The 72,089-nt window shown below is 35.9% G+C and overlaps 2 protein-coding genes across 2 annotated transcripts; both read left to right on the forward strand.

Annotated features, from left to right (window-relative positions):
- The first annotated feature begins 36,777 nt into the window (after positions 1 to 36,777).
- Positions 36,778 to 37,638, forward strand: LOC141696042 (uncharacterized). Its single transcript, XM_074500235.1, has one exon. It carries the CDS (start codon positions 36,778 to 36,780, stop codon positions 37,636 to 37,638), a length of 861 nt encoding a protein of 286 aa, XP_074356336.1.
- Positions 37,639 to 54,814: 17,176 nt separating this feature from the next.
- LOC141696998 (mitochondrial phosphate carrier protein 3, mitochondrial-like) lies at positions 54,815 to 58,591 on the forward strand. The gene is made up of 6 exons (XM_074501174.1): positions 54,815 to 55,297; positions 56,019 to 56,379; positions 56,479 to 56,523; positions 57,655 to 57,869; positions 57,956 to 58,080; positions 58,172 to 58,591. The coding sequence occupies exons 1-6, from the start codon at positions 54,992 to 54,994 to the stop codon at positions 58,233 to 58,235; spliced, it is 1,116 nt and encodes a 371-aa protein (XP_074357275.1). The 5' UTR covers positions 54,815 to 54,991; the 3' UTR covers positions 58,236 to 58,591.
- The last annotated feature ends 13,498 nt before the right edge of the window (positions 58,592 to 72,089 follow it).

Raw genomic sequence — 72,089 nt, forward strand, 5'->3', positions numbered from 1 at the left:
AAGATCCCTATGACAATTTTGTTAAGATTTCTAATATGTTGAATAAGTGTGTTTGAATCAGTGTGTGTAAAGCTTTGTGTTTGGAAGTTCCGTACAGCTATGGAGGATAAAAAAGATCCATTGTAGAAGAAGAAAGCTTATTTTTAGTAATGAAAAGTTGTCACACTTGGAGTTTACAGATTTGATTTATACTGAGCTCTCTAACAGAATTCAGTTACAATAAGTGCTATCAGCTATCAAGAATGGACTACTTATCAATGTGCCTTATCAGTCGGTGTAATACTCCACCCTCAGATTAAATGGGTTGTATAACATTTAATCTGGAGAGAATTGTCCAATGCATATGACGACCAAGACCCTTTGTAAAGATATCAGCCAACTGTGTAGAACTCGGAGTATAAACAGGACAGATCTACTTGGATTGCACCTGTTCACGGACAAAGTGGCAATCCAAAGCAAAATGCTTGGTTTTCTGCTGGAAAACGGGATCAGCTGCAATGTCAAGTGCAGCCTGATTGTCGGTATGAATGATAATAGGCAATTGTTGAGGTAAGTTAAGCTCAGAAAGAAGCAGTGTAACCCAAGACAATTCACAAGCCGTGTCTGCAATTGCTCGAAGTTCAGATTCAGCAGTTGATCGAGAAATCACCTTTTGCTTACTGGAATGCCAAGTGATGAGAGAGGAACCTAACAACAAGCAAATCCCAGTAATACTCTTAAGCATGCCCTGTGAGTCCAAGCAAGAACCCCAGTCACTATCATAGTACGCTTTAAGAGATAGGTCAGTAGAAGCAGAATAGAAAATGCCCTGAAAGGGTGTTGCTTTCAGATAACGAATAACTCGTTGTACATCAATCATATGAGGAATACGCGATTGGTGCAAGAACTGACTTAAGTGGTGAACGACGAATGAAATGTCAGGTCGTGTAACAGTGAGGTAAAGTAATTTACCAACATATTTTCTGTACACAGAAGGATCATCCAATAATTCACCATCATGAGGAGACAGTTTCACATTAGAATCAACAGGAAGAGACAAGGGCTTACAATCCTCCAAACCTGCATCGACTAACAAATCAAAAACAAATTTGTGTTGATGAACATATAAACCAGTCGTCGTCCGATGAATTTCTAAACCCAGGTAGTATTTAGCCAAGCCAAGATCCTTAATGGTAAATGATGAATGTAAAACCCCTTTGACATGAGATATAAAATCAGAATTTGTTCCAGTAAGCAAAATGTCGTCAACATACACCAGTGCAATAACAAATGAATTGCCATTTGTAAATGTGAAGAGGGAATAATCAGCCACCGTTTGAACAAAACCAAGAGCTAAAAGAACAGAGGCCAGTTTTTCAAACCAAGCACGAGAAGCTTGCTTTAACCCATAGATAGATTTGTGTAACTTACAGACAGCACCTGTTCCATACAAAGGATGACCCGGAGGTAAGGCCATGTAAACTTCTTCCACTAAATCACCGTGGAGGAATGCATTATTGACGTCCAATTGGTGAAGATCCCATCCCTTTACAGCAGCCAAGGCAAGAAGAGTACCAACCGTTGCCATTTTGGCAACAGGGGCAAAAGTACTATGATAATCTTGTCCTTCAATCTGAGTATAGCCCTTAGCTACTAAACGGGCCTTAAATTTGTCCAAAGAACCATCATCCAAATATTTGGCTTTGTAAACCCATTTACAGCCAATGACCCGTTTACCAGCTGGTAGAGAATCAACAATAGACCAAGTATTATTTGTTTCTAAGGCTGTTAATTCCTTGTGCATTGCATCGACCCATTGTGGGTCTGATTTAGCTTGATTATATGTATGAGGTTCTATAATAGCAGTAGGTTTACTAACAGCGCAAGCAAAAATAGTAGAAGGAGGGGAATATTGAGAGTAATCGTATTTTTGGGCATCAATTGGACAATTTAATAAAATGGTATTAGCCTTTGACACATTGGCAGGAACCACATAATCTTTCATCCAAAGTGGTTGAACCTTATGTCGCAAAGACACTCATGAAACTGGAACAGGAACAGGCGACTCTACAGTGTCAGTTGTATCAACATGGTCAGAAGATATAGAGGGGGTAGGTAAAGAAACTGGTGAAGTAGATGGTTCAAGGGAAGATCCAGATAAAAGAAAAGTATCCAAAAGAGTATCATGGGCATCATCACAAAAGGTGGTTGCAGGCATAGTAAAAGGAAGTTGACTAGAACAAAAAGAATCAGTGGTACATGGGAAAATATCTTCATTGAAAATGACATGACGAGATATATGGATTTGTTTAGTGACAGGATTGAATAATTTGTAACCCTTCTGTGTAGATGAATATCCTATAAAAATAGTTTTGATTGCACGAGGGGATAATTTGTCAAGATCATGAATGGACATGTGAGCTAAACAACCAAAAGCACGAAGGTGAGAATAACATGGAGTTTTGTCAAATAACTTCTCATACGGTGATTTAAAACCCAAAACTGAACTAGGAATACGGTTGATAAGATAAGTGGAGGTGAGAAGACATTCACCCCAAAAAGATAAAGGAAGATGAGATTGGAAAAGAAGAGCACGAGACATTTCAAGTAAGTTATGATGCCTACGCTCAACTCTGCCGTTTTGTTGTGGCGTATGGGGACAAGATGTTTGATGCACCGTCCCATGTGATTTGAAAAAGGTGGTCAATTCATTACTAATAAACTCTCCACCATTGTCGGTACGAATACATTTTATGGAGGTGGAAAACTTTGTGGTGGCATAAGCAAAAAAATCAAAAAGGGACTGAGCTACATGTTGTTTAGTAGGCAGAAGGATTGTCCAAATAGCTCTAGAGAAATCATCAACAATTGTCAGAAAGTACTTACATCCATTAAAAGTGGGTGTCCTATATGGACCCCAAACATCACAATGTATTAGATCAAACAAAGCAGAAGCATTTGAATGACTTAAAGGAAAAGAAAGATTACATTGCTTAGCTAAAGGACAAGTAGCACAAGGTTCAATCTGCTGAGTACTAGAAGTTTGTGAATCAAAAACATGAATTTTAGACAAGATTGTAGTAGGAATGTGGCCTAAACGTTTATGCCAAAGAGTTTGCAGTGAAGAAACAGAAGCAGTAAAAACTTTGACAGGTTCATTAGAGTTGAAAAATTGGTATAAACCTCCACGAAGATTACCAAGAACCAATGCCTGCATCCGGTATTGGTCCTGCAAATAGCATGTATCAGATGTAAAATGAATTGTAGAAGACAATTGAGAGGACAATTTACTCACAGAGAGTAAATTGAAAGTGAAAGAAGGGACCAAAAGGACTTCATGTATAAGGACAGAAAGAGGACGTAAGAAAACAGAACCAATGTGTGTCACTGTAGCACTGTCTCCATTTGGAAACTGAACAGTGATAGGAGACACCAATGGTTGTACATCTTGCATAAACTGAATGTGACAACACATGTGATTCATGGCGCCTGTGTCTAAAACCCATATATTCTGGAAAACATGAATTGAAGATAAAAAGGAGTAGGCAGTACCTGCTAAATGTGTGGTAAGGCTAAACTGAGTAGGATTTGTGGCTGATGAAGGTACTGAAGATGTTAGACCAGAAGAATTGGTGTTTAAACATTTCATGAGAGTATGCATTTGAGATTGTAGCTCTTCCATCTTGGTAGACAAATCAGTGGTATGATCAGAAGAGATTGAGTTGACAGAATCGGTAGGTGCCTGAGAAACTTGAAGAGCAACAGGCTTGTGAAATCTATTGATTTGGGGAAATCTGCGTTTACCTATGTTGTTGGGATGAGAAGAATGATCAAGTGGATAACCAATGAGCTTATAACATTTCTCTTTAGTGTGGCCTTTCATGTGGCAATGAGCACATTCCTGAACATGTGCAGTTGACCTATCACTGAACCTATTCGGAATGTAGGAAGAGGAGCTGGTGCTAGATGAAGCAGGCATATTCACCATCATAGAAATGGGAGAAGTCATGGTGCCATGTGTCTGCCTCTGTTTTTCTTCCTGTTTGATAAGCATGAATGCTTGATTCACAGTAGGCCAAGGGTTCATCATTAGGAGATGGCCTCTAGCAGCTGTGTAGCTAGAATGAAGCCCCATCAAAAATTGAATTAAACGAGTCTTTTCCAATTGCGATTCCCATTCCTTAGTTGTAGAACAGGTACAATAAATAGCAGGAGATAAGGCCTTAATCTCATCCCAAAAACCTTTAAGTTTGTGGAAATAGAATTCTACAGAGTCGGTCCCTTGTTCAAGCTTGAACAAGGCTCGTTGTGTTTCATAGAATTTGTGACCACTAACTGCTGAGAATCGTTCGCACAGTTCATTCCAAACGACTGAGGCACTGTCTAAGTAATTCATACTGTTACTTATGTCATCAGCAACGGTGTTTAGGATCCAAGTAATTACCATGTTGTTAACACGACGCCAATGAGCAAAAAATGGCGAATCTGATGCAGGTGCTACAAATTCACCAGTAACAATCACAAGTTTATTCTTTGCTGATAGAGCGATCTGCATCGAACGCTTCCAGGAGGCGTAATTCTCGGAACCAGTGAGTCTTTTTGAGATTAACACCATTCCAGGATGATCATTGTTATGTAAAAATAACGGATGCGTGTTGTTATCAATAGTAGGATACTAAGTATTGGTTTGTAATGAAGATGAAGCAGTATGATTGTTCACATGTGTTGTCATCGAATTAGAACATAAAAGTGCTTGTGCATATGTTTGTGTGAAAATAGGAGAAGATGACATTCAAGAAAAAACACGATCTGAACAATCAATCGGAATGAAAAACGATATAGACGTAGTTAAAAACAACGAGGAAAGCTACTCAATCATCCGCACAGAAAACACAATCACAAAATCTCATCATATTCACAGAAGATGAGTATTGACATATCAGTCGATCTAATCAAAGCGTTAAACACACAATACGAAACTTATTCATCAAAAAACTCACAAAAAATGCCAAAAGAGATCTCGAATCAAATCGAATCAAGAAATTACGTGGAAGAGATCAATCGAGAAATGATTGATAAGATCGTCGTTGAGAACGTTGTGGCGTTTGCGGAAAATATTGCTCTGACACCATGTTAAGATTTCTAATATGTTGAATAAGTGTGTTTGAATCAGTGTGTGTAAAGCTTTGTGTTTGGAAGTTCCGTACAGCTATGGAGGATAAAAAAGATCCATTGTAGAAGAAGAAAGCTTATTTTTAGTAATGAAAAGTTGTCACACTTGGAGTTTACAGATTTGATTTATACTAAGCTCTCTAACAGAATTCAGTTACAATAAGTGCTATCAGCTATCAAGAATGGACTACTTATCAATGTGCCTTATCAGTCGGTGTAATAAATTTATACGTGTGTAGCAGCTAAAATCGAAAAACAAGCACAAAACCCCTAAATGAGTGGAGTAAAATTTAACAGGAGAGAAAGTAAATATAGATACGTATATATATACAAACAGAGAGATATATATATATATGTTTACAGCAATTGATTAAACAAGTCGGAAAAATACGCACCAAGTTCAGGAGATATGGCAAGCGGAAGCTCCGGCGTCAGCTGATTTTTTTATAGTTCAAATTAAGTTTTGCATTTTGCAGCCACCATTGTTTATAAAACCCAATAATATCAGGAAATTACCTAAAAAGGATATTTCGTCAAGTTCTTTTTAAAAAATTCGTATTTAATTATATCTCCTTCTATATAGTATTAAATAAAAGAGGAATAAGGGTAAATTGAGTCATTTTAATGACTGTCAAATTACAGTTTTACTCTTTTGGGTTGAAAAATTATAAAAATACCATCCTCATATAATTTTTGTGAAAAATAGCTATAGTATTGTTCCTACTAAGAATTGAATCCCAGACCTTCCTTTCAAAGAATTCATATCACTATCGTTGTGCTACATCACTTTTTGAGTTAATTTTAAAATTCTTATTAGATAAGTCACATCGTTTCTTTTTATCAAATTTATTTTATTACTTTAATTTCTGAGCTATATATTATATAAGATGCCTAGGGGCCAATAAACCCATTTTAATGGCCGCCAAAATACACTTTTACCCTTTTATGTTGAAAATTATAAAAATGTTATCCTTATATATTTTTTGTTAAAAATAACAATAATATTGTTTTTGCTAAGAATCAAACCACAGACCTCGTACTCAAACATTTCATATCACTACCATTGTGCTACATCACTTCTTGAGTTGAATTTAAAAAATTTATTAGATAAGCCACATCCTCTCTTTTTATCAAATTCATTTTATTACTTTAATTTTTGAGTAAATAAAATATTGGTTCATAATATTTACGTGCTTCCTTCTTATTTAGTTTTTGTTGTTTTATTATAAAATTTCACTCACCATTCATTTCCAATTTGTTTCACTCAGTTCACATTTATAAATTCTCTTAATTAACGCCGATTTGTTATATATATATATATATCAGGATGAAGTATATATTTTTATATATTTTATTAAATAAAGTTTTTTTTAAAAAAGTATTTAAAAATTATAAAATTTAAAAATAATTTATAATTTTATTGATCTATTTTATAACATTATAATATAATAAATTTTTAATCAGTCATTTATTTATATTATAAATCAGTTTTAATAAGATTTGATATTAAAAATACGAGATATTATCGATGTTTTTATATATTAGGTATATTGTTTTCTTTAAAAAAAGTATATTAAAAATATAAAATTCTTATTTTTAATTATTCCCCGCATCCCCGTGAGAATCCCCGTTCTAGCAGAGATCGGTAATGAAAACAAATCTCCGTTTCGGATTCAAGGCGTGTTGAGGGATGGTAATCCCAGACCTCGAAGTGACCTGATGCATATCCCTACAAATAATATCAAATATTTTTGTTATAATGATATAATTTTAATTTTTTATTAATTGGGATCATATAACTTTCAATAAATATTTAATCTCAAAATTATCGGGGTAAGTGAAAATCAAATTGTACGATAAAAAACAAGCGTTCACCACTAAACTTATCTGTTATGGATTAAAACTACTATATATAATTGCTGTATTTAATACTAAGGAACGTGAGCTCCAAGGCTCGATTTGACTGCTCTTGTGTTTCGTGACTCAATCTGCCTTAACAAGATGCCTACGTACCTTGCTGATTGCCAAGGATCAAGTCAAAAAACGTAGTTCTGATTGGTGGGGGTGAGACCCTTTATATAGATGTTGGTGGTCCTTGAATTGGACTTGGTATAGGAGACTTGGTGGACAAGCCTCTGAATTAGGATAGACTTAGGAGTCCTAGGAAGTAGGAAGCTGATTCCTTATCCTTTTAGGTCCCCTTGAGGCTAATCTCTAAGGATTTATATCCTTATCGGGACTCTTTTCAACATCTGATTTCTCCCTTATTAATTAATTACGAAATTAATTAATAATCAGGGCTTTTGGGCCTTTTTTATTCCACCAGGCCTGATCTGGTCCATCAGGCTTAACCTTTCTGGTCTGAATATCATATATCTTTTTATTGGGCCTAGCAGCCCACAGTTTGTACAATTAATGCAGTATTTAATTATACAATCATAATTTATTTATCCCTATCATTTGCCCCCCAACTTTTGGGAAACATTGATTAGGTTTCGCAGAAGTTAAGTCTATTCGTTCCCTTACAGGGTTTCGTTTTTGCGTAAAGTGTGGAGCGACCTACACATTCACAATGAATCTTCCTTTTATTCAGAAATTATCTTAATTTCCAGGAATTTTTCCCTAATTTTCTGAGATTTATCCTTAATTTCTGGATTTTTTCCCTAATTTTCCGGGATTTATCCTTAATTTCTGGATTTTTCCCTAATTTTCTGGGATTTATCCTTAATTTCTGGATTTTTTCCCTAATTTCCCGGGATTTATCCTTAATTTCTGGATTTTTCCCTAATTTTCTGGGATTTATCCTTAATTTCTGGATTTTTTCCCTAATTTTCCGGGATTTATCCTTAATTTCTGGATTTTTCCCTAATTTTCTGGGATTTATCCTTAATTTCTGGATTTTTTCCCTAATTTTCCGGGATTTATCCTTAATTTCTGGATTTTCCCCTAATTTTCTGGGATTTATCCTTAATTTCTGGATTTTTCCCTAATTTCTGGATTTTTCCCTTAATTTCTGGGATTTATCCTAATTTTCTGGATTTTTCCCTAATTTTCCGGGATTTATCCTTAATTTCTGGATTTTTTTCCCTTAATTCTCTCTTCTCTCTTTTTTTTTTTTTTTTTATACAATTTTCGACCAGGAATCCATTCGACCAGGATCCTGGTCGAATTAGCCTTTGTCGTGCCTTGGTCGAAGGGAATTCGAGGAGGGTACATTCGACCTCACTTCCTGGTCGAATTTCGACCAGGATTTTTGCTTTGTATTTTTTTTTTTTTTTTTTGAGCAGAAATCTTCGACTAGGAATTTTTGTCCCTTTCGGTCAGGATTCCTGTGTTTCTGACCGAATTAACCACCTTTCTTTGCCTTGGTCGAAGCTATTTCGGGCAGGAGTGTTTCGAGCAGAAGTCCTGGTCGAATTTCGGCCAGGATTTTTCCTACCCCCTTGTTCTTTTTTCGAGCAGGAAAGTTTCGGTCATGATGTTGGGTCAGAATTCTATATTTTGACCGAATTAGCCACCTTTCTTGCCTTGGTCGAAGCAATTTCGAGCAGGATTGTTTCGACCAGGGTTTTCATTTGATTTCTAGTCGAATGAGTTTAAATTCTGGTCGATTTATGCTTAATTTCTAGCCTTAATCGACAGAACTTTGATCTCAGGTTATTCGAACAAAATTTCCTCACTTTTTCTGGTCGAATGGGTCAGGAATGATTATTTTCATATCCTTTTACCTTGAAGTTGGGCCACATGTTTGGGCTGGATTTTTTGGGCCACCCTCTTAATGGGTCTTCATCCAGGGCCCATTTCTTAAATCTGGGCCTTATTTGTCAACTAATTGGGCCCTCTTTCTGGGCTTTCTTGGACTGGGCCTCTATCATGCTTTACTTCCAAAGCCCATTCAAACTTGGGTTGGGCTTGAACTCTTAAGCCTGACTTCCAGAATATTCTGGAATTTTCCATATCATTCCAGATTTTTCCATACTTTTCTAAGACTTTTCTAAGACTTTTCTAAAATATTCTGGAACATTCCAGATCCTTCCATTTTTGGGCCCATATGGGCTTTTTTGAGGCCCAGTATCCACTTATTTCTCCTATATATAGGTGGGATGAGAGTGTGCTTCTTCACACCTCTCATTTCATTTCTCTTCATCTCAAACTTCCTAATCTTCTCCTTTCTCAAATCCACTCCTTCCTCCTCCCAAGTCTTTTCCAGTCTTTACTAGATGGCTGACAAGAGTTCCGAGAGGGCGGCCAAGATAGCCTCGGCTTCAAAACGAGGTAAGGATATCGAGATCCGCTCTTCATATATGTCTTTAATTGATATGATTAATACTAGGGGGGATGAATATCCTTCCACTGCACATCTCGACTCCTTTAATCACTGTAATACTTGGCACAACATAGATTTCAATAAACTAAATGCTCGTTATAACGTCCCTCCCCCCTTTAGACTAGTTCCAGTCTCTGGTGGTGACCGTACTTGCCACTGGAGGCCCGATACTCTCTTCATCTATACCGACGCCCTTAATGCTGGGCTTAGGTTCCCTTTCCATCCTTTTATCCCTCATCTTTTGGCTGACTTACAAATCAACCCGTGTCAGCTTCCTCCAAACGCCTGGAGGAATATTCTATGTTTTATGGTTTGTTGTCTTAGGGAGGGCTTTCCTCTTTCTGTAGCCGTTTTTAGGAAAGTCTTTCAATGTTACAATAGTTCTTCCAATATTTGTGGCTGGGTTTATGTCAAACAAAGGCCCAAAAGCAAACATATCTTTAATAGCGCCTCTATTCCTGATAATAATCCAAATTGGAGGAATAGTTTCGTTGGGTTACGTTGGGAGAATGGCGACTGGGGCACGCTCTTTCGATCTTCCTTCGGGAAGGTCAGTGATGGTAGCCTCAAATCCATTCACTTAACTCCTGAAGAAACTATCATTTACAATGGGCTCACTCAGGATGATGGCACCACCACCAGCTGGACTCTTTTAGAAGAGTTTTCCCTGATTCATGTGGGACTATCCTCTGTTTCTCAACAGGGTATTTCTCTTCCCTTCTCAATTTTTCTTTATTTCACGCATTATTAACATCACTTATTTTGTCTTTTGCTTTGTTTCAGCTGCTAAGGAGATTAACGAGGACAATGTCCCCTTGGTCGAGGAAACAGCTAGGATGAAGAAAGCTCGGTTAGCAGGCCTAGACACCCGAGGAAAGGCGACAGAGCCTATCTTCTTGAGAAAGCACAAGGAGCCTATGGGGGAGGCTTCAACTGAAGGAGCTGAGGGCCATAATGCTCGTATCACTGCTGCTGCCCCTGCTGCTGCTGCTACAGGCGCCTTTCAGCCTCTCTGGGGATTCCGCCGAGGGGATACCGTGGTTGGTTCCACGAAGCATGCTTGGGATTGGTCCTACCATAGCGTGACTCCAAAGGACTTTACTGATGTGGTGGCCACCCCTGACCTTGAGAGGATTAAGCTCATGGGAGCCCAATCTCTGGCTTCGGTATGCCTTCTCTTTTTTAAACTTATTTCTCGTTCTTGTAGCACTTTCTTGCCTTATACTTTGTTAATTGTTTTGTTTCAGTCTAACGCCTACTTTCAAGGCGCTGTGAGGCAAGCCGAATCATGGAAGCGGGCTTCTGATAAGGCCGATAATGCCCTCAGGAGGCAACAGAAGAAGTATGCTACCCTGGAGAAGAAGCTCAAGCGCAAGGAGGAAGAACTCGGAGAGTCTAACGCCGAGCTGGTGGTACTTCGGGCGGAGAAGGATAAAGCTATAGACAATTATCTGGACTCGGAGGAGTTTGCCCAATCTATGAGGATTAGGGATGATTCAGTCTTTCCCGAGTTTTTTAGGACTGGTTGGGACACGGCCCTTGGGACCGTGAACGAGGCTTGTCCTGATATTAACCCGGCGGACTACATCTGCCCTGATGACGAGGCTTTGCTACAGAGGTTTCGTACCCGAGTAGTTGTCTCGGACCATGTTCCTCAGGATCCACTTCTTCCTCCTCCCGAGTCTTCTTCCAGACCTGCTGAGGATGACAGCTCTTCCTCCTCCGAGACGACGGAGACATCTAGCGAGAGCGGAGAAGACGATGATATGGACGCCGAGGGCACCTCAGCTCCTTAGAGCTTTTTCAGCCTTGCATGGCTTGTCTTATTGTATTGACTTAATTGTATTCAAAACTTATTACCCTTCGGGGCTTATATTTTATATGTTGCTTTTCTTGCCTCTTTCTGTTTAATATGCATTTGAGCCTTAAACATCCTTGGATTGAAGTAATTTCAAACTCTTTAATATGAAGTCTGGTTTTTCAAAACCTTACATAGCATGGGTTCGACCCTAATCAATAATAACTAGACAATGTAAATTCTACTGGAATATAAAATCCTACGCAAGCAAAGCTTCCAGGTGCTTTTAAACCTACTTGTCACAATGACAAGTGAGAATCGTACTTCGCCTATCTTACACGTAGTAAACCTTCAGGTTTTGTGCGTGCCAGGTCCTCGGGACTTCAAAACCATCCATAGTCTCGAGCTTGTAGGTTCCTCTACCTTGAACGCTCTTGACTCTGTACGGCCCTTCCCAATTTGGGGCAAGCTTCCCTTTTTGTCCAACACCAGATGCTTCTATCTTCCTCAAGACTAGATCGCCTTGTTTAAAAAACCTTTCTTTAACCCTTAGGTTGTAGTAGAATGAAGCTTTTTTCTGATATTCTACTATCTTTGCATGTGCCTTATCTCGCACTTCATCGATCAAATCCAGGGCTAACCTCTGACCTTCCCCATTTTCCTCTGCGTTGAAAGCCTGAATCCTTGGAGAGGAATGTGATATCTCCACGGGAACTACTGCTTCTGCCCCATATGCCAACAAGAAGGGAGTTGCTCCCGTCGTGACTCTACAGGTAGTCCTATAGGCCCATAATATGGGAAGTATCTCGTCCACCCAATTATTTCTTGACTTCTCGATCCTCTTCTTTAATCCATCCAGGATTATCCGATTTGCTACCTCCGCTTGCCCATTGGCTTGCGGGTGAGCTACAGAGGTGAATCGTAACTCAATTTCATTTTCTTCACAATACTTCTTGAATTCCTCATTGTTGAATTGCGTTCCATTGTCAGTGACGAGGATACGGGGAATTCCATATCGGCACATAATGTTTTCCCACAGGAATTGTGCAACCTGCTTAGTTGTGATTTTGGCCAAAGGTTTGGCTTCGATCCACTTGGTGAAATAATCAATGGCTACAATCAGAAATTTCCTTTGTGCCGTGGCCATAGGAAAAGGCCCTAGAATATCCATCCCCCACATGGCAAAGGGAATAGGTGAGTTGATAGAGGTCAGCATCTCGGGGGGTTGTCTAACAATTGGTGCATGCTTTTGACAGCGGTCACACTTCTTCACATATTCTTTGGCATCAGCCATCATTTTTGGCCAATAAAAGCCTAAACGGGTTAACTTATGAGCCAAGGCCCTGCCCCCCAAGTGCTGCCCGCAAATGCCTTCATGCACTTCCTCAAGAGCCAAGCGTGCCTCATCGGGCCTGAGACACCTCAAGTAAGGAACCACGAAAGATCTCTTATATAGAATCCCATCTATCAAAGAGTACCTTAGTGCTCGAACAGTTAACTTCCGTGCCTCAATTGTATCGCTTGGCAACCAACCGGTCTGAATGTGAGCCTTGATGGGATCAATCCATGACGTCCCCAAGCCTACGGGAGCCACAAGCTTAACATCTATGCTTCGTGTCTTCAAAACACGGAAGTACACACTTCCTGAACTTTCTTCAATCTCAGACGAAGCAAACTTTGATAGCGCATCTGCTTTAGCATTTTCTTCCCTTGGAATGTGTTCAACATGGCATTCATTAAATTGGGTCATCACAGCGCTTACTAGGCGAACATACTTTGCCATCGTATCATCCCTTGCTTCAAATTCTCCCTTTACCTGGGATATGATCAACTTCGAGTCTCCACGGACCTTTAAGTTTTTGACTCTAAGTGTCCCAGCTAGACCAAGGCCAGCAATCAGGGCTTCATACTCTGCCTCATTGTTTGTGGTTGGGAAGTCTAGCTTCATGGCATACTCAATTAAGAATCCATCAGGGCTTTGCAAAACCAACCCTGCTCCACTGGAATTTGTTTTTGATGCTCCATCAAAATAGAGAACCCAATATTCTTTCTCCTTGTCCCCATTGTCGACTCCCTTGTCTTGAGGTGTGGTATCTTCCTGCCCCCCGACTTCTTGGTTGGGTATGGTACATTCCACCACGAAGTCAGCTAGTGCCTGGGCTTTTATGGCCATACGTGGCTTATACTTGAGATCGAACTCTCTCAACTCTATTGCCCACTTAATCAGTCTCCCACTTGCCTTGGGACTGTGAATGATATTTCTCAGTGGCTGATTTGTTAGCACTTCAATTTGGTGAGCTTGAAAATAAGGACGCAGCTTTCTTGAAGCCATTACCAAGGCTAAAGCGAATTTCTCAATGGCTGAATAATTCAACTCAGCACCATGCAAAATTTTGCTGACATAGTATACGGGTTTCTGGACTTTTAGTTCCTCCTTAACCAACACCGCGCTCAAGGCGCTTTCTGAAACAGCCAAGTACAAGAATAAAACTTCACCCAGAACTGGCTTGGCCAACAACGGGGCCTGGCCCATATACTTCTTTAACTCTTCAAATGCCTTCTGATTTTCCTCACTCCATACAAAGTCTTTAATGTTCTTTAATGACTTGAAGAATGACAAGCACTTGTCTCCTGACTTGGAGATGAATCGTCCTAGCGCAGCAACCCTTCCTGTGAGTTTCTGAACATCCTTGACAGTTTTTGGAGGTTCCATGTCCAGGATTGCCTTTATTTTATCGGGGTTAGCCTCAATTCCCCTCTTTGAGACCATCAATCCCAAGAATTTTCCAGATCCTACTCCGAAAGCACACTTCGTGGGATTCAACATCATCTTGTGGTACCTCAGGACCTCAAAAGCTTCCCTCAAATGGGTTATATGATCAGTCTTTACTAGACTCTTGACTAGCATGTCATCAACATAGACTTCCATAGTCTTCCCAATAAGATCCTTAAAAATTTTATTCACCAACCTTTGATAGGTGGCTCCTGCATTCTTGAGACCAAACGCCATAACAAGATAACAATAAACACCAAAGTCAGTGATAAATGATACCTTTGGAATGTCATCCTTATGCATTTTGATCTGGTTGTATCCGCTAAACCCATCCATGAAACTCAGCATCTCATGTCCAGCGGTGGCATCAATCAAAGTATCAATTCTAGGCAGCGGAAAACAGTCTTTGGGGCATGCATCATTCAGATCGGTGAAGTCTATACACATCCTCCACTTTCCATTAGCCTTCTTCACCATTACAGGGTTTGCTAACCACTCCGGAAATTGAATCTCCTCAATGAAACCAGCCTCTAAGAGCTTTTCCACTTCCTGCTTTATAGCCTCTTGTCTTTCCGGGGCAAAATTTCTTTTCTTTTGTTTCACTGTCTTCCGGCTTGGATCCACGTTTAACTTGTGGGTAATTAACTCCGGGTCTATGCCTGGCATATCAGCTGCTGACCATGCAAACACATCACTATTTTCTTGCAAAAATTTCACTAACTTCCCTCTAAGGGGCTCCTCTAATGTAGCTCCAATGAAAGTCATCCTCTCAGGATTCTTGGGATCTAAAGGAACCGAAACCAATTCTTCTGCTGGCCTTCCTCTATTCTCATCACTTTCTCGAACATCCATATCTTCAATAGGAAGAACCTGCCCCCCGACTCCATCTGCCCTCAAAGAGGCCACATAACAGCTTCTAGCCATTTTTTGATCTCCTCTCTCTTCTCCAATCCCGTTTCGGGTGGGAAACTTCATGACTGAATGGTAGGAAGAGGGGACTGCCTTGAAGGCATGTATCCCTGTTCTCCCCATGATAGCATTATAAGTTGAACTAGCCTTTACCACCACAAAATCCAGCATCTGCGTTGCTTGCCTTGGCTCCGTACCTATGGTGGTTGGCAATTTAATTATCCCTTCCACAGGACATTCTACTCCAGCAAATCCATATATCGGCATGTCGGTTGGTGTCAACTGGGAGTCGTTATACCCCATCCTTAGAAAGGTGTCGTGGAGCAAGATATCCACAGAAGCACCATTATCCACAAGGACCCTCTTAACCGGGCTATTTCCTATTATCGGCGTTATGACCAGCGGGTCGTCATGGGGAAACTTCACACCCTCTAGGTCGGAATCATCAAAAGCCAATGTTACTTCTGTCCTGGCCCTCTTCGGGGCTTCTCCAACAATATGCATAACCTCTCTAGTATATGCCTTTCTGGAATTTTTGGACAATCCCGCAGCAGTTGGACCTCCAAAGATCGTGTTTATCACAGGCCCTCGAGGTCTCGGCCCTCCATAAATGGTGTTTATAACTGGTCCTCTAGGTTGGGGATTCCGCCCCTGATCATCTTGGTCCCTCCTACGATCTTCAAAGTTCTTCCTTCCATTATTATTTCTGTCTCCTCCATCTCCAGTATACTTGTTCAATCTTCCTTTTCGAATCAAAAACTCAATTTCATCTTTCAACTGCCTACACTCATCGGTGTCATGGCCAACATCTTTGTGAAACCTGCAATACTTGCCCTTATCTAGCTTGGCGGGATCAGCCTTCAAGGGCTTAGGCCAGCGAATATCTCTGTCTTTCTCAATCTCCATCAAAATCTGACTTCTGGGAGCATTCAGCTTAGCGTATTCAGTGAACTTTTGCCCAGGTCCTCCCTTCTTGGGGGTTGAATCAGGGTTTTGTTCGGTTCTAGGATATTTGTCCTTAGCGATATACTCCAAATCAGTTTTTCGTTTCTTGCCTCCAGTGGGCTCATTACTTACTACGGTCTTCCTCATACTTTCTTCAACCTTGATATACTTCCCTGCCCTCTCTTGGAGCTGCAACATGCTCTCAGGGGGTCGTTTGGCCAAAGACATCTTAAAAAACTCATCCCTAGTTCCTTGTTGCAGTGCTATCATGGCTACCTTATCATCAAGGTCTGGGACTTTTAAAGCCTCCTTTGTAAAACGATTCAGGTAATCTCTTAAGGATTCCTTAGCTCCCTGTACAAGACTCATAAGAGATGCTGAACTTTTCTCATGGACTCTTCCACTGATGAATTGCTTAATAAAAGCCTGACTTAATTCTCTGAATGATCCAATAGAATTCGGGGGTAGGCGACTGTACCATCTTTGAGCCATACCCGACAGGGTTTGAGGAAAGGCCCGACATTTTATAGCATCATTCACGGGTTGCAGCAGCAGTGCATTAGAGAATGTCCTAACATGATTAGCGGGGTCTCCCGTGCCATCATAGGCTTTGATAGTGGGCATCTTGAATTTCCTTGAGATATGGGCATTCATTATCTCTTCTGTGAAGGGTGGAGTTGGATCATCAGGATCTCCAAGGGGAAGGAGATTGCTTGGATCAGTTCTTGGGACAGCAGCCCTTCTTCTTACCGGACCATCCAGGTCTATGATAGGAGGAGGATTTCTCCCCCTAGGTGGTATGTGGGTTCTGGTGGCTTGGTGAGCCTCCAAGTCACGCCTCAGCCTTTGGATTTCAGCCTCATGAGCCCTGATCTTTTCCTGCACTTCTTGGGGATTCGCCCCTGGGGTGCTTTGGGGGCGTTGCCTTCCATCGGCCATTGGCTCTTTTCCAGGACGCCTCCTTCTCGGGGCCACTTCATCATCCGAAGATTCGGAGTCTCTCTCAGTGTATGGACCAGAAAATTCCCGATCCTCAGGGATAGGATCCAAACCTCGTATATAGGGGGGCGACCGCCCTCGTGCTTCACTTCGCCCAGCATATCCGCTTCCTCCAACCTCAGGGTGAAGGGGCATCCCATAAGGGGGGTTAGTAGTAACAACAGTTGAATATTCATACCCGACGGGTCGAGAATTCACAGGTATATGTACTTGTTGAACTTGAGGATTCGTACCTTGAATAGTCGGGGGAGTTGTCCCTTGTGGCTGAGGTTGAGTTGCCCCTGTCTGGGCTTCCCCCTGAGTAGATGCATAAGTTGAATGGGGAGGAACCTCCACGGTTGATGAAATCACCTGGGTTGTCCCTGATGGTGTTCCCTCCTCCAGAGTGCTGGTTATTCTCCGTGTTCTCGCCATGGTTGTTGTTCCGTTTCTTCCCACAGGCGGCGCCAAATGTTATGGATTAAAACTACTATATATAATTGCTGTATTTAATACTAAGGAACGTGAGCTCCAAGGCTCGATTTGACTGCTCTTGTGTTTCGTGACTCAATCTGCCTTAACAAGATGCCTACGTACCTTGCTGATTGCCAAGGATCAAGTCAAAAAAACGTAGTTCTGATTGGTGGGGGTGAGACCCCTTATATAGATGTTGGTGGTCCTTGAATTGGACTTGGTATAGGAGACTTGGTGGACAAGCCTCTGAATTAGGATAGACTTAGGAGTCCTAGGAAGTAGGAAGCTGATTCCTTATCCTTTTAGGTCCCCTTGAGGCTAATCTCTAAGGATTTATATCCTTATCGGGACTCTTTTCAACATCTGATTTCTCCCTTATTAATTAATTACGAAATTAATTAATAATCAGGGCTTTTGGGCCTTTTTTATTCCACCAGGCCTGATCTGGTCCATCAGGCTTAACCTTTCTGGTCTGAATATCATATATCTTTTTATTGGGCCTAGAAGCCCACAGTTTGTACAATTAATGCAGTATTTAATTATACAATCATAATTTATTTATCCCTATCAAATCCTTTTTCTAAACACTTTAGAAATAATTCTCTCACTTGATTTAATTTCCAAAAATTAAATTCTTAATTAATAATATTAAGAACTTTTTCTTAATTAATTTATAATCAATTAAATCTCATTTAATCAATTATTAAATTTTCCAATTAATTATTTATTTCATAAATAAATAATTATCAGCCATTATTAATTAATTTCTCCACCATTAAATCATTCTCTTTTATGGTGTGACCCTGTAGGTTCAATATTAAGCCGGTAGTAGAAATAAATAATAATAAAACTATTTTATCATTATTTATATAAATTCTCTAATTCATTAAATATGATTAATTAATTAATCACATTTATTCTACATCATGAGGGATACTTCTCAGCATATCGCGACTATCCGGATAATACGAATTCACTACTTAGAATACCAAGAACCTATTCAGTGAGTAGTTACCGTAAAATTAATTCCTTCTACCCTGTAATGTCACGATTAAATACAAGGCATGAAACTTGTGTCAAGCCTATCTTATTTAATCACTTGCTTTCCCATTCACTATATTTAGTTCTATTTAATGTAAATTAGAAACTCCTTTCTAATTTCATTCACTTTGGCCAGAGATTCCTGAACTAACATAAGTGGATCAGCATTGAACATTCTCTTCCTACACTGGAAGGGGTTGATTCTTTATTGATCATACACTATCTTCATGTACAAATTCCTATACCCAGTAGAGCCCTTATAATTGTCCCTTGAGACTAAGAACTAAACCAAAGCATAGTTTAGTGTACACAAGATGACTATGATGACCTCAAGTCTAAGGATACTTATACAACTATCATTATGTGAACAACTGCTGACACGTGAGTGAACTCCATCAGTTGTTCAGTTGTGTGAGTCATGTTCAGTGAACTTATTCTATAATAAGCACCTACATACTAGCTATAGTGTCTATGAGAACAGACATCCTTCATAATAAAGCAAGCATAGTATGTACCGATCTTTGCGGATTATTAATTACTAGTTAGTAATCCTACGACCAGGAACTATTTAAGTTTAGAGTTATCATCTTTTAGGTCTCATTATTATGATCTCATCACAATTCATAAAAAGCTTTACTCTAAACTGTGGTATATCTTATTTAAACATTTAAATAGATAGAGCCCGCAATAAAAACAAAATAAGTCTTTTATTAATATCAATGAAATCAAAGCAGATTAACAGATTACATAAAAGTTATTCCTAAATCATCATACATGATTGGACTTAGGACACATCTCTTTCATTATGTGCCTAAACGATCCTTATAACATTTTCTATCATAATAAAGTGTTACTTTTCCAGAAACTACAGTTTATACGTCGGGACTTTCTGTAGAAACTTAATATTGAGTTTTGTTCGTTTTAGCGATATTTTGATTCCGAGTTTCGTTTACGTCTTAAATCTCTACACCAACAATCATCAAATCATCATCCCAACACTAAATCCTCTCAAGAACATAATGTTCTTGAGGCAACAATCATAACTAATTAACTAAACATCAAGATTACAACAATTCAACCACTAAAACTAAGTTTATAACTAGGTTTTCAAAGATTCTTGAACTTAAACCTTAAATAAAGATTGGTCAAAGATTTATACCTTTCTTGAAAGCTTGAGATGTTTTCTTGATTATGGTGAAGTCTTGGGAATGCTTGGTAGGATTTTTGGAACCTATATCAACCATTAAAATCAAGAAACCAAAGAAAAGTTACTATTCATACTATTTATTATCACTTTTCTTGAATTTATTTAACCCATAAAAACTCAATAAAATGAGCTCAAAAATTTATCTTACCTTAGTTTAGGATGTATGAATCTTGGAAATTAATGGTGGATTTTTGCCATGGCTAAAAGAGAGAGTTTTGAATTTGGTTTTCCTCCTTTTTTGTGTTTGGCCGAATGAAGAAGAAAATGGGGAGAGAGAGAGAGAGATTTTGTTGCTTCTTGATTGATTCTATTGAAAGATTGTGTTATATGACTTGTATATCTTTTAGTATATAACCTAGGACTAGAAAATCTTGGCATATCTTAGGACATACCTTGCTAGCTTCCTAGGTTTACAAGCTAACTATCTAGTTTTAGGTTTTAGCTTTACTATTCCTAGCTTTAGGTCATCATGCTTCCTAGTTTAGGTTACTATCTGGTAGCCTAGCCATGGTTAGTTAGTTTAGTTAGTTTGGTTTGATACGTTTATTTATTCGTTTACGCGTTTGCTTGGTCTCTTATTCATTTTTATAATAATTTCTCGTAAACGGTTCGCGATGTAAATCCTTTCGTATACATTATTCATGTTTTAAAGTATCATTCTTGGATATAAATCCGTAGGATTTTAAATTCATAATTATATTTTGATTCCCGTAATCCTTGATGGTTCATAGATGCGGTCATTTTTCAAAGTTCGTTTTCTTCAAAAACTAATAGCGTTTACATACAGTCATTTGGTACGTATAATCATGTTATGAACTCCGAAACTCAATTTCTCATGCACAACATAGTGTGGGCTAAAAAGTTTTTCCCCTTCTGTCAGGGTTACTATTCATTAATCGTTTTATAAAGTCTCAAAAAATCGAGTTATTACATTATACCTTGGTAATATATAAAGCAAGTAGTGGTAGTGTTTCAATTGTAATTACTGAAAACCGCAGCTGTGAGATTACATTTGTAATTGTAACATATTTTTCTTCTAAATAAAACCTCTGGTGGCAAGTCGAAAAATAACCCACATGAAATTATAAACATCTATGTTCATATTTCCTTTTCCATACACAAATTAATTCGAAAATTTTAATTTGTATTCAATCCCCTTTCTACGAATTAACCTAGTTGATTGTTAGTGGATAACAATCACCATATTGAGGGTGATAATCGAGCGGTATAATGGGATAAGCCTCTGAATGATTATAGGGTATCTACAATAGAGTGGAACCCAATCAGTCACCAGAATGCCCAACGACCATCAAACGGAAAGTGAAAATTAGAAGGAAGCCTGGATATGAACTCTTTCAAGAAAAGGTGACTAAGAAAAAGGGCACATGAGTTCAGGGAGAACCCATGAATTAGTATACCTAGTGGGTTACCAGAGAAACTCGGATGAAACTTCGGGCGGTACCCCAAGCGCTGGACATGGAGTAATACCCTAATCCAAGATTTTCTAAGGCTAAATCATGCTTATTTAGCTACTTATACGGGAAACATAGGGTTTTTCCCCGACAAGATTAATTCAGAGAAAACATACAAAACTGTTGAGACACGATTAATTTAACAAAGCACGTAAGAAAAATGTTATCTAACTAAACAAGCTAATTAGGAACATTCATCAAACCTGTTGTGGGCATAAGCGAAAATAATGAGATTGTGGGGCAACCGAAGCACCAACTGCTCACATATTCATAATCTTACATTATCAGAGGGAAAAGGCCATGAATAATCGTCATAATCAAGATTAATCAAAGACGAAATCAAGCATGCAAACCATAATGCCAAGAACGTCGAATGACTATATATCAGGCCTAACCTAGGTTCATAGAAGAAATGTAAAGATCTTGCAATATATTCTTTCGAAAAGAGAACATAAATACTCGCGTGGCTTATTTTATAGAGATTTTGGTTGATCTTACACCGACTTGTAAGGTACTTGAACCCTAATTCCATTCAATTCTGTTCAATCCTCCGGAAAACCACTCAATTGTCTTTTTTGGTAAACCTAGCTGTGTGTCAACCGCTACTTAGTTCTGCATTTATTGGCACTATTTCAGGAACGATCTCATATTTTGTTGTAACAAAATCCTTTTTAAAAAATATTGTTTTGATTATTTAACCCCAAAGATTTCAATAATAAATTTATTCGGTTAATGATTCACCGGATAATCATTCAATTAAGTTTTTATTTACAACTAATAATTATGACCTTTTTTTTAAAAACGGGGTAAACTATTTAGTTATTAAAAATTAAATACTTAGGTTCTCTATGATTTGAACAATTTAATATTAATTTGCATTAGATAAATTTTAATATTTTGTTACATAAAAGAATATATATTAATTTGAAAGATTTCTTTTTAAAAAAAGAATCAAATTAGAATTGCAAAAAATAAAATAAAAATTAATTTAGTGGGTTTCAAGCACTCAATTTATTGTTTAAACTCCATCTTAGAATTTTAAAAATTAGATTTGACAATTTTACTTCACATGTGAAACTCATAAGATAACTTTAATTTACTGGTAGTTTGAAAAATTAATATTAAACTAAACAGAATATAAATCTAAAAGACAGTTACAAATTTTACATTAAGAACACTATACAATTTAGAGTACATGCATATTAGAGATGCACAAAAGGCCCATCGGATCGGGTTTTGACCAGGCCTTGAAAAGCCCGGGCTTTGACCGGGCTGGGCTTTTCGGGCTTTGACTTTGACCGGGCCGGGCCGGGCTTTACGAAAATGTCAGAGCCCGTTTGGGCCCTCGAGGCGGGCCTAACCGGGCTTTTTCGGGTCGGATCGGATCGGGCCGGGCTTTTTTTATTTAAATCGTATCAAGTTTTATTAGAGACTCCGAAGACTACATATATTAACAACTAGATCATCGTAAAAATGTATTAATTTGCATGGAATATTTATGAAAATATTACTTCATTGAAAACATTTAAGTTCGGTAAAAAATAAACATGTTTATAGATTAATATATTTTATCATTGTTATCCAAAAATATATATATATTGTACTTACTATATCTTCTTTCATTATTTTTGCAATAAAGTATAAAAATAATATTATTAACCACGAATATGTAAATATATATGTGTTTGAAGTATTATTTATATTTATAGCAAATGTAAATTTATAAATATTTAAGAAAATTTATTATAATAATCAGATTTTAACCGGGCTTTTCGGGCTTTTAATCGGGCCGGTCCAAAGACCGGGCTGGGCCGAAGCCTAGGTATTTAACCAGGTCGGGCCAGGCTTTGCCTAAAAATATAGGGCCTGTCGAGGCCCTAAGCCAGGGCCGAGACCAGGTCGGACTTTGATCGGGCCGGGCTTGACCGGGCTTTGACCAGATCGGGTTGGGCCAGATTTTCGGTTTCGGACTTTTTGTGCATCTCGAATGCATATACAAGTATTAAAATTTAAAATATTTTCTTATATTAGATTCAATGTTTCTCATATATTTTTAAAATCTAACAAATATTATTTATTTTTTCATATTGTACATTGGTGACCAAGATTCTGGATAATATTTTTTAATGCTTATTATATAAGATATAATTAGAACAAGTCCAAAAATGCCCTTTAAATATATTAAAAAATAGAGACATAATAATTTAGACATTGTTTTTATATGTCAACTCCAACAATATAACTTATAATTATGTCTTATTATTAAAATAATAATAAGTTTGAATAATAATTAGAGGAAGAAAAAATATGAGAGAGAAGAAAATAAATATAAAATAGGGCAATGCATCTTAAAAATCAGGCATATGATGGATGTACAAGTATTTTAAGGCACCACTAGAATATTTGGAGCACTTAGCTAAATAAAATGCCTTTCATTTAGGCGAGGACATGATTTTAGAAGAATTAATCATCAAAATATCATATTTCAAAGTTTATTGGTCCTTGCTCCCTATAAAATATGTTAAATCGTGTGTCGTATCCATTTTTTAATAAAAGGTTATTATGCAGTTTCGTCTGCTACATCAATCATGATACTCATCTTCCAAACACATATCAGATACTAAATATGCAACAGGTAAATATTGTATCAGGTCCGATATGCTCTATGAAAATGCGTATTACCCTGATATAATATACGAAATATCGTATCAGCGTAGTATTTTGGGCCAAATTTCTGAAATACGATATAAACAGTCATGAAAATTGTAAAGCAAAATTTTTGGTACTCGTTGCATTTTAGGACATTGAACTTGTTATTAGATTATTGGATTGAAGTTGATTTTACGTACTTAAATTATTAGTAGTATTTTAGTGTGTTGTATTGTATTTGCTCTAATACTGCAATAATATAATATTTTTTAGTAAGACACTACAGTGTCAAAAATATATTAAATATAATTTTATACTAATTTGAATTTGTTAGGTCACACTTTCACTGTAGAGGGGGTGAATACAGTGTTTATTACAATCAAATCAAACTTCAAGAACTTATGTAACAGAAAACAAACTTTATTTAAACAATAAACTCTGTTACAATCTGGAACTGTTATCTCTCAGTGATGAACAAAATATCACGAGAGCTGCTAGAGTTATATTAAATAATATTCTCGATAATGATAACACTTCTAGTGTAAACTCTATTTCTGTGTTTATATACTACACAGTTACAAGATATTCGCTAATTGATATGGAATATAATTCTGCTTCCTAAAATATATCAATCAGATATCTTCTATTCCAAGTATTCCATTCTTCACGGAATTCCTTCTTCATGCATATCTCTTCTTATGTTTATCTTGATCTTCTTAACTTTAATCAGCTACTGTCCTTATCTGATCGTCCTTCAGCACTTAAGTTCTGATATCTATCTCCTGATAACATAAGTACTGATATCCCTTAAGTTCTGACTTCCAGTACCTTAAGTTCTGACTTCCAGTATAAGTACTGATCAGTTAAGTACTGATTTGTTCTGTTCAAATAAGATCTGAAATCTAAACATAAAACATATTAGCCATGACATTATCAAATATATCTAACAATCTCCCCCAACTTGTAAATTAACAAAATATACAAGTTTAACAGATATTTGATGATGTCAAAAATATTAAGTACAAATGCATGAGAAATAGACAAGATAACTACAACTTACAGTCCTTAAAGTTTTTACCAATTCAACTTCTGATAACAACTTCAACCTGTATAAATATCAGAATTTAAGCAGTTGTAGATCTTCGACTTGGCTTCATCATTTTCCGATCTCTCTGATGTCAGAAGTTGTTCTGAGATAATTCTTCAACAAACATTTCTCAGCATATCTGAGTTCATCAATCATTCTCCGTTTGACATCTTTAAGCTCTGCAGTATCTTCACCAGTTTGAAATATTGCAGCTCTGAGATCATTAATCTTTGCTTTTCTCAACTCCCGATCTAGTCTTATGACATAAGCTTTGTTAGACTCTAGATTGAATTCAAGCCCCTTAATACCAAGATATGTTCTGATCTGTGCAGTATTAGGCTTCATATCAACAATATCACCATTGTGATTTCTGTACTTTGGAACATATCTGCTGTCAGACTTAACAGAATAAAGTCTTTTCTGTCTCTGAATCTGTTCCTTTAAGTAGTTTGCAGCAGTCTCTGTTATTCTGTCATCCACTTGAAGTAAGAATAATACATGTTCCAATTCTTCAAAATACTTCAATGGAATGGCATTTTGTCTTATATGATAAACCCTACCATCTGTCATGAAATACAACATGATGTATTCTTTCAAGTAGGTATGGTAAACCATCTGTACAGATTCTAGTTGATTCAATCTCTCAGGAGTTGCTCCAATACCTGGTTCACTCAAGGAAGTTGGATCATCAGTAGTGTTGTGTACTCTTCTTTCATCAGCACTTCCCAATCCAGTTTTATCTCTAGCTTCCTTTCCAGTAACTGCTCTTGCTTCAAAACCACTTAAAGTAGTCTTCAAAGATTGAGTCTGTTTTGCTTTAGTGAATCCTGGTAGGAGTGTTTTAGATTTATCTTCTGATATCAAGTTAACTTGAGCACTGTCAGAGGTTACTTGCTTCTTCTGAATATCAGAACTTACAATTTCTTGACTCTGAACAACTTGAGCCATGTCAGAGGTTGTTTTAAGAATTTTTCTTGAAGTCAGAGCAAGATTATGTTTTCCATCAGTAATTTCTTCTTCCTCAGGAGGTACATAAGGCTTGATAGGTTCACCAACCTTTTCTTTACCCTTGGATCTTGGATCTATCTGTGGTTGTGATCTAGCCAAAGTTTCTTCAGTATGTATCCTCTCTTTGATCACAATGCCTTTAGGTTTTGGAAGTAACTTTTTACCAGAAGTTTCAGATTTAGATGTGACTTTCTCTGATTTAAGTCTGGCTTCTTCTTCCTTTAAACTTTCCAAGTCCATCCCTGGATTTTCTTGAAGAAATAACTGTCTTGACATTTCCTCATCAAGATCTAGAAGTTCATCAGAACTTATCCTTTTACCAGCAGCAGAACTTATTCTTTTCCCAGTATCAGAACTTGTTCTGTGACTAGCTTGTCTTGATGTAAATCTTCTACCTTGACTATGACCACTACCCATTCCAGAGTTTCCTTGGTCATCTTTTCCATCATCCTTTCCTTGCAGTGACTTGTTGGTTTTGCATTTGGACTTAATTACCTTCTCCCCCTTTTTGGCATCAGCAGGTAATAAAAGAGAGATAAGTAGTTCCACTGAGGTCTGGATTTCAGTAAGTTGCGATTGCTAAGAAGCTTGATTTGTCAGAATTTGATCAATCTGAGCTTGTTGCTTCTCTTGAGTTTTCTCAATATAAGCAACCCTGTCAATGGTAGGTTGGAAGAACTTTTTCTTATCAAGTTTCCAAACTTGTTCCTGTTTAATAAAGTTCTCCTGAATCTTGTGTAGCTCTGCATGAGTGTTGGAATGAAGACCTTGTAGATGTTTAGTACTCAATGCAGTGACTCTAAGCTGGGTTTTAAAATCATCAGAATTTAACATTTCATCAGCTTTAGTCAAGTGCTCAGCAAGATGTAAAGCATTTGGAACACATGAAACTGAGTTCCATTCCTTAGTCCACTCCTGTCCTGCAGGAGTTTCACTCCAAGGTACTGGTGCATCCCTGATAACAAACTCCTTTAGCAGTTCAGACTTAGGAAGAGTCAGTGGAGGAGTATGTCCTGAAGGTCCTGCTGCATCAGCATCTACAGTTGTAGCAGCTTCACCAGTATCTCCAACATTTGCAGCATCAGAACTTAAAGAATCAGTATCTTCTGATAAGACAACTGTATGAGTAGCAATGGAGGCTTCAACATCCTCTAATTGCTGATCTGATACTAAGTTCTGATCAACAGCCATATCCTGATGCTCACCTAAAATCTGATCATCATCTTGATGCAGAGAAGGTGTTAGTGATAACTCAGGAGTTTGAACAGCATCAGTAACAGGTGTTGTGAAAGGATTATTTGCTGTTGGAGCTTCTAAGAAAAGTATTTCAGGCACAACCAAGTTCTGAATATCAATTTCAGCACTTGTGCCTGGATCAACAAGAGATAAAGAAGGTAAATTAGCCTTGTCAGATACAGGTTCCTGAAATGGAGTTGATGGAGAAGAAGTGACTGGAGCAAATTCCTTGTCTTGTGAGATCAGAGATTCCTGATCCCCTTCCTTAGCTGCTTCCTCCTCATCATCTGAAACTGGCCTCTGTGCCCTCTGTTTCTTGTACTTTGTTGTTGATTTGGATTCCTTGGGAGTTGCAGGAACCGTCATACGTCTAAGCCTCTTGAGAAGCCTAGAACCCCCAATTGCAGAATCCTTCTGAGAAGTTGCCTTCTCAGCTTCATCTATCATAGGTTCTGAAGATGGAATCTGATCCTCAGAATCTGATTCATCTCTCAAAGTAATCCTCCTCTTCTTCTGAGATGTTTGAGGAACAGTCTTTGTTCTCTTTGGCTTAGAGGATGTAGGCTTCACAGTAGGTGCTGAAGAAGAATGTTGAGCAGTCTGTGAAGTGGAGAGATAGGATTTGAGATAAGTTCTGAGGGTAGGTTGAGTAGAATTAGAGGTAGGGACTGAGGTTGATGGATTTTGGTTATGGTGAGTTGGTTGAACATTTGAGTAAACAGATTTGTAAGTAGCTGGATCAGCATTTACCAGAATCTGTTTCACAGACTGAGGAATCTGTAATTGTCTCACCATTGATTTCTTTGTGTCAGCATTTATCAGGTCGTTAAAGTACCTTTTTGCAACCTTAAAAGGTGGGGTTTGAGTGCTGACTAACTGGGGTTCAGCAGTACAATACGTATAAATAAGTTGACAGAATCTAGCAAAATAAACAACATCTCGATCCTCTGTCATCCTATCCCCAATAAAACCAATTATTCCAGTTGCAAAATCAAAATGAGTTTGATGGATAATAGCATACCCGATGTGCTGACTCAGAATTGGGATAGCATCAAAATTAGAACATTTGTTCCCAAAAGCCTTGGTGATGCAATCGAAGAAGAAACTCCATTCTCTTCTGATATGAGCCCGTTTCAACTGTCCAAGTTTCGTCAGACTCTGTTCATATCCCAAATCAGTCATTAACCCCCGAAGTTCTGATTCCTCTGGTATAGAGAAGGTACAATCTTCTGGAAGATGTAATGCTCTTCGTACTGTACCAGGAGTGACTACATAGGAAGAATCACCCACTTGGAAGATAATACTGGGAGTTCCTCGTTTACCACCATCATCAAAAATTCCAGTCCTCCAGAACCGCAGAACTTGTTGACTTGAAAATAATTCAGGCTGAGTTAAGGCGTACCCAACCTCACTATGTGCAAGAAGATCTTGCACAAAATGCAATTCAGATGGAGCGTCAGCATGATCAAGAATTGCAGCATAGTTGTTTGGAACAAACTTTGCTCCATCAATGATTAAATCCTTTGGTGCCATGTGAAAAATATTGAAATTCAAGTATGCCTGTTAGGTGTTTGAGATAATATCTGTATGAAAACAACGGAAATAGTAAAGTGAAGGAGAGTAAAAGTAAGAAGAGAGATAGAAGATGAAGAAATTAAAAAGATTAAAGAAATCTTCTCTCTGCTGTACTTATACAAAAGAAATATTACCGTTGGACACCTGTCAGACATGCAGTAATAACGGATAGTTACTGGGCTCGAGAAAACAATAATCAATACTTACCTATTTGCCGAGTTTCAAGGAAAAACTGTTCCATTTATCAATGGAAACAATTCAAATTTTAACCCGTTATCACTGATTGGTTATTTTGCACTGCAACATTAATATTCTGAAAATGAATCATGTTAAAAATGACCGAGATAATTTCGATGAATAAGTGCTGACTAAGAATCAGGACTTAAATCAGAACTTAAGACAAAATTTAAATGGTCATCAGAATATCAAGCAGGATTTAACAACACAAGATAAAATAACTCAGAGACAAAATCTTGAAGTAAAAACAATTTTCATTAATATATCAAGTCAATACATAAATGAAATAGAAATTACAGCAATACAAGATTTTCCCTAAGCTTCTAATCCTAACGTCAACAGCTTTAGTCCTAGCTAAGAAGCCTGACAAAGCTGAGGATGAAGAAGAACAGGAAGAAGACGAGATTAAGTCATCTTCCTCTTCCTATCTTCGACAAACAAGATAGCGAGTCGAATGATTCGCTCTTGCTGACGGATAGCTTCCTGCCTTTCCTCCTCCAGGCGCTCCAGATGGCGATGATAATCCATCTCGAAGAATAGAAGGTGAGCCAGCACCTCCTGTGGGACAGAGTCCCAGATCTCCTCAGGAATGGCTGTTATATGCCACTCCTGCTGCCACTCGGCACAACTGAGCTCCATTGTGAAGGTTTGAGTGTTCAAAAACATGTTGTATCGAACCATTGTGTTTTTGACAGAAGAAGGAGGATAAGTGTGTGAGAAGAATGTGATGGAAAGACTGATGTGAAGTGGTTGCATATATAGGCAAGAGAATGCCAAGAGACACAAAGATATTGAATGCAGACAGGTAGAATTAATTCTACCTCGTCTCCCTAGACCTTGAAAAAGAATAACAGTCATTGGAAAAGGAATGGGCACATGTAACAAGAGTGAACTGTTCAAGGACGAGTGCCATTATGTTTTAACCATAGACTATTAATCTTCCACTTCAACATTTCGAAATTAATCTGAGACTGTTACCAAATTTTACTCATAAATAAGTCAAGTAAAGGGTTAGACTGAAAAATCAGAACTTAGACCTATACCAGAACTTAACAGTCATCAGAACATAATGTCTTACCTCGAACAAGGAATATCTATCTTAGTAAATACTCATACAAGTTCTTAGTTATGAACGTCAGAACTTAATCATCAGAACGTGTAACTAGAACTTGTCCTCAGAATTTGTGCAGAAGTGACACAATGACTGTTTATCTAAAATAACATAGATCACCACAGAAATTTCATCATTCATATGGAGTGATGTGTGTGTGCATTAAGCTAAATAACCGACAAAGAGTAAAGTCTGATCTACTTCAGTACATCTTAGAAATAAGTCATAATTAAAATTTTGCTAAAGAACTGTCATTATCCTGAAACCTACTGATAAACGAGTTCATGCATGAGTCCACCTCAACTGTTTTTGTGCTAATTTTATGCATCTTTTGAAATTCTATTTTACAGAGGCTTCTCAGTGTAAGTGAGTCACGACTGTTTATTAGAATTTATGCTATTATCAGAGTATTTCTCCAGTAATCATAGAGTGTGAAAAGTCACCAAGAAAATATTTTGCTTTTCTAATGCATATTTACTTAATACCAGCAATGCACTTGGGTCGTCCCTTTCACATTTTTACTCTAGATCTCAAAGGAGTACCTGATATTATTCTTTGATTATTGTTCTTCTTCTTTTGATAAGTGAGGTTTATCAGCACTTAGTACATTCAGCAGTTTTACTAGAATCAGAACTTAAACAGATGAGTAGCATTATTTTAATTTGTGACTTAGTAATAAGATATACAAAGTAAACTTAACTAAGCTCAGTTATCAGAATTTGCTTGTGTCATAAGATTTCCACAGAAATAACTACTTCTTTCATGGGATCATTTGTTTATTGAAGACTAGTAGGTCAGTATCTAGCACAGTTATCCTCATAGGATAGAAGAGTTACTGAAACAGACATATCACTTATCAGAGTTTAGACACATATATCAGACAACAGTCAGTACTTGAAGACATTTATCAATTAATGCACAGAATATACAAAGAGATTAATTCTGTAAATACTGATCATAAAGTCTGATAACATAGAACAAGTTTAAGCAGATTTAGAGAAAGAACCTGAAATCATTCCAAGTTCATTTACCAATTTTGAAAAGGTAGCTTCACACAGTGGTTTTGTGAAGATATCTGCTACTTGTTGATCTGTGGGAACAAAATGCAATTCCACTGTACCTTCATCCACATGTTCCCTGATGAAATGGTACCTGATGCTGATGTGCTTTGTCATAGAGTGTTGAACTGGATTACCTGTCATAGCAATAGCACTTTGATTATCACAGTAAATAGGGATTTTGAAATATGTTAACCCATAATCCAGTAACTGATTCTTCATCCAGAGAATCTGTGCACAGCAGCTTCCTGCAGCAATATACTCTGCTTCTGCAGTTGATGTGGAAATTGACTTTTGTTTCTTGCTATACCAAGAAACCAATCTGCCTCCAAGAAATTGGCAGCTTCCACTTGTGCTTTTCCTGTCAATTTTGCAACCTGCAAAATCTGCATCTGAGTAACCTATTAATTTAAAATCTGATTCTCTAGGATACCATAATCCTAGATCAGCTGTTCCTTTAAGATACTTAAAGATTCTTTTTACAGCTGTTAAGTGAGGTTCTCTTGGATCTGCTTGAAATCTTGCACAAAGACAGGTAGCAAACATGATATCTGGTCTACTAGCAGTTAGATAGAGAAGTGAGCCAATCATACCTCTGTAATCAGTAATATCTACTGAATTACCAGTATCCTTATCCAGTTTTGTTGCAGTGGCCATGGGAGTGGATGCACTTGAACAGTCTTGCATTCCAAATTTTTTCAGCAAATTTCTGGTGTACTTAGATTGACAAATAAAAGTTCCTTCTTCACTCTGCTTGACTTGAAGGCCCAGAAAATAACTAAGTTCTCCCATCATACTCATCTGATATCTTGACTGCATTAGATTGGCAAACTTTTTGCAAAGTTTGTCATTTGGAGACCCAAAAATGATATCATCAACATAAATCTGGATCAAAAGTAAGTCCTTGCCATGGTTGAGATAGAACAATGTTTTGTCAATAGTTCCTCTGTTGAATCCACTTTCCAGAAGAAACTGAGTTAAAGTCTCATACCATGCTCTAGGAGCTTGCTTAAGTCCATAAAGTGCTTTATCAAGCCTGTAGACATAATCTGGATGTTTGGAATCTACAAAGCCTGGAGGTTGTTCAACATATACTTCCTCTTCCAATTCTCCATTGAGAAAAGCACTTTTCACATCCATTTGAAAGACAGTAAACTTTTTGTGAGCAGCATAAGCCATGAATATCCTTATGGCTTCTAACCTAGCAACTGGAGCAAATGTTTCATCATAGTCAATTCCCTCCTGTTGAGAATATCCTTTTGCAACCAGCCTTGCCTTGTTCCTTACAATTATGCCATCACTGTCAGTTTTGTTTCTGAATACCCACTTTGTACCAACAACCGATCTATTCTTGGGTCTTGGCACTAAGGTCCAGACTTTGTTTCTTTCAAATTCATTCAACTCTTCCTGCATTGCTTGCACCCAATCAGCATCTTGAAGAGCTTCTTCTACTTTCTTTGGCTCAGTCTGAGAGAGAAAAGAATTGTAAAGACATTCATTCGAAGTACCTGTTCTAGTTCTGACACCTGCCTCAGGATTTCCAATTATTAAATCAGGTGTATGTGATTTTGTCCACTTCCTTGCAGATGGAAGATTTTCTCTAGAACTGGATGCTCCCCCATAATTCATGCTGTCTTCGATTTCATTTTCTGATGCTCCCCCTGAAACTATGCTCTCTGAGTTGGATCCTTCAGTATTTAGATTTTCAGCACTGTCAGTACTTGGCTTATCAGAACTTGACGAATCAGAATTTGACGAGCCAGATGTATGTTCTGATGCTTCTTGAGATGTGATAAAATCTTGAGTATGCTCCCCCTGCAATGGTGCATCTTCCTTTGACGTAGTCACCACAGTTTCAATAACATCAGAGTTTAATCCATCAGAATTTACAGTATCAGGACTTTGACTGTCAGGACTTGAGGTATCAGAATATGAATCTTCATTTTCAAATCTCAGCTTATTATGATCAATGCAATCTTCAAGTCCAGTGATCTTCTTGTCATCAAAAGAGACATTGATAGATTCCATGACCACTTTTGTTCTCAAATTATAGACTCTGAAGGCTTTTGTAGAAAGTGGATATCCTACAAAGATTCCCTCATCAGCTTTTAGATCAAACTTGGATAGCTGTTCAGGATGAGTCTTGAGAACAAAACACTTACATCCAAATACATGAAAGTATTTGAGATTTGGCTTCTTGTTCTTCACCATCTCATATGGTGTTTTTCCATGCTTGTTAATGAGTGTTGCATTTTGAGTAAAACAAGCAGTCTGCACAGCTTCAGCCCAGAAATAGGTTGGAAGCTTTGCTTCTTCAAGCATTGTTCGTGCAGCTTCAATTAGAGTTCTATTCTTCCTTTCAACAACTCCATTTTGCTGTGGAGTTCCAGGAGCAGAAAATTCCTGCTTTATTCCATGATTTTTGAAGAACTCTTCCATTATCAAATTCTTGAATTCAGTGCCATTATCACTCCTCAAAATTTTCACAGAATCTTTGATCAATTTATCCAGATGTTTGACATGATCAATCAGGATAGATGCAGTTTCACTTTTTGTGTGCAAGTAATACACCCATGTGTATCTGGTGAACTCATCTACTATGACCAACGCATATTTCTTCTTTGCAATAGACATGACATTCACTGGACCAAATAGATCAACATGAAGTAGATAGTAAGGCTCAAGAATTGATGATTCAGTCTTGCTCTTGAACGAAGATTTTCTTTGTTTAGCCTTCTGACATGAGTCACAAAGACCATCAGGAACAAACACTGATTTTGGCAGTCCTCTCACAAGATCTTTCTTGATCAGTTCATTTATCTTGTTGAAGTTTAAATGAGAGAGTTTCTTGTGCCAATTCCAGCTTTCTTCAGTTGAGGCTCTACTCACTAAACAGATTGCAGAACCATCAGAACTTGTTGAAAGCTTAGCTTCATAAATGTTACCACGCCTGAATCCCTTCAGAACAATTTTTCCTTTAGATTTACTAACTATTTCACAATGTTCTGCAAAGAAATCAACATGATAACCTCTGTCACAGATTTGACTTATACTCAGTAAGTTGTGTTTAAGTCCTGAGACCAGAGCTACATCTTTAATAATGACATTCCCAAGATTGATATTGCCATATCCCAAGGTTTTTCCAATGTTGCCATCTCCATAAGAAACACTTGGGCCAGCTTTGTCCACAAAGTCTGATAGCAGGGCCTTATTTCCAGTCATATGTCCTGAACATCCACTGTCCAGAACTAGAATATTTTTCCTGTTGCCCTTTGTTTCAGCAGCTTCAGAACTGCTTTCAGAACTTGATTTATCAGCATTTGCCATCAATGCATAGTTCTCCTCACTTTCAGAGTCTGAGGTGTCTGTCCAGCTTTTCTGCTTTGTGACAAGAGCTTTGCCTTTGTCATTCTTGGTCTTCTTGCAATCAGGAGATATGTGGCCTTTCTCACCACAATTATAACATTTAACATTAGCGTAATCTCCTCTGTCGTACTTTCCTCCTTTTCCTTCAGATCTTCTGAAATTCTTCTTATCAGAACTTATGCCTTTCCTGGAAAACATCTTTCCCTTCCTGAACTTCCTGTATGCAATCTTTGTGATTCCTTTCACCATAAGAGCACACAGCTTCAACATCTCCTCATCAGCATCAGTTTCAGGCAAGCTTTCAGAATCTGAGTCATCATCACTCTCAGAACTTGATGACTCAGTATCAGATTTTATGATAAGAGCTTTACCCTTATCTTTCTTTGAGGAAGGTGGTTTGGGGGATTCCTCTTCAACCTTGAGAGCAACTGTCCTTGACTTTCCTCCTTTTCTCTTGCTTCTTTGTTCCATCTCAAGTTCATGGGTCTTGAGCATTCCATAGATTTCATCAAGAGTTATTTCATCAAGATTGTAGTTGTCTCTTATTGTTGTTGCCTTCAAATCCCAACATTCAGGAAGAGCTAACAGGAATTTGAGGTTTGTATCTTCAAGATCATACTCCTTATTTACTAATGACAAGTCATTCAAGAGTTTGACAAATCTATCATATACATCAGTCAATGACTCATTAGTCCTAGAGTCAAAGTGTTCATACTCTTGAGTGAGTATTGTCTTCCTGTTCTTCTTAACTATTTCAGTTCCTTGACACCTTGTCTCCAGTGCATCCCATATCTCCTTAGCAGTCTTGCAGTTGATTACCCTGTTTGACATTACATTATCAATGGCACTATGCAATAAGTGACGTACCTTGGCATCCTTAGCAATAGATGCTATATCTTCAGCAGTGTAATCAGTCTTTTCCTTTGGTACGGTCATTGCTGCTTCACCTGCAACTACAACAGCGAGCTTGGTAGGTTTGTGAGGCCCTTCCCTGATTCTATCAAGGTATTCTGGATCTGTTGCTTCCAGAAACATGGTCATCCTTACCTTCCATATGGGATATTCAGATGGTCTCAATATGGGAACTCTGATAGTCTCATATCGACTCTGAGTTGATATCTTTGATGATTCCTCAGTTTTGGTAGGCTTAGTTGGAGTTTCTGTGTCAGACATGATTGTGTTTGGATCTTTAACTGTATGTGTGTTAACAGATAGCTCTGATACCACTTGTTAGGTCACACTTTCACTGTAGAGGGGGTGAATACAGTGTTTATTACAATCAAATCAAACTTCAAGAACTTATGTAACAGAAAACAAACTTTATTTAAACAATAAACTCTGTTACAATCTGGAACTGTTATCTCTCAGTGATGAACAAAATATCACGAGAGCTGCTAGAGTTATATTAAATAATATTCTCGATAATGATAACACTTCTAGTGTAAACTCTATTTCTGTGTTTATATACTACACAGTTACAAGATATTCGCTAATTGATATGGAATATAATTCTGCTTCCTAAAATATATCAATCAGATATCTTCTATTCCAAGTATTCCATTCTTCACGGAATTCCTTCTTCATGCATATCTCTTCTTATGTTTATCTTGATCTTCTTAACTTTAATCAGCTACTGTCCTTATCTGATCGTCCTTCAGCACTTAAGTTCTGATATCTATCTCCTGATAACATAAGTACTGATATCCCTTAAGTTCTGACTTCCAGTACCTTAAGTTCTGACTTCCAGTATAAGTACTGATCAGTTAAGTACTGATTTGTTCTGTTCAAATAAGATCTGAAATCTAAACATAAAACATATTAGCCATGACATTATCAAATATATCTAACAGAATTTATACTATGTCCTTTGTTTCTTAAGAAAACAAATATATAATTTTTGCACAGATTTGACATTTTCATAAATTTTATTTTGCTATCGTGTTCGTTAAAAATAAATATGTAAATTTTTGCACCAATTTAATATCTTTTGTAAATTCTACCATGCCCTTGTGTTTTACAAAAAAACAAATTTATTATCTCTATATTTCATCTAACCTTTTATACTCCATCCGTCCCACCGGATTGTTTACGTTACTTTTCAGCACGCTTTTTCAATGCTCGTTTAAAGTATAGTTTCATAATATTTTTTTTAATTTTTTTTGAATAAAAGTTTTATGTTTAAACTTTTATTCAAAATTTATTTTTTGAAAAAATATTATGAAACTATACTTTATAGAAGTCTCGAAATGCGTGTTGAATAGTAACGTAAACATCCCTGTGGAACGTAGGGAGTAATATTTTAACTAAACATTTACTAAACTATGACATGGTTTGAAAGTTAGTTTGTTATTGCATCTCTTGTTAGGAGTATCAGAATGGATCAAATAAATAATCTTGTTAACGCCATCAATAACATCTCTTTGGAAGACGATGATGAAGGGGGTCTAGAGATTATTTCAGATCTTCAAACAGAGAATGAGCAATCGTTGGATGGGTTTAACGCAAAGCTCTGTGTAGTCGCACGTTTCTTATCTGAAGGGCAAGTGGATTTCCCAGCCATGCAACAAACGATGGCAGCACTTTGGAAACCAGGAAGGGGAGTTTACATTAAAGATTTAGAGCCAAACCTGTTTTTATTTCAATTTTTTCATGAAGTTGATGTGAAAAGAGTTATAGAAGGCTGCTCGTGGTCCTTCAATAGAAGAGCACTAATAATGAGACGTTTACAGGAAGGAGAAAATCCTCGAAGTGTTGATCTCAATACTATGGACTTATGGGTTCAAGTGTATGATCTAAAGATTGGATTCATGACGGAGAAAATAATTACAGAAGTGGGAAATAGCATTGGGAAGTTTGTAGCCTCCTGTCCTAGTAATTTTACAGGAGTTTGGAGGGAATATTTCCGTATACGGGTCACCATTGATGTCAATAAACCTCTAAAAAAAAGAATGAAAATCAAGAAAGCGGCGGATGACTGGTACTGGATATCTTTTAAATATGAGAATGTTCCATTATTTTGTTTCATTTATGGAGTTCTGGGCCATTTTGAAAAGTTTTGCAGCCGTTTATTTGATACTCGTGAAGCTGATATAGTCAAACCATATGGCCCGTGGATGAGGGCACCTCTGAAAAAACAGGTCAAACCCATCGGAGAAAAATGGTTAAGAAATAGCCTGGTAATTGCCGGCCGGAATCCTGAATCACATTCCTATCACGGTGAGGGAAGTAGCAATTAAGATCCACTTGTTTCTCCACAAAATAAGGATTTGGTTGGAAAAAGAGTAATTGACGGAGATAGTATCTTTTCAAAAAACCAACTGGGCGGGAATAAGGAGATAATCACAATGCAAGTTATCAGTCCAATAATTAAGCCAATCAATGATAAAAAAGAATCTATTATTATAGAAACAAAAAAGCACAGAATAGAAGAAAATGTGGGCCGAGATAATCAAATGGGCTTTATTTCGAGTGTATTCCTGGACGGAGGAGAGGATGAAAACATGGTTTTGGAACAAGTAAGCCCATATAATTTCCAGCTTTCAAAAAACGGACAAGAGGCGAGTATCCAGGGTGCTACTCGCCTGAGTATAATAAGCTGGAATTTCCATGGGCTTGGGACCCCATGGGCTTTACAATTCCTAAAGGAGATAACTCTCCAAAAAAAACCCAGTTATATCTTTCTCTGTGAAACTTTATGCAAGAGGAAGACAGTAGAGAAGGTGAGGGCAATGTTAAATTTTGATGGTATGATTTCAGTTGATGTGGCAGGCCATAGTGGAGGTATTGCTTTCCTATGAAGGAATAAGGATGAAGTCTCTTTATGCTCCTTGAATAAAAATCACATTGACGTAGTGGTGTCAACAAGAGAAGGACACAAATATAGGCTCACATGAGTATATGGTGAACCAGATAGATCGAAGAGACATGAAACATGGAGCCTAATAAAAAGTCTAGCTGATAATAACTCTCTCCCCTGGTTCCTGATTGGATATATGAACAATGTCCTCTCGCAGAATGATAAAAGAGGAGGAAGGCCTTACCCTCAGTATTTGTTGCAAGGCTTTCAAGAAGTGATCAACGAATGTAATCAGATAGATATGAACTTGGAAGGCCATCAGTTCACATGGGAATGAGGTAACAACACTGACAACCATATAGAAGTTTGCTTAGACAGAGCATTAGTTACACTTTCTTTTTTGAATATGTTCAAGGAAGCAAAACTTACAAATCTGGAAGTTTCTACCTCCAACCACAGCCCATTATGGTTGGAACCAGAAGTAGGTATCTTAATTCAAAGTAAGAAAATCTTTCGCTTTGAGAATGCTTGGTTCAGAGAACCAATGTGTTACCAGCTGGTTGAGGATGTGTGGAGCAATAATTCTTTGTCTTTCTATGAAAAATTGAAGGTTTGTGCAGATGTTTTGTCAACTTGGGGCAAGGAAGTAACGGGGGACTTCAAAGGTAGAATTCATAAAAGTAAAAAGACCATTCAAGCTTTGAAAGGTAGAAAGGATGATATCTCTCTGAAATTAATTTACGAAGAAAAGAGGGCCTTTGACAGAAATTTATGCTCAACAAGAAGTGTTTTGGCGTCAACGATCCAAACAATTGTGGTTACGTGAAGGTGACCAAAACAGTAAATATTTTCATGCAGCCACGAAGAATAGGAGAAAGACTAATCACATAGGCACTTTACATGACAGAAATGGCAATAAAGTAACGTGGGGTTCAGGTCTCGAACAGACGATGGAGGACTACTTTGTTAACTTATTTAGTGCTACAAACATAGAGTGGGAAAGTGTGACTGATTGTATCTCTAGCAGAGTAACAGAAGCTCAAAATCAAATGCTGTTGACAAAGTTGGACGAAAAAGAAGTGAAAGCTGCCTTATTCAGCATGCATCCAGACAAGTCTCCGGGGCCAGATGGTATGCCCCCAGGCTTTTATCAGAAATGTTGGAAGATAGTGAAGGAAGATATGGTCGCAACTGTTAAAATTTTTTTATCACAGGAATAATCGATGAGCAGCTGAAAAACACCTATATAACTTTGATCCCGAAGAAAAATACTCCAAAGTTCATGACAGACATTCGTCCGATATCACTTTGTAATGTAATTTACAAAGTCATTTCCAAAGTCTTGGCAAATAGAGTGAAGAAAGTTATGGATGGTATTATTTATGAAGCTCAAAGCACCTTTATTCCTGGGCGTCTTATTACGGACAACATCATGGTGGCTTTTAAAGTTATGCATTATATGAAGCGAAAAACAAAAGGAAAAGATTCTTGGATGGCTTTGAAGCTCGATATATCAAAGGCCTACGATAGAGTTGAATGGAAGTATTTGGAGGCAATCTTGGGTAAAATGGGTTTCAATCACAAAGTAACTCAAATGTTTATGAATTGCATCTCCTTTGTTAAGCACAATGTTTCTCATGCTGGGAAATTTTTTGGCTCTATCACTCCAACTCGAGGTCTCAGACAAGGTGACCCCTTATCCTCATACTTATTTTTAATTTGCATTGAAGGTCTTACAGCTCTGATTAATGATTTTGAAAGCCGAAGTTTGATTAAAGGGGTGAAAGTTGCAATATCATCTCCATCTATTTCTCATCTGTTGTTTGCAGATGTGTTAGATATATTTGTGATGTCATGTCTAATAATGATTTATGTTTAGTTTTCAGATCTTAACTAACAGGACAAATCAGGACTTAACTGGAAATCGGTACTTATACTGAAGTCAGAACTTAAGTTATCAGAACTTAAGATATCAGAAGATATTTATCAGGAGATAATATCAGGACTTAAGAAGATATTCAGATGAGGAAGACGACTGATTGAAGGAAAGAAGATTAAGGCAAACACAAGAAGTGATATGCATGGAGAAGAATTCTATGAAGAATAGAATACTTGGAAGAAAAGATAACTAGTTGATATATTTTAGGATGCAGACTTATGTTCGATATCAATTAGAAGATTATCTTGTAACTGTATGTCTATATAAACACAACATAGGGTTTACACTATAAGTGTTATCTTAATCGAGAATATTATTCATTGTAACCCTAGCAGCTCTCGTGATATTTGTTCATCACTGAGAGAGAACGGTTCCATTGTAATATTGTTTCATTAATAAGATTATTCTGTGTTTCATATTTGTGTTCTTAATTCGATTTGATTATACTAGACACTGTATTCAACCCCCTTCTACAGTGTGTGTGACCTAACAAGTGGTATCAGAGTGATCTGTTAACACATATACAGTAAAGATCCAAAACAATCATGTTTGAAGAAGAGAAAACTCCAACCAAGCCCGCCAAAACTGAGGAAACTCCAAAGACTCAAATCTATAATCGATATGAGACTATTAGGGTTCCCATATTGAAACCTTCTGAGTATCCCATATGAAAAGTGAGTATGACTATGTTTCTGGAAGCTACAGATCCAGAATACCTTGACATAATTAATGAAGGTCCACATAAGCCAACCAATCTTTCTGTTGTAGTTACAGATCAGCCAGCACAGACTGTACCAAAGGAGAAAAGTGAGTATACAGCTGAAGATATCTCATCTATTGCCAAGGATGCAAAGGTAAGACATCTGCTGCATAGTGCCATTGATAATGTCATGTCAAATAGGGTAATTAACTGCAAGACTGCAAAGGAGATATGGGATGCCTTGGAGACAAGATGCCAGGGAACTGATTCAATTAAGAAGAACAGGAGGACTATACTCACTCAAGAGTATGAGCACTTTGACTCAAAACTTGATGAGTCATTAACTGGTTTATATGACAGATTTGTCAAACTCTTGAATGATCTGTCACTGGTGGAAAAGGAATATGATCTTGAAGATACTAATATTAAATTCCATTTAGCTCTTCCTGAAAGTTGGGATTTGAAGGCAACTACTATAAGAGACAACTATGCTCTTGATGAAAGTACTCTTGATGAAATTTATGGTATGCTCAAAACTCATGAACTTGAGATGGATCAAAGAAGCAAGAGGCATGGGAGAAAGTCAAAAACAGTTGCTCTTAAGGCTGAGGAGGAATCCCCCAAAGTGGCTGTCTCAAAGAAAGGCAAAGGAAAGGCTCTCATCACAAAGTCTGATTCAGATTCATCAAGTTCTGATGATGATGAGGATTCAGAAACTGAAAGTCTATCTGAGATGGATGCTGATGAAGAGATGATGAGATTGTGTGCTCTTATGGTGAAGGGCATCACAAAGATAGCCTACAGGAAATTCAGAAGGGGAAAGAAGTTTTCCAGGAAAAGTGGAAGTTCTGATAAGAAGGGATTCAGAATATCTGAAGGCAAAGCAGGAAAGTCTGACAGAGGAGATTACTCAAATGTTAAATGTTAAAATTATGGTGAGAAAGGCCACATATCTCCCGATTGCAAGAAAGGAAAAAGTGACAAAGGCAAGGCACTTGTCACAAAGAAGAAAAGCTGGAAAGACCCTTCAGATTCTGAACATGAGGAGAACTATGCCTTGATGGCAAATGCTGATAGCAGTTCTGAAGCTGCTAAGTTAAAGGTACCTCAAACAACTTATGCTTTTCATACTGATGATATTACTGAGTTGAGATCTTATCTTAAAACCATATTCATTAGCTATAGAGATCAGACTTTAACATGTGATAGGTTAACTTCTGAAAATCTGGCTTTTAAGAAAAGGAATGACTATTTAGAAAAAGAGTTAATTATGTTCCATCAAACTCAGAAAGAAAGAGATGATGCTTTTTATGTTAGAGATGAAGTGTTAAAATTGAATCAATCTCTAAAAATTGAGTTAGAAAAAGAAAGAGAGATTATCAGAACTTGGACTAACTCTCGCAGAACAACTTAGAATTTATTAAGTAGTGGAAACTGGAAAGAGGGCTTAGGTTATAGAGATGATAAAAGTGAAACAGGAACTGAACAAATTAAGCCAATTATTGTTAAACAAACTACCAAGCCAAAGTTATATCCTGTTAAGTTTGTAGCTAAATCTATAAAGTCTGATTCTGAGAAGATGAAATATACTGAGACAGAAGTTATGGCAGAATCAATTTCTGACAAATTGAAACAGGATAAGACAATTGAAGTTAACATAGGTTTAATGACAAAGAAGCAGCTTAAGTATAAGATGAAAGAGATTAAGAATGTAAACAAGGTAAAGCCACCTAGGAAAAATAGGAATGAAAAGGAAGGTGTGAATAAAAGCAATAATTATATGCCTGTTCCTAATGCTCCTAGAAAGAAATGCTATAACTGTGGAAATTATAACCATCTGGCTTCTTTTTGCAGGAAGAATAAGAACATAAACTCCTTACCTTTTAAGTCAGGAGTTAAGAGTCAGTCTGTTAGGTTTAAGCCACAAAATCCTTGTTTTCATTGTGGTAGTTTATGGCATTCTATTTATACTTGTAAGGAATATCATAGTTTGTACTATGATTATTATCAAATAAAACCTTCTTTAAAAAAAGTTAGCATTGTTCCTTTTAGTGTAAGTTATGATGCAAAGTCTGATACTGTAAATGCTGATAAGAAAAAAGTTAACATAAACTCTGATGTTAAATCCGCTGCAAATGTTAACAAACTTAATAAGGCCAAAGGATCCAAGCAAGTCTGGGTCCTTAAAACTAATCATTAGTGGTCTTTGTGATTGCAGGGCAACAGGAAAAACATCTTAGTTCTGGAAAGTGGATGTTCAGGACATATGACTGGAAATAAAGACCTGCTATCAGACTTGGTGGAGAAAGCTGGCCAAGGTGTTTCTTATGGAGATGGCAACATGGGAAAAACTCTGGGATATGGCAATATCAATCTTGGGAATGTCATCATTGAAAAAGTAGTTCTAGTCTCAGGACTTAAACACAATCTGCTGAGTGTTAGTCAAATCTGTGACAGAGGTTATCATATAGATTTCTTTGAAGAACACTGTGAAGTTGTAAGCAAATCTACAGGCAAAGTTGTTCTAAAGGGATACAGGCATGGTAACATTTATGAAGCTAAGCTTTTAACAAGTTCTGATGTTTCTATAATCTTTCTGTTAAGTAGAGCATCAATTGAAGAAAGCTAGGATTGGCACAAGAAACTCTCTCATTTAAATTTCAACAATAAAATGAACTAGTCAAGAAAGATCTTGTGAGAGGACTGCCAAAATAAGTATTTGCTCCTGATGGCCTTTGTGATTCATGTCAAAAGGCAAAACAAAGAAAATCTTCATTCAAGAACAAGACTGAATCTTCAATTCTTGAGCCTTATCACCTACTACATGTTGATCTATTTGGTCCAGTGAATGTCATGTCTATTGCAAAGAAGAAATATGATATGGTCATAGTAGATGAGTTTACCAGATACACATGGGTGTATTTCTTGCACACAAAAAGTGAAACTGCATCTAACTTGATTGATCATGTCAAACAACTGGATAAGTTGGTCAAAGACTCTGTGAAAATTTTAAGAAGTGATAATGGCACTGAGTTCAAGAATTTGATAATGGAAGAGTTCTGCAAAGACCATGGAATCAAGCAGGAATTTTCTGCTCCTGGAACTCCACAGCAAAATGGAGTTGTTGAAAGAAATAATAGAACTCTTATTGAAGTTGCACGAAATATGCTTGATGAAGCAAAGTTACCAACCTACTTTTGGGCTGAAGCTGTGCAGACTGCTTGTTTTACTCAGAATGCAACACTTATCAACAAGCATGGAAAGACACTATATGAGATGGTGAAGAAAAAGAAGCCAAATCTGAAGTACTTTCATGTATTTGGATGCAAGTGTTTTGTTCTTAAGACTCATCCTGAACAGCTATCCAAATTTGATTTAAAAGCTGATGAAGGAATTTTTGTTGGATATCCACTTTCCACAAAAGCCTTCAGAGTCTACAATTTAAGAACAAGGGTTGTCATGGAATCTATCAATGTCTCTTTTGATGATAAGAAGATTACTGGACTTGAAGATTTCAATGATCATGATCAGCTGAGATTTGAGAATGAAGTTTTAAATTCTGATTCTGTAAATTGTGTTAGTCTAAATCCTGATACTGCAAACTCTGATGGGTTAAACTCTGATGTTATTGAAACTGTGGTGACTACTCCAAAGGAAAATGCACCTGTGCAGGGGGAGCATATTGAAGATCCAACCACATCTCAAGATGCATCAGAACCTAGAACAGGCTCTTCAAGTTCTGATTCATTAAGTTCTAATGGGCCAAGTTCTGATAATTCTGGAAATTCAAATTCTGAAGGATCCAACTCAGAGAGCATAATTTCAGAGGGAGCATCAGAAAATGTTGATGGAGACAACATGGATCATGGGGGAGCATCCAGTTCAAGAGATAATCTTCCATCTGCAAGGAAGTGGACTAAAGCACACACACCTGACTTGATTATTGGAGATCCTGAAGCAGGTATTAGAACTAGGACAGCAACATCTAATGAATGTCTCTATCATTCTTTTCTTTCTCAGGCTGAACCAAAGAAAATGGAAGAAGCTCTTCAAGATGCTGATTGGGTGCAAGCAATGCAGGAAGAGTTAAATGAATTTTGAAGAAATAAAGTCTGGACCCTAGTGCCAAGACCAAAGAACAGATCTGTTGTTGGTACAAAATGGGTGTTCAGAAACAAAACTGATAGTGATGGCATAATTATAAGGAATAAAGCTAGGCTGGTTGCAAAAGGATATTCTCAACATGAGGGAATTGATTATGATGAAACATTTGCACCAGTTGCTAGATTGGAAGCCATAAGGAAATTTTTGGCTTATGCTGCTCACAAAAAGTTTAAAGTCTTTCAAATGGATGTAAAAAGTGCTTTTCTTAATGGAGAATTGGAAGAAGAAGTATATGTTAAACAACCTCCAGGTTTTGTAGATTCAAAATTTTCTAATCATGTCTACAGACTTGATAAAGCACTTTATGGCCTTAAGCAAGCTCCAAGAGCATGGTATGAGACATTAGCTCACTTTCTTCTGGAAAGTTGATTCAACAGAGGGACTATTGACAAAACTTTATTCTATCTCAACCATGGAAAGGACTTACTTTTGGTGTAGATATATGTTGATGATATCATTTTTGGTTCTACAAATGACAGACTTTGTGAAAGGTTTGCCAAGCTAATGCAGTCAAGATATCAAATGAGTATGATGGGAGAACTTAGCTATTTTCTGGGCCTTCAAGTTAAGCAGAATGAAGAAGGAACTTTTATTTGTCAATCTAAGTACACCGGAAATTTGTTGAAGAAATTTGGAATTCAAGACTGTTCAAGTGCATCCACTCCTATGGCCACTGCAATAAAATTGGATAATGATACTGGTACATCTGTAGATATTACTGATTACAGAGGTATGATTGGCTCACTACTCTATCTAACTGCAAGTAGACCTGATATCATGTATGCTACCTGTCTTTGTACAAAATTTCAAGCAGATCCAAGAGAACCTCACTTAACAGCTGTGAAAAGAATTTTCAAGTACCTTAAGGGTACAACTGATCTGGGATTGTGGTATCCTAGGGAATCAGACTTTAAGATAATAGGTTACGCAGATGCAGATTTTGCAGGGTGCAAAAGTGATAGGAAAAGTACAAGTGAAAGCTGCCAATTTCTTGGAGGCAGATTAGTTTCTTGGTTTAGCAAGAAACAAAAGTTAATTTCCACATCAACTGCAGAGGCAGAGTACATTGCTGTAGGAAGCTGTTGTGCACAGATTCTTTGGATGAAGAATCAGCTACTAGATTATGGGTTAGAATTTTCTAAAATCCCTATTTACTGTGATAATCAAAGTGATATTGCTATGACAGGTAATCCAGTTCAGCACTCTATGACAAAGCACATCAGCATTAGGTACCACTTCATAAGGGAACATGTGATGGAGGGTACAGTGGAATTGCATTTTGTTCCAACAGATCAACAACTAGCAGATATCTTTACAAAACCACTGTGTGAAGCTACTTTTACAAGATTGGTAAATGAACTTGGAATGGTTTCAGGTTCTTTCTTTAAATCTGCTTAGTTTATGTTCTGATCATCAGACTTTATGATCAGTATTTACAGATATTACTATCTTTATGTAGTCTGTGCTTAAATTGAAATTTACCTAAGTGTTGATTGTTGTCTGATGTGAATTTCTAAACTCTGATAGTGATATGAATGTTTTTGTGACTATTCAATCCAATGAGGATACTGTGTTAGATGCTGACCTATTAGTCTTTAATATACTAAAGATCCCATGTTTAAAGTAATTGTTTATGTGGAAATCTTTTAACACAAGCAAATTCTGATATTGAGCTTAGTTAAATTTACTGTGTGTATCTTATTACTAAGTCAAAAACTAGAATAGTGCTTCTTATCTGTTAAGTTCTGATGTTTGTAAATCTTATGGATGTACTAAGTGCTGATAAGCCTCACTTATCAAAAGAAAAAAAAGAAATAAAAATCAGGTACTCCTTTGAGATCTAGAGAAAAATATATGTGAAAGGGGAGACCCAAGTGCACTGCTGGTATTAAGTAATATGCATTAGAAAGGCAAAATAAAATTTTCTTGATGACTTTTCACATTCTCTGATTACTGGAGAAATACTCTGATAATAGCATAAATTCTGATAAGCAGCCGTGACTCACTTACACTAAAAAGCCACTGTAAAAAGGAATTTCTAAAGATGCATAAAATGAGCACAAAACAGTTGAGGTGGACTCATGCATGAACTCATTCTATAGTAGACTTCAGACTAATGACATATTTTGAGAAAAGTTCTTAGTTATGCCTTATTTCTAAGATGTACTGAAGTGAATCAGACTTTACTCTTTGTCTGATATTTAGCTTAAAGCACACACTTATACTCCATATGAATGATGAAAATTACTGTGGTGATCAATGTTGTTTTAGATGAACAGTTTAAGTGTAAGTTACATAAATTCTGAGGACAAGTTCTGATGGAAGTTCTGATGATTAAGTTCTGAGGAAACCATATCAGTATTTGTGTGAAGAATTACAGAAATAAACATTCACTTTTTGAGTTAAGAAGCCATATTCTGATGACTTTTAAATTCTGATAATAATCAAGTTCTGATGCTTACGTGGCAGTATTTATTTACTGGATTTTTTTTAATCAATACTTTAACGGTTATATTTTATCAGAATATTGGATTACGTGAGATAAAGCAGTCATAATCATTTGTTTTGTGGGAATAATTTTTTTTAAAAAACTGAATGTGCATAGTAATCATTACTTATTTCCTGTTCCCATTAACTTTTGTTTTAACTGCTGTATGCCTGACAGGTGTAACGTCTGTTCCACTTCTCCATAATTGTTGTCACGTGGGGTGTCTAAGTAAAAGAGATAAAAGATTTTCAAATATTTTATTTACATTTCTATTCTATTCACTCTCTCTCTTTTTCTTATTCTCTCATATTTTCTGACGGTTTACTATACATTTTATCAAACACTTTTCAGGCATTCTAAATTCTCACTCGTTTTCAATGGCACCCAAGGATATAATCTTTGATGGAGCAAAGTTCATCCCCAACAACTATACTGCCATTCTCACTAAGAGTGAAGCTCCTTCGGAACTTCATTTTATACAGGATTTCTTAGCTAATAGTGAGATTGGGTATGCTCTGACTCAACCTCAATCTATTTTTGGCAAACAAGTGTTGACGTTCTGGAGAACTGGGTTATATGATGATGGGGGTGCTTGCTGGTTCTCCGAGCATAATTTTCACATCAGGCGATGTCGAGTATGTGGTTACTAAATCGACTATTCGTAAAGCTCTCCATTTACCTAAGACTGTACATTCTCAACAGTGGAAGAGCCTGTTTTACAGCAGCTTATGGCCAATTTGGGCTATGAGCAAAGCTTGGGAAAGCTGGGTCAATTGAAAAGATCACATATCAAAAAGGAATGAAGTTATTTCTTTGACTGCATCACCAAGACATTCGCAAATAAATGCTCCAACTTTGATGCTATTCCCATTCTGAGTCGGCAAATCGGGTATGCTCTTATAAATCAAACTCATTTTGATTATGCAAGTGTTGTGCTTGGTTTTATAGGGAATAGGATGACAGAAGATAGGAATGTAGTATATTTTGCTAGATTCTTTCAGCTTATATATAGATACTGTTGTGCTGAAGAACCCCAACTATTCAGTGACTTAATTTCACCCTTTAAGCTTGCATAAAGGGCTTTTAATGATCTGTTAAACTCTGATACTAAGAAGAGAGTTTTGAGACCTTTACAAATTCCTCAATCAGTAAAGCAAGCTCTGGTATATGCTGATGCTGCTACCTATTTATTGTTATATCCTGATGTCCAACCCACCAACACACAACAGCCACCAGAACCAACCATCACTCAACCACAGCAACCACAAACATCAGCACATACCACTCAACCATCAGCACCTACAGTGAAGCCTTCTTCTTCTAAATCAAAGAGGACAAAGACTGTACCTCAAACACAACAGAAAAGAAGGAAGATAATTCTGAGAGATGAATCAGAAGATGAGGCACAAGTTCAAACATCAGAACATGTTACAAAAGTAGCTGAGAAGGTCTCTTCTCAGAAAGTTCAGGAAACTGGGAGTTCTAGGCCACTCAAAAGGCTTAGAAAGATAAATTATGATGATAAAGCTCCCAAAGTCTCTCCACCCTTGAAGAGATGGAAGAAACAAAGAGCTAACAGGGGACACAGTTGAGTCAGATTCAGAGGATGTGGAAGCAGCAACTAAAGAAGGGGATCAGGAATCTCTGATCTCAAAGAAGCCAATTATGATTGAATCCATTCCTTCTACACAACCAAAATTTGCTTAAGCCACTGAATCTACACCTCCACTGTCACCAATTCAAGCTGAAGACACTGCTCAAGATAGAGTGCCTACACCTCACGTGTCTCTTATTCTTGAACAAGTACATGCTGAAGACCCAGGTACAAGTGCTGACATAGATATTCACAACTTGGTTGTGCCTGAGGTTCTGTACTTAGAAGCTCCAACCATTCCTCAACAAACACCACCAACAACACCAATTTTAGATGCCGATATCGATACAGATATTCCAACAACACCTCTTCTAAATCCAGATGATGAAGATCAGATATTAGATAAGCATCAAAATTTAGATGTTGTTCAGAACTTAGAGGATGATTTTGAAACCTCCATAGCCTCACACACTATCATTTTATCAGAGGAAACTGATTATGCAGGCTCTGTAAGTTCTGATGCTGGAAATATTGAAAATACTGGTGAAGTTGCTATAAATGAGAATGCTGATGCAGCTGGTCCTTCAGGACGTGCACCTCTACCAGCAGTTAATAAAGTTGATTTGATTAAAAAGTTTGTGAGAGGGGATGCACCAGTACCTTGGAGTGAAACTCCAAGAGGAAAGGAATGGATCAAGGAGTGGAACAAAGTTGATTTTGTTCCTACTGAAAAAATTCTTGCTGAGCACCTGGCTAAAGCTGATGAGATGCTACTGAATGATGACTTCAAAGCACAGCTCAGAGTTACTGCATTGAGTACAAGGCACCTTCAAGGTCAACACTCAATAACTCAAGCCAAGGTGAACAAAATTCAAGAAACTCTGATTCAGCAAGACATAAATGTCAAATTGGAAAAGAACAGGTTTTTTAAACCAGCCTTTGACCTGCATTGGGAATATTGAGAAAGCTTAGCAGGAAACAAGCAAGCTCAGATTGCTGAAGTACTGAAGAATCAATATTCTCAACAAGTTCAACTAAATGAAATCCAATCTTCAGTGGAATTACTTCTCTCTCTCCTATTACCTGATGATGCCAAAAAGGGGGAGAAAGTGATTAAGTCCAAATGCAAATCTGATTTAGCATTGAAGAAAAAGGATGATGGAAATGATGACCAGGGAAACTCTGAAAGGGGTAGAGGTCATGGTCAAAGCAAAGGCTCTTCATTCAGGAAAGCAAGAACTTCTACACAGAAATCAAGTTCTGATACTGATAGAAGAATAAGTTCTAATAAGCAAGTTCTGACTAAGCCTGATGTTCTGATACAGGGTGAAAGTCAAGAATCACAGAAGTTTATGCAGACACTGAAGCTTAAGGGGAAGGGAAACATCAGTCTACTATCAAGACCCCAAGTTACAGAATCTGGATGAAGAAATTTCAAAAAGACTATTTCTCAAAGACAATCCAGGAATGTACTTTGAAAGTCTGAAGAAAGAAGAAGCTAGACTTAAAGCAGAAAATGTTAAATCCAAGTCTAAAGCTCAAGTTATTGCAAAGAAACTTCCAAAGCCTAAGGGCATTGTGATTAAAGAGAAGACAAACTTTGAGGCAATCAAATCTGAATCCAAATCCAAATCACAGGTGGAAGTTGATCCTAGATCCAAGGGCAAAGCTAAAGTTGATGAACCTCTAAAGGTATATATGCCAATCATGGATCTGGAAGCAAAATCTGATGAAGATACTAGTCTGATTTTGAAGAAAAAGAATATTCAAACATCTCTGACATAGCTCATGTTGTTCAAGATTAGGACTTAGTAAATTCTGATATTACAATGAAGCAAGCAACTTCTGACAGAGCTCAAGTTGGCTTGATATCAGAAGATAAAGAAAAGGAAACCTCTAACATTGCTCATGTTAAACCATCAAAAATTCTACTACCTGGGTTTACTAAAGCTCAACAATCTACACAACTTTTGAAGACTATATCAAGTGGTTTTGAAGCAAGAGTTATTAGAGGGAAGGAAGCTAGAAACAAATCAGGATTGGGTAGTTTAAAAGAAAAGAGAGTAAATAATACTACCTCTAATCCAACTTCTTTGAGTGAACCAGGAGTAGGAACAACTGTTGAAAGATTGAATCAACTGGAGTCTGTACAAATGGTTTACCACTCTATATTGAAAGAAGATATCATGCTATATTTCATGACAGATGGGAGGGTATTTCAGATTAGAAAGAATGCTATTCAGTTTGAAGTATTTTGAAGAATTGCAACATGTGTTATTTCTACTTCAAGTGAAAAACAGGTCAACAGATGGTGCTGCCAGTTACTTAAAATCTGATATTGAAAGGTAGAAGAAACTTTACTCTGTAAAGTCTGACAGGCCATACTATCCTAAGTACAGAGCTCACAATGGTGATATAGTTGAGACGAAGCCTAATACCGCCAAAATCATCACTGCATTTCTTGGTATTAAGGGACTTGAATTCAATCTAGAGTCTGATAAAGCCTATATCATCAGACTAGATCAGGATATAAGGAAAGCAAAAATAAATGATCTCAGGGCTGCTATCTTCCAAACAGGGGAAGATACAGTTGAACTTAAAGATGCAAAAAGGAGGATGAAGAATGAACTTGAATATGCTGAGAGAAGTTTGTTAAGGAATTATCTCAGAACAACTCCTGATATTAAAGTGATTACACACTGAAGCCAAGTCAAAAACTACAGCTGATAAATTCTGAAGGTTATACAGGTTAAAGCTGATATCAGACTTTAAGGATGGTAAGAGCTATAAAGACTGTGAGTTGTAGTTACTTAGTCAAATTCTCATATGCATTTGTACTTAATGTTTTTGACATCATCAAATATCTATTGAACTTGTATATTATGCTAATTTACAAGTTGGGGGAGATTGTTAGATATATTTGTGATGTCATGTCTAATAATGATTTGTGTTTAGTTTTCAGATCTTAACTAACAGGATAAATCAGGACTTAACCGGAAATCAGTACTTATACTGAAGTCAGAACTTAAGATATCAGAACTTAAGTTATCAGAACTTAAGATATCAGAAGATATTCATCAGGAGATAATATCAGGACTTAAAAAGACTTTCAGATAAGGAAGGCGGCTGATTGAAAGGAAAGAAGATCAAGACTAAAACAAGAAGAGATATGCATGGAGAAGAATTCTATGAAGAATACAAGACTTGGAGGTAAAGATAACTAATTGATATATTTTAGGATGCAGGCTTATATTCGATATCAATTAGAAGATTATCTTGTAATTGTGTGTCTATATAAACACATCATAGAGATTACACTATATGTGTTATCTTAATCGAGAATATTATTCATTGTAACCCTAACATCTCTCGTGATATTTGTTCATCACTGAGAGAGAACGGTTCCATTGTAATACTGTTTTATTAATAAGATTATTATGTGTTTCATACTTGTGTTCTTAATTCGATTTGATTGTAGTATACACTGTATTCAACCCCCTTCTACAGTGTGTGTGACCTAACAAGATGATTCATATATCTTCTGTAAAGCTAATATGGAGAGTGCTAGTAACGTGGTGCAACTACTGAAATTTTTTGAAAATGCCTCTGGTCAGCAAATTAATGCTGATAAATCTTCAATTTTTTTCAGTAAGAATGCTCCGAGTTCATTGTAAACTAATCTTAGTCAGCATCTTAGTTTTAAAGAAGCGGATGATCAAAGCTTATATCTAGGCCTCCCCAATATTATTGGCAGAAATAAATCTCCAATTTTTGGTTTCTTAAAAGAGAAACTTCAGAATCGAATGGAAGGATGGGACAAAAAGACTCTCTCAAAAGGCGGTAAAGAGATCTTGTTAAAAAATGTTGCTCAAACACTCCCTAATTATGTTATGGGAGTATTCCTCCTGCCTTTAGATTTGTGTCAGCACTTAGAGAGACAAATGTGCAAATTCTGGTGGAAATCAGATGCAAGGAAAGATAGAAGCATACACTAGCAGAGCTGGAGCAGAATGTGTAAAAGAAAGTCTGAAGGTGGAATGGGGTTTTCGGAGTCTGAGAGATTTTAATCTTGCTCTCCTCTGTAAACAAAGATGGAGATTACTGAAGTATCCAGAAAAATTGGTGAGTAAGATATACAAGGCTCGGTATTATCCTAAAGGTTCTTTTCCGAATGCCAAAATTGGAAACAACCCTAGTTTGATATGGAGGAGCGTGTTGGAGTCTCAGTCAATTATTAGCCAAGAATTGGATGTAGAGTCTGTAATGGTCATTCTATAATGATCCTGGATGATCCTTGGTTGTCTCAGGAAAGCAATGCTTTTATCCAAACGATAAATCCAACCCTTCAAATCAAACAGTTTCTTCTTTGATGAGTATAACTGAAAACGGTTGGGATGTAGATTTAATTCTTGACATGTTCAATGATCGTGATGCTGATATTATTCTTTCGACTCCCATAAATAAAAAAGTCAATGACTCCTGGTACTGGAGAAGAGAGAAGCTGGGTAACTACTCTGTGAAGAGTGCTTATCTTTTGATTCAAATTGGAAATAGTGAGAATGGTGCAGACGCAAACTCTGGCTTTTGGAGAAAACTCTGGAACTTGAAGATACCACCAAAAGTTAAAAAATTTATCTGGAGAGCAACTACAAGTTGCCTTCCTACAAAGGATATGCTTATTTCTAAGAGAGTGCAAGTTTTCGAGTGGTGTCCAGTTTGTAATTCTCAGTTTGAAACAGCTCTGCACGTTCTTGTTCAGTGTCCTCATGCTGCAGCTAGTTTGGAAAAACTTCAAAACACCTCTGGGCAAACAACCTACAATTCATTTGTAGATTGGCTTCAAGAGATATTTAAACAACAAAACATTGAGGAGATAATGCTGACTGTCATGACTTGTTGGATGTTGTGGAAGAGCAGAAATAACCTAATATGGCATCAAAGCAGTTTGGATCCAAACGAAGTGGTGAAATCAGCGTGCTCAGTCCTTAATCAGTGGAAAAGTGTTCAGGATCGATCTTTCGATCACTTCTTGGGTTACATGTCCTAGGATGACGGTAAAGAACACTGGAGCTTACCATTGACAAAAAGTATTAAGGTAAACTCTGATGCTGCCATTTTTGAGGAAACATGTCACTTTAGCTATGCATTTGTAGCTCGGAATTTTGCAGGTAACTTGATAGAAGCTAGATCGAAATGTACTAGAGGTAATCCTAATCCAGAATTAGCAGAAGCCTTGGGGATTAGAGAGGCCCTCAGCTAGGTGAAGGCTGGAAACTTAAACAACGTCATAGTGGAGTCTGATTGTTTGCACATTGTAGAGGCGATACGTAGCTCGTTCTTATGCTACTCGTACTTGGGAAGAGCTGTCAAAGATTGTCGGAACATTCTTGCAAGCTTGCACAACAAAAACGTGAAGTTTATTTTTATCAAACGGTCCGCGAATAAAATCGCTCATTTCTTAGCGAAATCAAATTGTTCTAGCTGATCGTGTTTGGAGAGTTGGGGATGTCCACTCCGATTTCCATAATGTTCTGTTGAACGATTTGAGAGCTGAATAAATCGTAACTTTCTGAAAAAAAAAGGTTAGAATTTCATACCCTTTGGTGTGAATAAAGAACGAAGAAAATCAAATTGAAAAAGTCAACAACTTGTTTTTAAAACGAATCAACAATTTGAGCCACCCCTAGGCCTTTGGCGTGTCCAAAAGCGTAAATTCATCCCCCAAAAATCTAGCCTAGCTGCCCCCATTCCACTTTATTGGGGGAATTTATATTCGTATAAACAACGCAGCGTCAACGAATCGTTACACACACACCCCCCACGCCTTTTTACACACACCAGATTATCAGGCAACAAACAAACACAACAAATCTCAGCTCTTCTCATTTTCGCCGTCGTTTCATTACCGATGGCATTTTCCGACAGCTGTTCCCGGCAATCTCTCATCCCGTCTTATCTCTACTCATCTTCATCATCTAACAATCTGTTACTCAACAAGCTAACATCAAACAGAGCTGCCGCTGCTCCTTTTTCAAACCCTAGCGCCGAAAATGTTAAGAGTCCGGTGATGATTCAAGCTCCCAACGAACCGCTTGGCAAGATCGAGATGTACTCGCCGCAGTTCTACGCCGCCTGTACTGTTGGTGGAATATTGAGCTGTGGACTCACTCACATGACTGTTACTCCTCTTGACCTCGTCAAATGCAATATGCAGGTCTTTATTTTTTTATTTATTTATTTTTGTATTTATTTTGAGTTATTTGTTCAGATCTGTTCGTAATTTTTTATTAGATCTGCGTTTTTTATACGATTTTTTGATTTTCAGTTTGTGTATGTTGTGTTGTTGTAGATTGATTATGTTTATGTGAGATCGAAAACATTTTGTATGTAGAAATATAGCTGAATTTTGTCTAGTAATAAATCATTTCTCTGAATTGACTGGTTAATAACTGAAAGCAAAAAAGTACTATATCTTATTGAAAATTCTAAGATAAACTTGACCTAATTTGTTTAGAACATCTGTGTTCTTATACACATATTTACTCGTTTTATTCTTTTTGAATAGTAATTTAATTGTTTAGCTAACATACAGTGTTTACTGCTGAATATTTTAATGAATTATGTACCTTTATTTTGTGCTCGAGAATACATTTATGTGCTCAATTTTTTTGTCATGTGATTAGAATATATGATGTATGTAAATTATTAAATATAATTTATAGTTTCATCTGGTTTTTATGTTGCAATGATACAAGGAAATATGTAAGCATATATGACCATGAAACAATAAGTAGTATTGACTTTTTCTGGCACTCTATTTAATTACCTCCATCATAAATTTAGCAATGTGATTAGAAATTTGTTTGGGGTATGTGGTGACTACGCCTTTTGTTTTCAAAGCATGTGAATTAAATCTGATTTTGTAATTCTATTAGATTGACCCTGCAAAGTACAAGAGCATCTCATCAGGATTTGGAGTATTGCTCAAGGAGCAGGGCGTGAGAGGCTTCTTTAGGGGATGGGTGCCGACACTTCTTGGTTACAGTGCTCAGGGTGCCTGCAAGTTTGGGTTCTATGAATTCTTCAAAAAGTATTATTCTGATATTGCAGGCCCAGAGTATGCTGCCAAATACAAGACCCTCATCTACCTTGCGGGTTCTGCGTCTGCTGAGGTGATAGCTGATATTGCTTTATGTCCCTTTGAAGCAGTGAAGGTTCGTGTTCAAACTCAGCCTGGTTTTGCCAGGGGTTTGGGTGATGGACTTCCCAAATTTGTCAGATCTGAAGGCGCTTTGGGTATGAACACGGCAGATGCTTCTTTTTTTTGGCTTTTTGATTATTTTTGAGATTTTCTGTTGTGGGAAAGTAGTTTAGTAATTTAATCAGATTTGTACAGGTTATACAAGGGCTTGGTTCCACTCTGGGGACGTCAGATTCCATGTAAGTTTCTATTAATTCAACTATCGCTAAGCCCTTGAAGTTTTTTTAGTGGTTTCATAAGTTGTTCAGTTTTGTGTGGTCGTGGTATGCTCCTTGACTCATTTGTTAATATACATATGATATGATTATCGGACACTATTCCAAACTCTTCAAGCTGATGGAAGGATTGCTCACTTGACATGTTAAGAACCATAATTAGGCATAACATATGTCATATGGTATACATATTACCCTCTACTACTAACACCTGATATTTCGGAGCAGTTAGTCACTTAAATTAACTAGAACCAGTATTGGGTATTTCCAAAGTACACAATTCTGTGATTATACTTATGCATCATACCCAAAGTTGGTTGTTTTGAACTGAGGGGGATTGTCAAGATGACAGCTGTGAGCTGTATCATGCATATAACTCCCTGCCTCTAGAATCATATAGTTATTGGCAGTGTCACTTTATGTTGGTGGTTGTTATGACGTGCATTACTATTTTGCTACACTATCTAATCATACCAGTATGCTTGTTTTTACATTTACTTTTAAGTGCATATCTGTTTCCTTCGGTTTTAAATTCAATTACAGTCGTATTATGCAAGTTGTTTTGAGTTATTAGCTTTTTAGATGCCTCAAGTCCCAGAAGGCATCTTAACAATATGATGCAGGTGGAAGGGCTCATATCGTAATTGTTTCATTGTGCATCTAGTAATCTCTATTTTAGGGCAGTCAAATATTTAAACTTAGGAACGGTGCAATATGAAAAATACACCGGTACTTGGCTAAAAAAGATAAAAAAAAATTACCTGTCTCTAATTATCCCAAACCCTAACAAGCGCTAGAGTGTCATTGACATGACTTTGTATGTATGATAGAACCTAAGGATGTTTCTTATACTGTAATTAGTTGAAGTGTGACGCTTTATTGGACATTTGTTGTACAAATGGGACACTTTTGTGGGCTGAAGCTCTCGGTGATAATTGGATGTAGTAACCAATTTAAACTTTCCCCTTTGCATATTTCCATGTTCTGTCTTAAATTCTTAATAACAGTATATGTAGTATTAGTTTTAATCTAGAAGTTACGTACTTAATAAGGGTGTTCACTGGATCCATATAGATTGAAATGTGTAATTTGCAGATACTATGATGAAGTTTGCATCATTTGAGACAATTGTTGAAATGCTATATAAATATGCAATCCCTACACCGAAAGATCAGTGCAGCAAAGAGTTGCAGCTTGGTGTAAGTTTTGCCGGTGGATATGTCGCTGGTGTGTTCTGTGCTATTGTGTCACACCCTGCTGATAATCTCGTTTCCTTCCTTAACAACGCCAAAGGTGCAACTGTCGGTGATGTGAGTGCTTCTTCATGTTATCTAGTGAAATTCATCTTTCAGTGTGTTATGCATAATTCAATTTTCAATATATGTTTTTGTTTCAGGCTGTGAAGAAGATGGGGATGATGGGGCTTTTCACCCGGGGGCTTCCTCTTCGTATTGTCATGATTGGAACTCTCACTGGAGCCCAATGGGGGATATATGATGCTTTTAAAGTTTTTGTTGGGCTGTAAGTTTAATATATACAATGAAGTTGTCTTGTTATAATTAATTTCAATCTGCAGGTATTGTATTTTGATGAAAATTCAAATGTTGTATAGGCCAACAACTGGTGGTGCTGCCCCTGTTGCTGTTGCTGCTGACACTGAGCCTGCACAGGCATAGGACCAACTCAAGTCGTTAAAGGGTTTTGGAGCTGAGACAATGAGAGAATGTTAAATAAATATAGCATTGCTGATATTGCGTGGATGGCGAATCAGATAATCAGATTATTCTTTTTTACCTCAAAAACTTGTGGCAGTTATTTCTTAGTTAACTCTGATATTGGAGGTGGTAATCTACTCCTCTGTTTCCTCGGAGATTTTTGTTAGAATAGACAGAGATTCATCTTGAGATTAGGATATCGCTTTTGCCCCACTAAAAAGTGAAAAGACATAAAATAACGGACAACTTGGGGTAGTTTGTTATGTCCATATACATTTGATTAATTATATCCAGTTTTTCTGGCAATTTTCTGGTCATTAGTCATTGTTTTGGATCAGTAGTTCCCTCACTTCGTGGTAAGATTTCTGTTAGACGAAACATCCCACAATTCAGACTTGCATGCGAGTCGTTTCAAAGTGACAATTTAGATCAGTTATCAATTTTACCATCTTAATATGCGCTGTGTGTACGGATAAAGGTAGGTACCAAAATAATTCTCAAAATAATAATTTTCAAAATAGCTATTAAAAAAATACATGACATGTTCTAATTAGTAGATTCAGTACTAATATGCATGGGATCTGTTATATTTACTAGTTTAAAACTCGTGCGACGGACGATACAGATTTTTTTTAGTATTACATAATTTTAAAAAGAAAATATTTGAATTTAATTTTTAATTTTGTTCATTTAAAACTTTAAATAATATGATTTCATGATAATTATATAAGTAAACAGATATGTTCATAATTTTTTAGAATATTTAAACTTATTTAAAGCAGTGTTACAGAAATCGCCGATTTCGGCGATTTATCGGCCGAAATATCGGCGATTTATCGGCCGAAATATCGGCGATTTATCGGCCGAAATATCGGAAATTTGTCAACTGCCGATCTTACAAGCCAAAATCAGTGTACTAATCGTTTTCTGCATACCGGGTCAAAATTCGGTAGAAATCGGTCAACATCTGAGTTGCGAAGAAAAGGTCGGAGATATTACGAAGCTACGCTTTTCCGGCAGAAGCTTATGTGTGTTAATTGGAGTTCCGTTATACAAGTGAAGAAAATGATGAACATATACAAATGGGAGAAACATGAAAGAAGGAGAGAAGACGATAATAAATACTTAAGAAAGAGAGAGAAGGGGTGGATGTATAAGAAGGTAGATAGATGATGATGAAGGATGGGGATGATGGGACTGAACAACCCAAATTCCTTGTTCTTTTATGTTTATTTACTTAGAATCTGCTTTTCAATTCTTTCACGGGGAATATACTTTATTTTATTAAATTAAATATATTTATATTTATTTTTGTGTAATAAAATAGGTAGGGTCATTGTTCCACAAATTCATTCATGTACGTTTTTTTAGGAAACAATCGTATACTTTAACAAACAAATCTCATAGTGACAAAATAATAAATCTCTTCATATAAAAAAAAATTTAAAAAGTAAAAGTTTAATATATTTGTGTTTATAATAATAATAATAATCTAATTTGATATATATTTTATAAAAATAATATTTAAATATATCCGATTTTTTTCCGATTTTATATACCGATAAATCCCGGATTTCCGATAAATCGCAAATCGGTAGCTCAACCGATCTATCCCGATTTTCGATTTCTATAACACTGATTTAAAGTGATAACGTTAGTAAGGGGAAAATATTATTATAATGAAATTATTATCTTATTGAGGGTAAAAATATAATGTCTCCATTATGTTGGTACCTTAAAAAACTATTATTTTAGCATGGTGATTACTTAATCGATTAACTATAACTCTATAAAAGATATTTGAATTACTGATTGAACGATATAGTTTTATTGATAATTCTAAGTGTATTTTAAAAAATTAATGTTTTAAATGAAATTTGATTTTTTATTTCATATAAATAGGATACGAATTATATTTAGTCTAATATTAATTTGATTTATCTCGGATCAGTGATTTACATTTTTTTATTTTAGCCCGATGCCCAATACACTGACCAAATCAAACTTATTATTTTTAATTTAATTTTAATTTTTTAAATTCCCGATCAATAAGATAATTTTATTTTAGACTAAATAATTAGTATATATGTTTTTTATGTTGGTCGAATTGTATTTTTATTTTAGTTTTGTTTTAGTCTGAATCAATTGTATAATGTATTTCCTAGATAAATAAAATATATTATTTTGTTTATCCAAGTTTATTGGTATAATTTTTTTAGGAGGATTGATAATATTATTTTTTTATCTTAACCTGAGTCACATTATATATCAACCAAATCTTAAGAATTATATTTAAGTTTGTTTAAATTTAATTTAGCCTTAGAATGATATAGAACTCAATATGAATTAAAATTTAAATTGGTAGAAGAAGTTGAATTTAATATAAATTTTAGTGATATAGAGTTCGATATATAAATATAATTGAAATTGGTAAAGTAATAGAGGAAGTTGACTTGAATATCAATTAAAATTAGAATTGATCGACCTTAGAATTTGAACAATTAAGTAATGATAATTAAGTACTTTCAGCAAGTACCGACCGACCGACTACCAAACTTTTAATATTTCGTCTATTATAATATAGCATAATATAGATCGATAGAAACCCGTGCGATGCACGGATCGCACAGATTTTTTTTAATATCATACATTTTTTTTAAAAAAATTTGCATTCAATTTTTAATTTTTTTCATTTAAAACTTTAAATGATATGACTTCATAATAATTATATTAGTAGACGTATATGTTCATAACTTTTTAGAACATTTAAACTTATTTAAATTGATAGCATTGGTAAGGAGAGAAATGTGACTATAACGAAATTATTATTTTATTGAGGGTAAAAATATAATGTCTTCATTATGTTGGGACCTTAAAAAATATTATTTTAGCATGTTGATTACTTAATCGATTAACAGTAATTCTATAAAAAGATATTTGAAAAAGATAATATTATTGATTGAACGATATAGTTTTATTAATAATTTTATGTGTATTTTAAAAAAAATAACATTTATGTTTTAATTAAAATTTAATTTTTAGTTCATAATATATATTAATTATAAATGATAATATCATGTTATTTATATTATATCACACATTTATTTTTTAGAAACAATATTATTTTTCCAAATTCTAAAAGTTTAATTTTAATGAAAAGAAGTTAACAAATAATAGAAATTTTCTTTCAACTATTGTGACGCAAGTGATTTCAAATAGTAATATGCTAGTCAGGTGTTGCTTTGTTTTGCCTAGCGTAAGTATTTATCAGATATTTGTAGGTTCAGTTGTTTAAGTGTTAGTAGGACTGTGACGACCAAACCGTGCCATACCCGTATCATATTATCTGTTTTACTCTAATTATATTTAAGGATATAATGAGAAAACAATCAATCACAAATTAACCTCATGTTTTGAGAAATTTTTCCGTGACTTTTAAAATTACTTCTAAAGGTTAAATTAGATGTACTAGCTTAGAATCCTTGCGATGCACGATTTTTTTTAATATTATATAGTTTTTAAAAATATTAATTTGAATTGAAATCTAAAATTTGCTTATTTAAATTTTTTAAATCATATGATTTCATGATGAATATATTAATACACATATATATTCATGATTTTTTAGTAAGAGACATTTGAAAAAGATAATGATACTTATTGAACGATGTGGTTTTATTGATATTTCTACGTCTTTTTGATAAAAATGATTATATTTTAGTTAACAGTTAAGTTTTAGTTTAGATCATTAATATATGAACTATACTTAGTCCGATATTAACTTCATTTTATCATGAATCAATTGTTTACGTTATTGTGTTTTAACCCGAGACTTATTACACCGACAAAATTCAACTAATTATTTGTAGTTTGATTTTAATTTTTTAAGCCCGGTTCTATATGGCAATATTATTTTAACCCGGAAAAATAGTATAATAATTTTATTTTAGCTGGTTGAATTATACTAAATATGAATTAGAATTTAAAATTGGTACAAGAATTTGATTTTAATATCGATTAATAATGATATAGAGTTTGATATGAAATAGAATTTAAATTGAAAGAGGAAGTTGACTCTAAGCGATGGACCAACTGACCAATTATAATTATTAAGGGTAATTAAGTAATTTCAGCAAGTACCGACCGACTAACTACCAAACTTTTAATGTTCCGTCTATTATAATATAATATAGATTTTGTAGTTTGTGACAAGAACAATGGAATTTTTTTATAAGGATTTAGTTCAAGTCGATTCGAGTTCGTACTTATTAAATCCGAGTTCGAGCTTTTTTTATCAAGTCAAGTCGAGCCCAAAAATAATTGAGCCTGGAAATTATGTTCGAAATAGACTCCTAAATTAAACGAGTCGAGTTTGAGCTGTTCGCGAGTTTTCTAGCTTTTCGAGTTTTTAACGAATTTTCGAGCTTATCGAGTTTTAACGAATTCGAGCTTATCCAGTTTTTAAAGAACTATCGGGTTTATCGAGTTTCCGAGCCTATTATGGTTATTATTGAATTTTCGAGTTTTGACTTCGATTTCACGAATGTCATTTGATTATATCATATTATTATTAAGTTCAACATAAAAATATTATTGTGCAAGACATGCCTGTATAGTAACAAAAATAAGTCACATTGACAACCCTGAGATTTAGTTGTATGATAATCTAAATCTGTATTATGTATTTTATTTCTTGAGTCTGTAAAAAGGCTAGAAGATTAGACTGGTGTATTTTTCTGTAAACAATTTCAAGCCTAAAAATAACTCTGGAAGAAGATCAAGCAAAGATCATGCCTCAGAGAAAAGATGTAGAAAATTGGAGTTGTATAAATCTGTTTTATGAAAAATGTTTTAAGTCAAGATATTGACAAGTCACAGATCAAGTTATATAGATAAGTCATCTGAGAACTTCAGAATGACTTATCGAGAAGTCCAAAATGGCTTATAGAGAAGTCTCAGAGATATCGACAAGTCAAATGAAGATGTGAAGATTGGAGACATCGACAAGTCATTTTTACATGTAAAAAACTCAGAGATATCAACAAGTCAAATGAAGATTTGAAGATTGGATATATCGACAAGTCAATTTCTTATTAGAGATCTCAGAGATATCGACAAGTCATTTCTACATGTAGAGATCTAGAGACCTCGACAAGTCAAGTACATGTATAGAGAACTCAGATACCTCGACAAGTTAACAGCACTTATAGAGAACTCAGAGATCTCGATAAGTCATTATACTTATCGAGATGTCACTTCTCTATAGAACAAACTGAAGATCTCGATATGAACCAAAAATACAGTAATGCAGATAAGTTAAAGATTCAAGATTATCAATCAACAAACGATCTATTCACTTAGATCGAAAAGTCAACAAAAGCAGTTTGAAGAGTGCAAGATCAAGGGCCAAGATTAACCGAGAAAGGATGGTCACAGACCTACAAGATTTGCAAAGATTTATTAATCCAGAAATAGAAAGATTCAGAGATAGCTTAGAAAAGGGTTTAGTACATCTTATTGCATGCTGTGTAAACTGTGTTTACTAATATATAAAGTAAACACCGGTCCTTTGTTTTTAGTTGTAACAAACATATTTTCTTGTATTCTCTCAACAAAGATGCCGAGTTCTTATACTTTTAAGAACCCAGAATTTATAGCAAGACAAACTTAATTAATACAAATTAAGTAAATTTTGAAATATTGTGCTTGTTATTTTGTTTATGTTTAACACAATATTTCTACAAAATTAGAAGCTTCTTTGTTCACCAATATCCAAACTGTTTAAAATGCTAAAAATCAAGGAAACACATTCACCCCCCGTGTTGCACTCGATAGCTAACAAATATCATTCCATTTAATTTGATTTCAGAATAATAAAATTAATATTTTCAGTAATCTACTTTTCCAATCAATTATACAGTATTCTAACATTATGTATTCATAAATATTTTAAAGATGCATTTTATCTTTCTTATGAACTAAACATGTTAAATAATATATGATAATAATAACAATAATAAATTATAATTTTTTTATCGTGAACAAATTTAATTTTTACTTTTTCAAAATTGGCACAATGAACCACAACCATTAGTAGTTTTATAAATTATATATACTATGATAATTTATCGTTAACTACAACTAGAGGTTACGGCTTATAAACTATGTTTATAACGGCAACTAAACTTAATCGAGAAATTGATGAGTCGACGGGTCAAAAGATTAACCAAAATAATAATTGAGATATCAGATATCAATCTTATTTATTAAAATAAAATATTTTCATTGTAATTTATAATGTAAATTGAATATTTGAATTTAAGTATGTAATTTGATGATTAAGTATAAAACAATTATTTGAGAAGTCCAATTATTACGTAAAGAAACAAAAGTTCAATACGGAAGTTAATATTAAGGGATGAGATAAATAAAGATATTAAATAATTTAATTTTTTTTTTACCAAATATAATAAATTTTTCTAACACAATTTTTTTGGATGAATTAGGGATAAATAATTTAAAATGAATAAAAATTTACAATACTATAAATGTTAAATTATTATTTTTAATTCTATTTTTTTGTTTATAAGAATAACCGTTAAAACAAAATAATTTTAAATAATGTAAAATAATAGTAATATGTTATTTTATTACTTGAAATAGTTGTATTCACAGTATGAAAAGAATATGACTTTAATATAAGTTACATATAAGTATTTTGTGAATTAAAGGCGTCGTCTTCCAAATAATGCTACTAAATGCAAGAAACTACAAATTAAAGACTGTAATTAAAGACATACTGCATCAACCATGTCCTGCTGCACAAACCAATCACGAGACTATCTTCTCTATATCATTATGGCGAAATAGAGTAATTCTCAGCTTACTAACTCTCCTATACCAGTACATATAGTGGTCCATCGTCACGTATGTAAATCATGGCCCCATCCTAACTAGATCTATTTGGCCATCCACAAAAGCATACCACTCAATCTTATACCATCTCAGGCTAATCATATGCTGATCTCCACTGCCAACGAGACATCCTCTCTCTCTCTCTCTCTCTCTCTCTCTCTCTCTCTCTCTCTCTCTCTCTCTCTCTCTCTCTCTCTCTCTCTCTCTCTCTCTCTCTCTCCGCAACGCAGCGTGATCAATCGGATCCTCCGGAAAATACCGTAGAAGACCAAACTGTCTCAAAACTCTATCCGGCATGATGCACTCAATAATCTCCCAACAAATCAGTGGAATACGCCCGAGAGCCATATAATGCACATCCAGAAACCCAACATCATACTCCCCAAGTACGTCCACCGTGTTATAAAATGCTTGATAAGGCTACCATGTCAGCCAATCCATCTGAAAGCCATCAAAATCCCCCCTGTACTGACTTGTATGAAAAATAATAAACATTGATAAAATACATGATATGATTGAGATATGCAAAGTGGAAGTGAGTTAGATTAACAAACTTGCAAAAGGGAAAATGCCTGTATGGTGGTGAGGGTTCTCCCTTCTATCAGGGTGGGGCACAACCTACACGATAACCCTAGACCATGTAACTCTTGACCCGGTGCAATCTTAGGTGCCTTGTGTAATAGCCTCTCGTGCGCCCACCGCATCAACAATATGGTGCACCTATTGATAGCTTTAGCATATTTTTTAGAAGCATGCGTCAAACTCCTGAACAACCAGCTCAATACAACAGCTCCCCAGGCATACCCTGATATCCTGGTCAGATCCTGAATGAGTTGTTTTCACCTAAATTGCAGAAAGCGTACTAAATTTTAAGAAACTGGAAACTACTGTGTATAACATGCAAGAACTATATAAAAAGGATAATGGATCATCTAAAGAACTAAAAGTATCTAGGAAGCACAATGTATCGGCTGGATGAAGAAAACAGTACATCCCTAATAAGGAAGATGAGATAGCCCCCAGTGTAAACAATAGCATCCTTCTAGAGCGCTGGGAACAACCTCACACTATACTTGTTCCTCAACTTATAAAGAACGACCCCATCTTTGTACATGTCGTCCCGGTCCTCTTTAAAAAAAGTTGAATCCACCCACCGTCTCATCCAATACGACTTCGAAACATCAAGCTCCGTATGCGTTAGTAGGCGGCCCTTAGCAGGAAGGCCCATGATCATATACACATTCTCAAGGGTGATGGTCAGCTCGCCAAAAGGAAAGTGAAAGGTGTTGGTCTCTAGGCTCCACCTATAGTTGCATTCATATACGAACATCATAAACATATTCAAATATGATCTAGTTTTCATTACAAATTTAGGAAAGGAACCTATCCACCAAGGCCGTGATCAGACGAATGTCGTTCTGGGGAATCAGGTTTGGGTTAGCAAAAACACTAAAACCCCAAAGCATCAGCAACCCACGCCGCTCAGCATAAGTACACGCCACATTTTCATATAAGCAGTGTACTTACATAAAGCTTATCCCGTACGCCCATAAGAAAATGCTAATATGCTCATCCTGCAACGTCAGGAGTGATCCATCCATAAGCCCGCACTTAATACTCAGATCCATAATAGCTACAATGTAAACGTATCAAACAATTAAACACATTTCATAATATCGCCTTTGTAAATTTAAATATGTAATTTAACGTAAAGTTAAATTTAATAAAATTTAACAAATAAACACATGTCAGATTCTATCATTATAAAACTAAGCATAATAAAAGGAGGTTAAACTAATGACTTCGTATCAATCGCAATCATTATATCAATCGCACATTCATTATATCAATCACACCTAAACTACAACCACATTATTAATTCACTTACATATACCAACCATATTTTGTTTTCTATACAACCTGTAAATTTTAACTAATCCATATTCAACTAATTAATTAACTAATTATCAATAAATTATCAACTAATAATCACAATATTCGAATGAAAACTCAACAAAAATAAAAAATAATTAATTAATTCAATTCTATACTCAAAAATCAAACCCAATATTTAAAGGAACCCTAATTTAACCTAATTATCAACTATTTAACCCATAATTTGAATCTTAATTATCAAACCTAACTAACTTCTAATTCGAATTTAGAATAATTTTAAAAAGATGATCACAATTATCACAAAGTTCGAACATAAAATGAAAAAATATCACATTATCACAATTTTCGAATTTAAAAATCATAAATTAAATCTTAAATTTGAATAAAATCTGTTTTAACCTAATTTGTGATAAATCATATCTCCAAAAAAACATAATTATCCCAATTTTAACAAATTTAAGCGTAATTAACACTACTTTAACCCTGAATTTAACTAAAATTTTGAATTAAGAGACATAAATTGTGCAAGACATTCCTTAATATAACAAGACTAAGTCATATTTACAATTCCTAATAATTAATTGGCTTGTAATAGTTTGTGTAATCTGTAAATGTATTCTTTAAGTCTGTAAAAATGATTAAAAGACTAGACTGAAATATCTTTCTATAAATAGCCAACAAGCTTGGAATAAATCTCTAGAAAAAGGTCAAGCCTGGTCATGCCTCAGAATGAAAATATATAGCTTGGTGAATAATAATGTTGCAGATTGAAAAATGTTTTAAGTCAAATATCGACAAGTCACAGATGAAGAAATATTGAGAAGTATATCGAGAACTGTTCAAGCCTGTATAGATCTATTCTATCCTGTAGAGAAGTCATATCGAGATGGAAGCTACAGATAAGTCTCTACAAGCTACACAGATCTATATCACGAAGTCATACAGAAAAGTGAGATATCAACAAGTCATTTCTATATCACGATATGAAGATATCGACAAGTCATTTATATATCGCGATGTGGAGATACCGAAAAGTCATTTATGTTGGATTTTAATCGCAGCGGAGGCATGACAAAACACTTTTACACATACAAAATCCAAATAAAAGCATATAAATCGTGGTAAAAATGTGGGGATCTATTACTAACCTTTAATATGCGATCCAAGAGCAATGATCGGAGATCCTTAGCAGCTGCTCCTCAAACGTGAAGCACTCCACCGGTATCCACCAAGAAAACGACGTTAAGGAGGAGGAGGAGGTGGAGAGAATTTGGTTTCCTAAACTTTTGGGTTTTTGGGTTCGAATCAAAATAGGGTTTATAATATTATATTTATAGGCAAAATTTTCAGCTGAAATTTTCCCATAAATAATATTATTATTATCCCATTTATTATTCTCATTAATAATTAAAACACATTTTAATTATTAATCCTTTTTCTAATCACTTTAGAAATAATTCTCTCTCTTGATTTAATTTCCAAAAATTAAATCATTTAATTAATAATATTAAGAACTTTTCTTAATTAATTTATAATCAATTAAATCTCATTTAATCAATTATTAAATTTTCCAATTAATTATTTATTTCACAAATAAATAATTATTAGCCATTATTAATTAATTCCTCCACCATTAAATCATTCTCCTTTTATGGTGTGACCCTGTAGGTTCAATATTAAGCCGGTAGTAGAAATAAATAATAATAAAACTATTTTATCATTATTTATATAAATTCTCTAATTTATTAAATATGATTAATTAATTAATCATATTTATTCTACATCGTGAGGGATACTTCTCAGCATATCGCGACTATCCGGATAATATGAATTCACTGCTTAGAATACCAAGAACCTATTCAGTGAATAGTTACCGTACAATAAACTCCTTCTACCCTACAATGTCCCGATTAAATACAAGGCATGGATCTCGTGTCAAGCCTATCTAATTCAATCACTTGCTTACCATTTACTATGCATAGTTCTATGCAAATTAGAAACTCCTTTCTAATTTCATTCACTCTGGCCAGAGATTCCTGAACTAGCATAAGTGGATCAGCCTTGAACATTCGCTTCCTTCACTGGAAGGGGTAGATCCTTTATTGATCATACACTATCTTCGTGTACTAATTCCTATACCCAGTAGAGCCCTAATAATTAGTCCCTGGAGACTAAGAACTAAACCAAAGCATAGTTCAGTGTACACAAGATGACTATGATGACCTCAAGTCTAAGGATACTTGTACAACTATCACTATGTGAACAACTGCTGACACGTGAGTAAACTCCATCAGTTGTTCAGCTGTGCGAGTCATGTTCAGTGAACTTATTCCATAATAAGCACCTACATACTAGCTATAGTGTCACCACACAAATGTCTATGAGAACAGACATCCTTCATAATGAAGCAAGCATAGTATGTACCGATCTCTGCGGATTATTAATTACCAGTTAGTAATCCTACGACCAGGAACTATTTAAGTTTAGAGTTATCATCTTTTAGGTCTCACTATTATGATCTCATCATAATCCATAAAAAGCTTTACTCTAAACTATGGTATATCTTATTTAAACACTTAAATAGATAGAGCTCGTAATAAAAATAAAACAAGTCTTTTATTAATATCAATGAAATCAAAACAGATTACACAGGAAGTTATTCCTAAATCCTAATTCATGATTGGACTTAGGATATATTCCATTCAATTTATATATCGCGATGTGGAGATATCGATAAGTCATTTATATTTCGCAATGTGGAGATATCGACAAGTCAAATCTATGTCGAGATGTAGAGATATCTACAAGTTTTTTCATATATAGACATCTCTATAAGAGGCTTTTGCACTTAGAAGATCTCGACAACAGTTGTATTTGTAGAATGCATCTATCATGAAGATTCCAATTTACCAATCAATAAACCGTTTTATCATTAAAATGGAAAGTCTACAATGCAGCTTGAAGAGTGCAAAGATCAAGGGTCAAGATGAATTGGATAAAGGAGTATAGCAGCTCTGGAAGATTGTTTGCAGATATGTAGCACTTGAAATAGAAATAGACAAAAGAGTTTTAGAAAATATGTTAGTCTATTTTAGTGCAATCTCTATAAACTGTGCATGCTATTCTATAAAGCATGTCACAGATCTTTTGTCTAGAAGTAACTAAACAGTTCAAAACTCTATGTATTCTCTCAAGTAGAAGCTAAGTTCTTCAATATTCAAGAACTTATATATGTAGCACAACCCAATTGATTTTGAATAAAGATCAAGTGAGTTTTGATAATTGCTTCTCTATGTATTTTATAGTTAATTAATTATCACTACAAAATACTTTATCTGTTAAGTTTAAGAGAGCCTAAACAATGAACTTGATTTCTTGAAAATAATTCATAAAGTTTTTAAGTAAAAATCAAGAAACACACATTCACCCCCCATCTGTGTACATTACATACCTAACATGTGGTATCAGGGAAAAAATTGAAAGTAAACAAATTAGATCTTGGAAGTATGAGTGCACAAATGCTTAGCAATATAAAGATACCTATCTTTGACAAAAGGAACTACACACTGTGAAAGAAAAATATGATGTTGTTCATCAAGATGGCTCATCCACTTTACCCTGAGTAACTAAGGCATGTACCTTTTATCCCCATGGTGAGAGTACCTGTAACAACTCAAGATGATGTTGTTATCCCAACTCAGTATGTTCCTATGATCCAGATACATATACTGATCCACAGAAAGAAAAGGTCTCACTAGGCAGTGGCTTGCAACCCATCTTGATTGAGTCTCTTGATAATGTTATGTATAATAAAATTATTAACTGTGAGACAACCAAAAAAATATGGGAAAAGATAGAAATTCTATGTGAAGGTACTGAAGAGGTGAGATCAAACCAAAGACAAATCTTGGTCTCCCAATATGAGGGTTTTATGGCTAAACCAAAGGAAGGCATTACTGAAGTGTTTGAGAGATTTAACAAGCTGATAAATGACTTGCAGTTACATGGAAAATACTATGAGACTGATGAGATAAACATGAAGTTTTTACTCAATTTTCCTGATCACTTATAACATAGAATTTCTGCAATAAGGGAAGAAAGGGATCTAGGCAGAATGACATTGGAAGTATTGTATGGGATTCTAAAAATCTATGAACTTGAGATGTTGCATAGAAAGTGATTGAAGCTAAACCAAGGACATGTAGTTGATGTGTCAAGTGCCTTGATAGTAGATGACCAAAAGATGATGTTGAATCTCAAATTCAAGTTGTACAACCTATTGAGCAAAAATACAAGGAACCTCAAAAACAGGATACCTTGAAAGTAGGAGATGAAGAGTTCTATACTCTTTATGAGTTGGATGAGATGGATTAATCCATGGCCTACCTGACAAGAAAATTTTCCAACATAAAGTTCAAAAAACCCAGGTACTTTAAGGGTAAAGGTCAATCCTCCTACAACCATGATTGGGAAGGAAAATCTTAGATGAAAAATATAACTGGTAAAGGTGGTTACAAATCGGGATCCGTGGACAGGTCTAAAATCAGATGCTATAATTGTAATGAACCTGGACACTTTACCACATAATTCCGGAAGCCAAAGAAGGTGAAGAAAGATAAGACATACTTGGAGCTTGAATCTAAGTATATATGAGGCTCTTCTGAAAAAATAACATGAAAAATCTTATATTGCAGAGGGAAAAAGTTGGGATGACACAGATGATGAAAATGAAGAAGAAGAATATGGAAATTATGCTCTTATGGAAAAAGAGGAAGGAGAGTCATCTGCATCAAAATCTGAGGTACCCATCTTGACAATTGTTGTTTTAAATGCCCCTCAATATAAAAATTTTGTTGAAAAGATGAGCATGGAAATGTTTCACATTCACAAAAGTATGGTGGATGTCATTGAAGAAATGAATAGATTATCTAAGATGAATGAGGAACTGGAAAAAGAGAAATTAGAGCTAGAACTGCAGCTTGTGAGCCTAGATTTTGTTAGGAA

This window comes from Apium graveolens, chromosome 11 (assembly GCF_009905375.1).
Source record: "Apium graveolens cultivar Ventura chromosome 11, ASM990537v1, whole genome shotgun sequence".
Lineage (NCBI taxonomy): Eukaryota > Viridiplantae > Streptophyta > Magnoliopsida > Apiales > Apiaceae > Apium > Apium graveolens.

What these genes read in the sequence shown, in the direction of transcription:
- LOC141696042 (XM_074500235.1), top strand. Translation starts at nt 36,778, where the DNA reads ATGGATCAAATAAATAATCTTGTTAACGCCATCAATAACATCTCTTTG.
- LOC141696998 (XM_074501174.1), top strand. Translation starts at nt 54,992, where the DNA reads ATGGCATTTTCCGACAGCTGTTCCCGGCAATCTCTCATCCCGTCTTAT. An exon ending in CTGGGGACGTCAGATTCCAT is followed by an intron (nt 56,524 to 57,654) that starts GTAAGTTTCTAT and finishes TGTAATTTGCAG; the next exon opens with ATACTATGATGAAGTTTGCA. An exon ending in AAGGTGCAACTGTCGGTGAT is followed by an intron (nt 57,870 to 57,955) that starts GTGAGTGCTTCT and finishes TTTTTGTTTCAG; the next exon opens with GCTGTGAAGAAGATGGGGAT.